General features: G+C 44.0%; 1 protein-coding gene and 2 long non-coding RNA genes across 12 annotated transcripts; 2 read left to right on the top strand and 1 right to left on the bottom strand.

The window, feature by feature from the left end:
* The first annotated feature begins 13,139 nt into the window (after positions 1-13,139).
* Positions 13,140-18,315, top strand: LOC124655424. 10 transcript variants are annotated; one of them, XR_006988675.1, is made up of 10 exons: positions 13,140-13,409; positions 13,961-14,070; positions 14,157-14,224; positions 14,304-14,459; positions 14,532-14,580; positions 14,710-15,266; positions 15,671-15,933; positions 16,745-16,932; positions 17,821-17,973; positions 18,132-18,315. It is a non-coding gene; the product is annotated as an uncharacterized LOC124655424 (long non-coding RNA). The 10 variants fall into 10 exon arrangements; XR_006988679.1 differs by lacking the exon at positions 13,140-13,409 and having other exon boundaries at positions 13,859-14,070; positions 14,710-14,779; positions 15,173-15,266; XR_006988677.1 differs by lacking the exon at positions 13,140-13,409 and having other exon boundaries at positions 13,859-14,070; positions 14,710-14,779; positions 14,920-15,266.
* A 34-nt stretch (positions 18,316-18,349) lies between these two features.
* On the top strand, positions 18,350-18,832 carry LOC124651337. Its single transcript, XR_006987379.1, has 2 exons — positions 18,350-18,470; positions 18,599-18,832. It is a non-coding gene; the product is annotated as an uncharacterized LOC124651337 (long non-coding RNA).
* Positions 18,833-19,409: 577 nt separating this feature from the next.
* On the bottom strand, positions 19,410-30,015 carry LOC124654337. The gene is made up of 4 exons (XM_047193347.1): positions 29,804-30,015; positions 29,493-29,711; positions 29,038-29,333; positions 19,410-19,633 (listed from the first exon to the last, which is right to left on the bottom strand). Exons 1-4 carry the CDS (start codon positions 29,972-29,974, stop codon positions 19,618-19,620), a joined length of 702 nt encoding a protein of 233 aa, XP_047049303.1. The 5' UTR covers positions 29,975-30,015; the 3' UTR covers positions 19,410-19,617.
* Positions 30,016-71,475: the final 41,460 nt, after the last annotated feature.

Here is a 71,475-nt window from a genome sequence, read left to right as displayed (position 1 = left end):
AGTTAGCGGCCCAATGTTCTTCTCTCACAATATGCATGCTCAAACCATTCAACTCAGTGTAGATCGCCCTTACTTCGGACAAGACGAACATGCATAGCAACTCACATGAAATTCAACAATGAGTTGATGGCGTTCCCCGATAAACATGGTTATCGCACAACAAGCAACTTAATAAGAGATAAAGTGCATAATTACATATTCAATACCACAATAGTTTTTAAGCTATTTGTCCCATGAGCTATATATTGCAAAGGTGAATGATGGAATTTTAAAGGTAGCACTCAAGCAATTTACTTTGGAATGGCGGGAAAATACCATGTAGTATAGGTAGGTATGGTGGACACAAATGGCATAGTGGTTGGCTCAAGTATTTTGGATGCATGAGAAGTATTCCCTCTCGATACAAGGTTTAGGCTAGCAAGGTTGTTTGAGGCAAACACAAGGATGAACTAGTACAGCAAAACTCACATAAAAGACATATTGAAAGCATTATAATACTCTATACCGTCTTCCTTGTTGTTCAAACTCAAAACTAGAAATTATCTAGACCTTAGAGAAACCAAATATGCAAACCAAATTTTAGCATGCTCTATGTATTTCTTCATTAATGGGTGCAAAGCATATGATGCAAGAGCTTAAACATGAGCACAACAATTGCCAAGTATCACATTACCCAAAACATTTATAGCAATTACTACATGTATCATTTTCCAATTCCAACCATATAACAATTTAACGAAGGAGAAACTTCGCCATGAATACTATGAGTAGAAACCAAGGACATATTTGTCCATAAGCTACAGCGGAGTGTGTATCTCTCCCATAAAGTGAATGCTAGGATCCATTTTATTCAAACAAAACAAAAACAAAAACAAAATGACGCTCCAAGAAAAAGCACATAAGATGTGGCCGAATAAAAATGTAGTTTCGGGGGAGGAACCCGATAATTTGTTGATGAAGAAGGGGATGCCTTGGGCATCCCCAAGCTTAGACGCTTGAGTCTTCTTGATATATGCAGGGGTGAACCACCGGGTGCATCCCCAAGCTTAGAGCTTTCACTCTCCTTGATCATGTTGCATCATACTCCTCTCTTGATCCTTGAAAACTTCCTCCACACCAAACTCGAAACAACTCATTAGAGGGTTAGTGCACAATATAAATTGACATATTCAGAGGTGACACACTCATTCTTAACACTTCTGGACATTGCATAATGCTACTGGACATTAGTGGATCAAAGAAATTCATCCAACATAGCGAAAGAGGCAATGCGAAATAAAAGGCAGAATCTGTCAAAACAGAACAGTTCGTATTGACGAATTTTAAAATGGCACCAGACTTGCTCAAATGAAAATGCTCAAATTGAATGAAAGTTGCGTACATATCTGAGGATCATGCACGTAAATTGGCATAATTTTCTGAGCTTCCTGCAGGGCAGTGGGCTCAGATTCGTGACAGCAAAGAAATCTGGAACTGCGCAGTAATCCAAATCTAGTACTTACTTTTCTATCAACGGCTTAACTTGGCACAACAAAACTCAAAACTAAGATAAGGAGAGGTTGCTACAGTAGTAAACAACTTCCAAGACACAAAATAAAAACAAAGTACTGTAGGTAAAAACATGGGTTGTCTCCCATAAGCGCTTTTCTTTAACGCCTTTCAGCTAGGCGCAGAAAGTGTGTATCAAGTATTATCGAAGGGTGGTGCATTCTCAGCGAGGTGTGGAGTTTTCTCAACTAGGCATATTATATTAGATACATAAGTTTTAGCATCTCCCTTTTCATTAGTCTTAGGTGTGCTACTCTCATCAAACAAATTTTCGGGAACAAGCCAAGCATAGTTATTTTCTAGTGCATCATTCATAGCTAGGAGCTTACATGGTATTGGTGCTTTGATCTCCCCTCCATCATCAATATTATTAGTGTATCTTATTCTATCCATATCCATCTTTTCAAGGAGACTAACAAAATTAGTAGGAGAACCAAGCATATTAAATTTAGCAAACACCTTTCTAGCTTCTCTTGCTAGACCACCAAATTCTCTAAGAAGGGTTTCTAATACAAAATCTTTCTTTTCCCCTTCTTCCATATCACCAAGCGTGAAAAACATGTGTTGGATTATAGGATTAAGATTAACAAATTTAGTTTCCAACAAGCGAACTAAATGCGCAGCAGCAATTTCATAAGTAGGCGCAAGATCTATCAAGTGTCTATCTTCAAAATTTTCAATGGTACTAACATGGTTGAAGAATTCTTCTATATTATTTCTCCCGACTATAGACCCACGTCCTACCGGTATGTTCTTTGTGGTAAAATTAAAAGGAAACATGATGAATTGAGTAAAGTGAATGCAGGTAAACTAATTTTTTTGTGTTTTCGATATAGCAAACAAGATAGCAAATAAAGTAGAACTAGCAACTAATTTTTTTGTATTTTGATTTAGTGCAGCAAACAAAGTAGTAAATAAAATAAAGCAAGACAAAAACAAAGTAAAGAGATTGAGAAGTGGAGACTCCCCTTGCAGCGTGTCTTGATCTCCCCGGCAACGGCGCCGGAAAAGAGCTTGATGGCGTGTATTTCACACGTTCGTTGGGCAACCCCAAGAGGAAGGTATGATGCGCACAGCAGCAAGTTTTCCCTCGGAAAGAAACCAAGGTTTATCGAACCAGGAGGAGCCAAGAAGCACGTTGAAGGTTGATGGCGGCGGGATGTAGTGCGGCGCAACACCGGAGATTCCGGCGCCAACGTGGAACCTGCACAACACAACCAAGCTACTTTGCCCCAACGAAACGAGTGAGGTTGTCAATCTCACCGGCTTGCTGTAACAAAGGATTAACCGTATTGTGTGGAAGATGATTGTTTGCAGAGAAAATAGTAGAAACAAGTATTGCGGTAGATTGTATTTCAGTAAAGAGAATTGGACCGGGGTCCACAGTTCACTAGAGGTGTCTCTCCCATAAGACGAACGAGCATGTTGGGTGAACAAATTACGGTTGGGCAATTGACAAATAAAGAGAGCATGACAATGCACATACATATCATGATGAGTATAGTGAGATTTAATTGGGCATTACGACAAAGTACATAGACCGCCATCCAACCGCATCTATGCCTAAAAAGTCCACCTTCGAGGTTATCATCCGAACCCCTTCCAGTATTAAGTTGCAAACAACGGACAATTGCATTAAGTATGGTGCGTAATGTAATCAACAACTACATCCTTAGACATAGCATCAATGTTTTATCCCTAGTGGCAACGAGCACAACACAACCTTAGAACTTTCGTCACTCGTCCCGGTGTCAATGCAGGCATGAACCCACTATCGAGCATAAGTACTCCCTCTTGGAGTTAAAAGCATCTACTTGGCCGGAGCATCTACTAATAACGGAGAGCATGCAAGATCATAAACAACACATAAGCATAACTTTGATAATCAACATAACAAGTATTCTCTATTCATCGGATCCCAACAAACGCAACATATAGAATTACATATAGATGATCTTGATCATGATAGGCAGCTCACAAGATCCGACAATGATAGCACAATGGGGAGAAGACAACCATCTAGCTACTGCTATGGACCCATAGTCCAGGGGTAGACTACTCACTCATCACTCCGGAGGCGACCATGGCGGTGTAGAGTCCTCCGGGAGATGAATCCCCTCTCCCGGCAGGGTGCCGGAGAGCGATCTCCGAGGATCCCCCGAGATGGGATCGGCGGCGACGGCGTCTCGGTAATGTTTTCCGTATCGTGGCTCTCGATGCGGGGGTTTCGTCACGGAGGCTATTTGTAGGCGGAAGGGCAAGTCGAGAGGCGGCACGGGGGCCCAAACCACGGGCCGGCGCGGCCGGGGGTGGGGCCGCGCCGCCCTAGGGTTTGGCCACCCCGTGGCCCCTCTTCGTCTCTCCTTCGGACTTACGGAAGCTTCGTGAGAAAATAGGCCTGCGGGCTTTTATTTCGTCCAATTCCGAGAATATTTCTTTACTAGGATTTACGAAACCAAAAACAGCAGAAAACGACAGCGGCACTTCGGCATCTTGTTAATAGGTTAGTTCCAGAAAATGCACGAATATGATATAAAGTGTGCATAAAACATGTAGATAACATCAATAATGTGGCATGGAACACAAGAAATTATCGATACGTTGGAGACGTATCAGGGGCATCCCCAAGCTTTGACTTTTCACTCTTCTTGATCATATTGTATCATCCTCCTCTATTGACCCTTGAAAACTTCCTCCACACCAAACTCGAAACAAACTCATTAGAGGGTCAGTGCATAATTCATATATTCAGAGGTGACATAATCATTCTTAACACTTCCGGACATTGCAAAAAGCTACCGAAAGTTAATGGAACAAAGAAAGCCATCAAACATAGCAAAACAGGCAATGCGAAATAAAAGGCGAGAATCTGTCAAAACGAACGGTTCGTAAAGACGAATTTTAAAGAGGCACCGGACTTGCTCGGATGAAAATTCCCAAATTGAATGAAAGTTGCGTACATATCCGAGGATCACGCACGTAAATTGGCAGATTTTTTTAAATTTTCTACGAGACTACTCGCTCAAATTCATGACAGCAAGAAATGCGTTTCTGCGCAATAATCCAAATCTAGTATTGGCTTTACTATCAAAGACTTTACTTGGCACAACAATGCATTAAAATAAAGATAAGGAGAGGTTGCTACAGTAGTAACAACTTCCAAGACTCAAATATAAAATAAAGTGCAGAAGTAAAATAATGGGTTGTCTCCCATAAGCGCTTTTCTTTAACGCCTTTCAGCTAGGCGAAGAAAGTGTGTATCAAGTATTGTCAAGAGAAGAAGCATCAACATCATAATTTGTTCTAATAATAGAATCATAAAGTAACTTCATTCTCTTTCTAGGGAAGTTTTCCATACCTTTCTTGAGGGGAAATTGATATTTAATATTACCTTCCTTCATATCAATGGTGGCACCAATAGTTCGAAGAAAAGGTCTTTCCAATATAATGGGACAAGATGCATTGCATTCAATATCCAAGACAACAAAATCAACGGGGACAAGGTTATTGTTAACCATAATATGAACATTATCAATCCTCCCCAAAGGTTTCTTTATAGCATTATCAACAAGATTAACATCCGAATAACAATTTTTCAATGGTGGCAAGTCAAGCATATCATAGATTTTCTTAGGCATAAAGAAATACTTGCACCAAGATCACATAAAGCATTACAATCAAAATCATTGACCCTCATCTTAATGATAGGCTCCCAACCATCTTCCAACTTCCTAGGAATGGAGGTTTCAAGTTTTAGTTTCTCTTCTCTAGCTTTTATGAGAGCATTTGTAATATGTTTTGTAAAGGCAAATTTATAGCACTAGCATTGCGACTTTTAGCAAGCTTTTGTAAGAACTTTATAACTTCAGAGATGTGACAATAATCAAAGTCTAAACCATTATGATCTACAGCAATGGGATCATTATCCCCAATATTTTGAAAAATTTCAGCAGTTTTATCAGTTTCAGCAGTTTTAGTAGTTTCAGGCAATTTTGCACGCTTTGCACTAGGAGTAGTAACATTGCCAACACCAATTATTTTACCATTGACAGTAGGAGGTGTAGCAACATGTGAATCATTAACATTACTAGTGGTGGTAATAGTCCAAACTTTAGCTACATTATTCTCTTTAGCTAGTTTTTCGTTTTCTTCTCTTTCCCACCTAGCATGCAATTCAGCCATCAATCTAATATTCTCATTAATTCGAACTTGGATGGCATTTGCTGTAGTAGCAATCTTATTATCAATATCCTCAGGTTTAGCAACCATTTTATTAATTAAGGAGGATTGTGACGCAGACAGATGAGATTCGGTTTTCAGCATTTGAAATCTTAGTTTGCAAACCCGAAATCCCCATATTCAAATTTTCAAGTTGATTTCCTATATTTTTCAACAAGGTAGATTGTTCATTCATAGTTTTAGTAAAACAATTGATTTTTCTCATATTGTGATTGCATAAAGCTCTTAGTGGATCTTTCAATTTCTAGCATCTTTTCCTCATATCTACCATAAGAATTACCATGATCATTACCACTAGCAGGATATGGCCTATAGTTGTTACCCAAATTATTCCTATAAGCATTATTATTTTTAATGAAGTTCACATCAACATGTTCTTCTTGGGCAACCAATGAAGCTAAAGGAACATTATTAGAATCAACATTAGATCTACCATTCACAAGCATAGACATAATAGCATCAATCTTATCACTCAAGGAGGAGGTTTCTTCAACGAAATTTACCTTCTTACCTTGTGGAGCTCTTTCAGTGTGCCATTCGGAGTAATTTGTCATCATATCATCAAGAAGCTTTGTTGCCGCCCCCAAAGTGATGGACATAAAGGTACCTCCAGACATTGAATCCAATAGGTTCCGCGAGGAAAAATTCAATCATGCATAAAAGGTTTGGATGATCATCCAAGTAGTCACTCCATGGGTTGGGCAATTCTTTACCAAAGATTTCATTCTCTCCCATGCTTGAGCAACATGTTCATTATCTAATTTCTTAAAATTCATTATGCTACTTCTCAAAGATATAATTTTAGCGGGAGGATAATATCTACCAATAAAAGCATCCTTACATTTAGTCCATGAATCAATACTATTTCTAGGCGAGAGATAGCAACCAATCTTTAGCTCTTCCTCTTAAAGAGAAAGGAAACAATTCTAATTTTATAATGTCACCATCTACATCCTTGTACTTTTGCATTTCACATAGTTCAACAAAATTATTAAGATGGGCAGCAGCATCATCAGAACTAACAACAGAAAATTTCTCCCTCATAACAAGATTCGATAAAGCGAGGTTTAATTTCAAAGAATTCTGCGTAGTAGCGGAGTGGAGCAATAGGTGTGCATAAGAAATCATTATTATTTGTGCTAGTGAAGTCACACAACTTAGTATTCTCAACAGTACCCATTTTAGTAGTAGTAAATAAAGCAAACTAAATAAAGTAAATGCAAGTAACTAATTTTTTTGTGTTTTCAATATGGAGAACAAGACAGTAAATAAAGTAAAACTAGCAACTAATTTTTTCGTGTTTTTGATATAATAAGCAAACAAAGCAGTAAATAAAATAAAGCAAGACAAAAACAAAGTAAAGGGATTGGATGTGGGAGACTCCCCTTGCAGCGTGTCTTGATCTCCCCGGCAACGGCGCCAGAAAAAGAGCTTGATGCGTGCGATCGACACGTCCGTTGGGAACCCCAAGAGGAAGGTGTGATGCGTACGGTAGCAAGTTTTCCCTCGGAAAGAAACCAAGGTTTATCGAACCGAGTAGGAGCCAAGAAGCACGTTGAAGGTTGATGGCGGCGGAGTGTAGTGCGGCGCAACACCAGGGATTCCGGCGCCAACGTGGAACCTGCACAACACAATCACAGAACTTTGCCCCAACGTAACAGTGAGGTTGTCAATCTCACCGGCTTGCTTAAAAAAGGATTAGATGTATAGTGTGGATGGTGATGATTGTTTGCAAAGAACAGTAAAGAACAATTGCAGTAGATTGTATTTCAGATGTAAAGAATAGGACCGGGGTCCACAAATCACTAGCGGTGTCTCTCCCATAAGATAAGCAGATGTTGGGTGAACAAATTACAGTTGGGTAATTGACAAATAAAGAAGGCATAACAATGTACATACATATATCATGATGAGTACTATGAGATTTAATCAGGGCATTACGACAAAGTACATAGACCGCTATCCGAGCATGCATCTATGCCTAAAAAGTCCACTTTCGAGGTTATCATCCGAACCCCTCCGGTATTAAGTTGTAAACAACGGACAATTGCATTAAGTATGGTGCGTAATGTAATCAACACAAATATCCTTAGACAAAGCATCGATGTTTTATCCCTAGTGGCAACATCACATCCACAACCTTAGAACTTTCCGTCACTTGTCCCGGATTTAATGGAGGCATGAACCCACTATCGAGCATAAATACCCCCTCTTGGAGTCACAAGTATCAACTTGGCCAGAGCCTCTACTAGCAACGGAGAGCATGCAAGAACATAAATAATATGATAGATTGATAATCAACTTGACATAGTATTCAATATTCATCGGATCCCAACAAACACAACATGAAGGATTACAAATAGATGATCTTGATCATGATAGGCAGCTCACAAGATCTAACATGATAGCACAATGAGGAGAAGACAACCATCTAGCTACTGCTATGGACCCATAGTCCAGGGGTGAACTACTCACACATCGATCCGGAGGCGATCATGGCGATGAAGAGACCTCCGGGAGATGATTCCCCTCTCCGGCGGGGTGCCGGAGGCGATCTCTTGAATCCCCGAGATGGGATTGGCGGCGGCGGCGTCTCTGGAAGGTTTTCCGTATCGTGGCTCTCGATGCGGGGGTTTCGCGACGAAGGCTTTAAGTAGGCGGAAGGGCGAGGTCAAGGGGCGTCACGAGGGGCCCACACAACGAGGCCGCGCGGCCGGCACCGGGTCGCGCCGCCTTGTTGTGTCGCCACCTCGTGGCCCCACTTCGTTTCCTCTTCGGTCTTCCGGAAGCTTCGTGCAAAAATAGGACCCCGGGCGTTGATTTCGTCCAATTCGAGAATATTTCCTTACTAGGATTTACGAAACCAAAAACGACGAGACAAAGAATCGGCTCTTCGGCATCTCGTCAATAGGTTAGTGCCGGAAAATGCATAATAATGACATATAATGTGTATAAAACATGTGAGTATCATCATAAAAGTAGCATGGAACATAAGAAATTATAGATACGTTTGAGACGTATCAACTGTCTCCGGAATCTCAACCGATACCCATCAAGCTTAAGCGATGCCACTACCTCCAGACAAGGAACATTGTCTTCATCAAAATCCTTCTGAAGAGTCGAAAGGTCACACATAGCAATCAAAATACGCATGATCCCTTGGCTTCTGAGAGAGACAAGGTCCACGTCCAAAGTAGAGCCAATAACAGAACCTACTGCCCACAAACCATGAAAATGACGAACTATATGAGGAACACCATCAACATGAATCCAAGTTGGCTCCATAACAAACCGAGGGGCAATATCCTCTCTCCTCCAAGAAGAAACTGCCACCTGCGATTTAGCATTCGGGACCTCCATCTGCATACCATCAATCCTTGCCAAATCTTCGACAGAAGGAAGCCTTAGTATATGCAGCAAGTAAAATGTTATGACTTGTATTATTTGTCAAAACTTGTGAGTATGGTTAGAAGAGGAGTGCAGTACTTGTGTAACACCAAGTTGGCTCCATAACAAACCGAGGGGCAATATCCTCTCTCCTCCAAGAAGAAACTGCCACCTGCGATTTAGCATTCGGGACCTCCATCTGCATACCATCAATCCTTGCCAAATCTTCGACAGAAGGAAGCCTTAGTATATGCAGCAAGTAAAATGTTATGACTTGTATTATTTTTCATAACCTGTGAGTATGGTTAGAAGAGGAGTGCAGTACTTGTGTAACACTAGTACATCTTTGTTGTACACTTTCATGAATTCCTACTTCCAATACTAAGACATGATTAGCTTTATATGTCCATCTTTGAATGATCTCTAGAATAATTCAATTTGACCCTCGAAAATTATGAGATATCTACTAGCGGAAGATTATTAACTCGTCTCGAAAAGACAATACGAGGCTAAAGGTTCAAGAAAAAAATGATAAAAACTATAAAAAAAAAACAATACGAGGCTGGGTTCCGTGTTTTGGAACATACTACAACATGTAGCATAATTCTTAAAAAATAAAAATAAAATCAGGTGAAGTGGGGGATTAAATCAAGACCTAGGATTTAGCAGCAAGGCTTCATCTACTTGAGCTACCTTAATGTTCTACCAACTCTAGACAAACAATATATATAAAGAGTACTGTGACGTATTTGGCTTAGATATCACACATGCCTTTCACGTTGGTGCAAGCCACACATGCACGTGCACGTCACGCAGACAAGATGTGTGGCGCCGATTGCATGAACGTCACACAAAGTGTGGTGTCGCTTGCATAGGCGTCACACAAAGTGTGGTGTCGCTTGCATAGGCGTCACATAAAACAGTTTCGTCAAAAGGTTATTTCGTGCATTCTTTCGTCCAAAGGGTTATTTTTGTCAAAATTGCCGATTTTCGGGGGCAACAGTGGAAAGTATTTTCGATGTCCAGCCGCGTCCCCCAAAGCGTCCCCCGAAGGGTTTTGGGGCGCGCCGGACAAAAAATGCGTTCCAGCCGCGTCCCCCAAAGCCCATTTTTATCCGGCGCGGCCCGATACGGTGTCCGATGCTCCGAGCCCGTCCCCGTCCCACAGGGGACGCACCGGGGACGCCGGACACAACGAAAAGCGAGGCGGGCTCCCACATGTCGGCGACTATTTGCATAAACCGTTGGTCCGCGCCTCTTTTCTCGTCGCTCCTTCGTTCCCGCGCCTCCCACCCCATCGCCGCCGCTGGATTTCCCGGCCGGTTGTGCGTCTGATCTGTGCTGAGAGTCGGAACCGTTGTCGCGGCTGGGGCTCCCGCCGGTCGTGCCGCCACCGCCGCGTCGCCAGTGCGTCCCAGAACGTGCCGTCAAATCCGCCCCACCTCCGCGCACAGAAGGTGCTCGACGACTTGCCAGGTAGGCGCGATTGGCCGCTGTTTGTTGCGTCGTCTGCCTCGGCGCAAATTTAACCATTGATTTTGCTTCGGCCATGGACGGCGACGATGAGATGGTTGCCCCGCTGTCTGGAGGACGAGCAAGCCTTCGACGACGACTTGCGGAAGCATTTGCTGATCATCGCGTCCCTCCGGGGAATTGCTCGACGCCGAGGCGGAGAAGAGGAAGAGGCCGCGCCGCGAAGGATCAAGCCGGGAAGAAAGAAGTCGAAGCCCCGGCAGAGGATGGAGGGGCATGCCATGCTGCACAACGACTACTTCGCCGACGACGCAACACAGGCCGACAATTTTCGGCGCCGGTACATGATGAGCAAGGGGCTGTTCATGAATATCCTCCACGGCGTTCGAGAGTTCGACCCCTACTTCAAGCTCAAGGTCGACGCTGTAGGCGTCCTCGGGTTCTCGTCGATTCAGAAGTGCACCGCTGCCATGAGGATGCTTGCATACGGAGCACCTGCCGATACACAGGACGACTACCTTCGCATGAGTGAGTCTACTGCCATTGAGTGCATGTACAAGTTTTGCCGAGCTGTGGTGGGAAAGTTTGGCAAATACTATTTGAGAGGGCCAAGCGAGGAAGAGAGCGCAAGGATCATGGCACAAAATGCTTGCTAGAGGATTTCCTGGAATGCTTGGAAGCATCGATTGCATGCACTGGGGATGGAAGAACTGCCCGTTTGCTTGGCAAGGTATATACAAAGACCGTCATGGATATTGCAGTGTGGTGCTTGAAGCTGTGGCAGATTATGACCTGTGGATTTGGCATTCTTTCTTTGGCATGGCGGGATCACACAATGACATTAACGTGTTACAGCAGTCTCCGGTGTTCAGCAGACTAGTGGAAGGGCATGCTCCACCATGCAACTATGAAATCAATGGACACGAATATACCAAAGGCTATTATCTAGCCGATGGTATATATCCAAAATGGGCCACTTTTGTCAAAACAATCTTGAATCCATCAGGTCTGAAGAATTCTCACTTTGCTACGCGACAGGAGGCTTGCAGGGAAGGATGTCGAGCGGGCATTTGGTGTGCTTCAAGCACAATTTGCCATTGTCCGTACCACTGCTCTAAGCTGGTCTCACGACCAAATGTGGGAGGTGATGCGGGCTTGTGTGATCATGCACAACATGATCATCGAGGATGACCGCAAGAATCATGCTAGGTCACATGTTGGTCCCTATAAGTGTCAAGGCCCTCTTGCGGAGGTTGATCATGAGTTGCCTGCAGATTTTGCTGATTTTCTCGCCATGCACGCAGAGATCCGTGACAACAATGTGCATGAGCAACTTCAAGCTGATCTCGTTGAGCATTTGTGGAGGATCAAAGGAAATACCGTGGCACCTTGATGTAGCATCTACCCCTATTTATTATATTTGTTTACTTGTTTTATTATTTGTTGTAATTTAATTTGAAAACAATCCTCGCAAACATTTTTATTCATATGCTATATTTGATAAATGGTTATGTGTTAAAAAAAGTAATTTAAATGTTTGGGGGCGGCGTTTGGGGGACGCGGCTGGGGAGCGACATCCCCCAAAAGCGGCACGAACAAAACACATCCCCTAAACGCTCAATCCGACGCGGTTTGGGGGACGCTTTAGAGGACGCGGCTGGAGATGCTCTAAGGTCTCCTTAAATGAGGTTCCAGGAATTTTACGCCTTCTCCACAGGAACGGACGGAGTATTAAATTGGAGATGCAAAAATACTGTGGTGCATGGAAAACATAGTCTACAGCGGGAGTGTGAGTTGACGAATCTGAAGGTATATATGATGCCCCCAACGGGGGCCTCTGAGGCTATCCACGCATGCCGCGCGTCGTGGGAGGGCTGGGCGGTGGCTCGTTTGTGATCCACCGGTTAGACCACGTGGTGGCGCATGATTCGCTCAGCCTGAGCAACAAACATAAAAAATCCCGTGAAAAAATAATCAAAAGAAATCGCAGGGGAGTGGGGAAAAGCACCCAATCAAACCCTACCGTCCCTCGCGTGCGACGCTACGTCTCCGCCTCCTCCGGTCGCGCCGCCCGCCGCCTCTCCCTTCTCCTCCCGCCGCGCCGCGCTGCGCCGTGCGAGCTAGCTACGGCGCCGCCATCCTTCAGGCCTCCTCCGGTCGCGCCGCCCGCCGCCTCTCCCTTCTCCTCCCGTCGCGCCGCGCTGCGCCGTGCAAGCTGGCTACGGCGCCGCCATCCTTCACGCCCCAGTCCTCCGGCTCGTGCTGCTCCGCGCGAGGCCTCCTGGGCAAAGGAGGCCGGACTCCAGACCTCCGGCTCGTGCTGCTCCGCGCGAGCAGCAGCAGCAAAGCGGGGAGAGGCTCGACCAGAGGCATACCCCGGCGGCGGCGCAGGTAGGGCCCTCCTCTTCGTGCTTCCTCCTTCCTGTTACTCTTCCCTCCCTCTGCCCTCTGTGATTTCTCCCTAAGCTGTCCTTCCCCTGCAGCTCCCTAACCCTAGATCCACGGGTCGCCGCCTTCTCATCTCCTCTTCTTGCAGACGACGGGAGTAGCAGCGAAAACAATGGACGAAAAAAAGAGGGCTGCGTCGGCTGGCGTTCGAATGTGTGAGGTCGCATCAGATTGTGCTCTCTCTGTGTTCATTCATTTCGATCCATGTATTAGGTTTTAAGTTGTGTGATGTAGTTACTGTGGATGCAAGATTAACGCAAAATCTCATGCCGGCCAAAAAAAAAAAATGGAATGTTCTCCTCCCTGTTTGAGAGGTAAATATTGGACCTCCATTGACTTTTTGGTATCATTATTCTGCTGTCAAATTCAGTTAGTTTGGCAAGGGGATCTCCTTAAACATACTACTTTTTTAATCAGCTTATTGTTCACACCGGAGGAAATAAGATAGGTGTTTTTTTTTCTTAAAACTTAAAATGTTTTGGATATTTGTTTAGCTACAACACTTGCTTGTAAAGGGTATCCTGTGTATATCATATTAGATTGCATTTTGTATAATCTCAGGTTGTATATCACATTTTCTTCAGGAATAAGAGGAGGGGAATGAATCCCTTATGAGCACAATTTATTTTACCTCTGGACACTACCATTTCATATATTAGGCACTACATTCTGAAAGCTGGACACTTTGAGCCGTTCATCATGAAACAATAATTTGAAAATTTAGAATATTTTTCTGTTTCCCTTAGCCTTCTTTCAAGTTTATAGGTTTTGACTATCATAACTTTGTGCAGGTTTGCACCTTCTGATATCTTCTTCCGTTTAGAGTTATTTTTCCATGTTTGCATTACTGCATTGAACCCTGAAGACGTCCCCGGGCCATGTCCGATCATGAAGGGGATGGAGCCATAGAGCCCAAAGGGCGACTCGTGGAGGGGATCAGTTGGAGATTGAACATGTCTTGCAACGACAATTCAGGTTCGTACCCAAAATTCCCTACTGCTACTGCCTGCTTGTTTTTGGACTCAGATCGGAGGTGCTAATTTTTTGCCCTTCTGCACCAGGATTTGGTCGATCTATGTACATCCGAGAGGTTGAGGCGGTCCTTGTGAAGCGATGCACTTTTTGTCTGGTAGGATTCCACATTGATCCTGCTTTTTTAATGGATATTGGTTCACCATTGACTACAGCCAAATATTTCTGTTTCTCAGTGATGTTGGCTCACTGGATAACAGGCTGCAGCAACGTCCCGATGCGAGCTAATGATATAAGATGTCCGGGAGGAGTAGCACTAGCCGCTGCTCTGCCAGGAGGACTGCCGTCACCATTGCCAGGAGGCCATCCTCACATTCGGTTGCATGGTCGAGGTTTGTCTCTACGCTTAAGCTGTTAGGCATACACATACGCACATATCCCATTACCTTTTTTGTGTGGTTTAGTGGGAGAAATGGGGCGTTGACGTACCGGCAAGGCGAAGCTGCAGCTGATGTACAGCAATACAATCTTTTAGCTCACATGTGGATAGCATGATTTGTACATGTCATCGTGTTCATCTGCCTGCCCTGTCTTGCTTTCCCTAGACTAATGCATATCATCCCATGTTTAATTCTTTTGAAGCTAAAGTACTCCCTCCGTTCCTTCTATAAAGACTAAGAGGGGGATAGAAGTTATACAGATAAGACATCAGGTTATTATTCCTTCTATCTGTGCATCCGTTGATTTATTGCCAAATCACGTCTCTTTAGCTTTTGCAGTAGCTTCATGCTGCTTTTGGATTGAAAGCTGCAATGTAAATGTGTGTTGACATCACTCATCTATCTGTTGTAGGTGGCGAATTTTTTTCATTCATTTCTTACTTTAAAGCTTGCTATTAAGTTGTCATTTGATTCACATGGTTTAGTGGGTCATGGATTTATAAAGCTACCTAGCATAGAATAATATTGTGAGCCAGTTGAAAGTATAGTTTGGGCGGTAATTTAATTTTTCAGCTTAATAATAAGTGCGAACTTGAGAAGGAAATGACAATTGGGAAGTGTTTCTTCTGGTTGGTTCATTGCTTGATCCATTCACCATTATTTAGCCTGAGGTTGCAACACTAATACATAATACTGCCATGGAGAGTGGAGAATGCAAAGATATGCGTTACTACTTGATGTTTGACTTTATGGGGAGAGGTAATTTATGAGCTTATCCTCTGGGTTTTTATCCTTGTTCTGTGTGCGCCGCCTTCTTTCGTTTGTTTCAGTGGCGCACCATGATGTTCGTTCTCTGCTATTTCACACTACAGTTTTTTCCTGTCTATATAGATATAAACAGGCTTAATTTGCTCTTGCCCATATGCATTGGCTTAATTTTCATCTGCATTTGCTACAGTGTCTTAGTTTGCTCTTGCCTACATACAATAGCTTATTTTCCTCTACATTTTGGAACCGAGATTTGTTTTGTGGGGTTGTGTGTTGTGCGCCATTGACTTTCTGGTTTGTTTTCTTCTTTTGCTTACTGCATTTTCTATTTAGGTTTATCAGGTTTGTTGCTTTCTGGTTCCTAAACAAGATTTCTTATTTTTTTGCTCATGTAGGTTCGTTGGGCTCGGATGCTAATTTTATTTGCGATCGATGTGTTTCTGATGCGCGGTATGCCTCTGGGCCTTGGACGAGGAAGGCCTAGCAGGTCCGTTGCTCTCAGGCTTGCGTGTCGCGTTCGCTTAGTTCATCACCGTCTTCTATTATTGGCTCTATGGTTGATCATTAGTCCACTCGGTCTGTTGTTCCCGCTGGTGGAATCTTCTGCTGATAAGGATGCTCTGAGGTGCTTGGCAACGGCTGGTCAAGCCTCCTGATGGTATTGTTTTCTTCTTCTATTCTTCAGTGCTGACTAATCCGTCAACTTATATTCACTCTATGGTTAACTTATAATCCTGTTATGATAGAGATGTTTAGCCGTATTAGTGTTATTTATTCTTAATCACTTATTGAGTGATGGGGAAATATCATGTTATAGTTAGATAATTAGAAAACTTCAATTATATATGAGCTCCGGTTGACAAGAGTGTATGTTAATTTGCATGAGTCCTTCAATTGTTTCTCTCCTTTGATGTTTTGGAACAAATTTAATCATGCAACATTACTCTGGAAAGAGATATTGAAACCCCAAACGAACAAATGGCGAAATCCCTGCTGACACATGATGCTTGACTTCAACAAGGCGTTTTATGTAGAGACCACACGCACTAAAAAAGTCCATCTCTAATGACATCACACTATTTATTCTCTGACTGTACAAATGTACTCATAAATCATATGATTAATCGAGGTAGTAGAATCTGGGTTTGCGGAGCGGGTTACTAAATATGTTATGATAATGTAGTGTTCTGGACATGTCTCCCGGTGTCTGGGTTCCTAATCATTGCTTGGTTCATTTTTCTCTAACTTAAGTCATACTTTAAATTTTAGATTGGCTTATTTGCAATAGAATGTCAGCCTTTGTTTTTGGTAATGTATTTGCTTTAAAGAATCTGGTAATCCCATCCTCAGAATGTTGATGTTCTTGCTCTCTAGAGTGATTATGTTTACTTCCTAATATTAATTTGATGCTGGTAATTTCCTAGGAGGTATGTACTGAGAACATTTCTTTCCGTTACCGGATGTTTCAGAATTGACACCTGAACTCTCACTTTGGATGCATCTTCTAAACCAAGGGGACAACTGTGAATACTTTGATGTGGTGGGTGATATTGATTGGCTGAATTAGTTCTGTGCTCACAAGTCGTCCGAGAGGAGCACTAGGGAGAGTGAGACTCCAGTTTGCCTTGGAGGCACTGAGCATTAACCTAACGACCAGGTTCCACTCCATATTTTAACTTTTGTTCTTTCGGAGAAATTAATGTCTTATTCTTGAATTGCTAGAGAATTTTTAATTTCAATACAGTGACTCGTGTGCTAAAAAACATTGTGGCGCTAATTTAGGTGTTATTATCAGATTTTTGAAACCAGCCTTGGAATTTCTAATTAAAATAAAGCGATGAGTTGTTATTGCCATCCCAGCAGGATGTCATTTTTGCTGTCTTGGATAGATTTATAGAACATTCAACTTCACACTTTCACCTTTTTCTGGGGGACATAATCATACATTCCTATATTGTTTGATGAATAAATCCTTACTAACCTGACTTCTGCTGAATTTGTAATATAAATGTCTTGTTGCATGCTACATAACAAAGAAAATACAATAATTGGACCGTTATTGATAACTCATATTTATATGGGATTAGAAAGTTACACTAATTTATGATGCATCAAATAGTGTATAACATTGTTAGCTTGATATAAAAATACTGGGATGTTCAAGTTTTTGGGTGGAAGTCCAAGTGCTTTTGTTTCCTTCATCCTTTCGAAAATGCATTGTGTGTTTTATTTTATTTTAAGAACAGATCAATGTTATTAATTAGCTATTAATGAGAATATCAATTAAGGAGTGACAATCCTGATGGTCCATCCATTCCATTTTGTAGTGCATGTTTAGTCTATTTCATGAAATAAGGATGCCACTAATATTACAGGGAAATGACCACGGTAGCCGATGGTATTATTTTCTTGAGAATATGAGAGAACAGTTAGTATGTATGTTTAGCCATAAATGATAGAGATACATAAATGAGTAAAAAAGAGAGAAGGACCATTAGTTCTACATGCAAGTTTCATATAATCTAAAATATTGCCAAATTTACAGGATTTATATTTTTAAATGGAGGGAGGGAGTAGCATTCAAATTTCACACAACTCAGCTATGTCTAGATGATAGATGCAAGTGGCCTCTTCTTGATGTGGCTGAACATGCTGATGCGCTCCTAGATGGTGTGCCTTATACCTAGGCTCTGATGTGGTAAGTTTTATAAATTGCTCACTATATTGTTCATTATTGGTATGAACAAATAGGGGCAAGCTGTTTAAAGTTTACTGTAGAGAAGATCTACTGCACGTTGCTTTTCATTTCTCATGAGATTTGTTCTTTATATTATATTTATCTTTTTTTCTCTATAGATCATGTTTTGCAGACTATGGTACCTTTGATTTATAACAGTCAAGATAAAGGACAGGCAACTGAGCTGATGAATAACATTTTTGGCAAGGATACAATTGTTGACATAGAATCAACTATCAAACCTAGCCAGATGATAAAAAGCAAGTAGTTCTTCAGCAATCACACGTCATTGTACAAGTTATCCCGGTGGTTTGATATTTTTCACCTGTTCGACATGTCTTGACAAAATATATTTATTGTAGATGTGTGTCACAGCCTGTCAAAGATGTGGCAGCCTCGCAGGTGCAGCTGACAAGAAAAACAACCCTTAGACCGTACAAATTTCAGCTTCACATTAGGTATACATGCTGAATTTGAGTCTATGATAAATTGTTGATGAGTCTGTATTGTCTACCATCTGATTGTTCTAAGTTGCGATTTGGCGTTGATTGTTATGTGATTTAGTTTTCATGAATGTTGCTTCCAGGTGCCACAAACCACTGATATTTGTTTGCTTCATGTTATCTACCTACCGTTGGATCTGAGGATTGTGTTCCTCACTTTTGTTGTGGTATTGTACATATAAATCAAGCGTATGATGCAATGGCTGTATATCTGAGTGCTTTTGCTTTATGCTGCTATCAGTTGCGTAGTTATGTAGTTTCTTTTGTCTTGCGGCGTGCTTTCTCAGAAAAAACGACATGTGTTTATTCCCATTTCACTACCGTTTTCTCCGCTCTTATTATTAGTGCTTTGTGCCCTAAATCCCAGATACTACTATGCAGTGGAGTGAGTATTAGTTTTTGTATCATATTTGATTGTATATAATCATATTTTCTCCGCTATGATTATATGTGTTCAGTTATACCTTAGGCCTATTGCTTTTGCTTTTCAAATCCAATAAAAAAACCTGTAGATTGGTGCGAGCTCCACGGGGTCGTGCGCCAAGGCGTACATCTAAATGTAGTTGATGCAATACACGGTTGAGTATCTGGGGCTGGCCTAACCAGCTTTTCAACTCGATCGATGGCTATTTTAGCGGTTCCAATGCATCACGCAGCAGAGGCCGATGAGAGACGAGATGGCTTATTGATCCTAAATTTGAAGGGAATGCAAAAATACTTTGGTGCATGGGCAAATATTTGAGTAAGACTGGTCACAATACAGTTTGAACTTCAAAATGGTTTAAATGCATCGCATTTCCAATTGTCCAGGTGAGCCATGATATTGACGCAAGGTCATCAGTACCAGTTACATGTGATTGGCCAATAAATAAGATGCCTAAATATTTAAACAAGTAGCAGTTGGCATCAGCTCTATAAAAAACAGTTTACGAAAACACAAGTTCAATTACATATCCTTCAATTCTTATAACTGAATGTTACACGGCAGAAGAATTGAAACGATTGCCACCACAGTTTTAGACACTAGGTTGTGTTACTCCCAAAGAGAATGGCAAAGAAAGTCGATGTTGCTCCTCTCAGCCGGCTATCCAGGATACGTCCTCTAATTTTTAGCAGGCCTGCAAGATGGATTATGCACATAAATATCTGAAAGATACCTAGTTGTACTGACTGATAGAACAAAATTTCATTTTGGACTCTTTATAACTCATCAAATCATCATCTAAACTGAAGAGTTCAGAAAATCCTCATCAGGGCTATGCACAATGAACTGGGTGAAGCCTCCTAAGAACATGTCTAACAGATCCCTTAAAAGGGTCAAACCCGTATCCCACGGTATGATTGCTGCACCCCCATGGAGCTCTCACAGCGCTTTGGATTTTCGGCCATCCGATCGAGCTGACGTGGCGCGATCTCGGCCGTCGTTCCGTCCAGGGCGCTGAGGCCCTCCCGCAGACCCACTTTTTATCCATGGGTCGCGAAAAGCCCCGCTCGGCCCGATCTCTCGCTAGCGCTCCACCAATCCCAGGACACGGGGTGGTTCTCCCCAATCCCCGCATCGCCTCTCTTCCAGCCCCTGCCGCGCTCTCGTCTCGTCGCCCGCCGCCGCCGCCGTCTCGCCCCCCACCCCCGCTCCTGCCCCGTTGGCGCCAGCGACGAGGGCAGCGCGGGCGACCTCCGCAGGAGCTGGCATGGCGGGGCGGCTTGGGGAGGAGGAGGAGGTGGAGCTCCGGCGGCCGAGCCGGCTGCAGTCGCGCCCCAGGCACCTGCTCGAGCTCCGCCCTCAGACGGCCATGGCGGACAGCGACGGCGATGGTGCAGCCCACGAAGGAGCCAAATGGATTGGAGGATTTTCTCCTGCCCCTCCCCTCGCGTGCCCCCTCCTCTTCCCCTGCCCGCCTCGTCTTCGTCAGATCCGGCGAGGCAGGGCCATGGGTGTCGGCCGCAACCTTCCGCGACGGCGCGCTGGCCGTACATCACCGCCTCTCATCTTTTCCCCTCGCCCCCACTGCTGCATCTCTCCTCGTCGCCCCAAACCTGGGTCGGGTAAGAGTTTGTGTTGCGGCAGGACTCGCTGGCGACAGATCTTAGGGGAGCAGGAAGAGGGAGGTCGCGGCTGTGGCGGGAGGAGGACGAGATGGACGAGCTCGGCAGGGGATGAGCTTCCACGTGGACAAGGAAGGTGGTGAGCCCCACGCCGGCGTCCTTGCTGCAGCCAAGCAGCGGTATATGGACAAGGAAGGCGGCCACCCCCACGCCCTCTTATCCATTGCCCCTTCTGGTTGCATTTTTCATGTTGAGCATTCCTCCTTCTTCGTTTTGGGTGCCCAAAAGATCTGGCGTGGAAAAGCAGTGGTGTTTACTGCAGATATTCATCCTTCCTACCCCTCTCTTGTCATACACTCCCTCATGATCTCACGTCCTCTTTCTTAGATGAGTTTCATATATTATTTTTTTCTCAGATTTGGTTTGCCTTTCATCAAGCTGCAATTACCATTTCTGAAGACATGGAGAGAAGCAGCAGATCAGACCTTTGGAATATTTGGTAGGTAGTGTAAAGAAAAAATTATGAATATACTTGAGCATAATCTCCAATCCCTCCTATTTTTCTCACGATTTGCTATGTTTGGTCTGGCTTCTGTGAGTTGTTGCAGGCTGTCTGTTCTTGTAGTTCTTGGGGTTACATGAGGTTTTCATGATAGAGGCTTAAATTATCTGCTAGCAGTTTGTTCAGTAAAGTAATGGTACTGGTCTTTGGTAAACTTTACAAGAAAATGGTACTGGTGGTCTTATCTTTCGATAGGTGGTTTTTACATTACCATCTTTGAATTTCTTGACTTTCTAATGCTCTGTCTTATAGAAAGAATAACTGGTAAACACCTTTTCCCTCCTAGAAATAGAGGCTAAAAGACTGCATGCAGCGAATGGTTTATGTTTTATCAAATTGAGTATTTGCCGATGAACCTGTGTCAAATTTGTGTACTTTGATTCAGCAAAACTGAATTCTGATTTTCTTTCAATAATGCAGGTATTTTGGTTGATAAGAAAGGGAGGGAGGAGCTAGGCATGTTTCAGCAAAACTGAAGGCTATATCAGTAGTTTTTGTTGTGTGCTTTAGGGCTAGGATTGATGCTACCCCCTTGAGGAATATGGATCGACATGCCTAAGGTTTTCCACATCATTTAGATGTAAGTTCAGGTATACTCTCCTATGAGATTCAGTTTTTCAGTTTATCTGCGTTATTTAGATGCAGGTTGTCTCATGTTTAATTATGTTTTAAGCTAAAATTACAAAGTTTATTTTTGTTCCGGGGTGTATTTTGGTTCAGGTGCCAACACTTATATTGTGACAGTAACACTAAGTTGAAACTTTGCAGCTGCCTCCAATTCCTTATTTAATTCTTAATGCAAGCTTATTTTTACCATTGCAGCTGGGATTTCTCATATTGTTTCCGGACATGCACACTCTATCTGCTAAGGCCATGGTGTTCTCAATTTTCATGTGGCTACCACTATTTTCAATAAATGGTGGTGATCTATCATTTATTTGATTGCAAAGAGCTAGACATGTATTATTTGCAAAAGGTAAACAATAATATATGCATTCTCATTTGTACTTCTGCCTTCTCAAATTTGTGCATGGTAATAGACCCGCCTTTTGTATATATTTTTTTGTTCAAGAAAAAGGGAACTCAGTCATGTACTTTACTTGAACAGCAATGGTGTTTTTGAATTACTTCTGTGATTTTATTCGATATGGCATATTCCTTCACGCACCAGAGAATGAGGCGGCATTCAGAGGGCGTGGAGGCAGAGGAGGAGCGGGCCGTCGCATTGTCCTCAGAGGATGTGGAGCGCGGTGTTCGACAATTTTAGTGTTTCCCTAGAGGCTTTCTTTATAATTTTACATGATTGCTTTCTTGCTAGATTTTGTTGTTCCATACCAGTCATGGTTTTAGGGATATTCGTTAATTTTCACTGCTTTTTCTTTATGAAAGTTCGAGTATTCATTGGATGGATGATCCCGCTGGGCGCTCTTGCTTAAGAGCCAAGCTATGACTGCTAATACTGGTCATGTTAGTTTCATTCAATGGAAACACACCAGGAGATGTGACCTAAGAGGAACTCGCTCACATATAAGTTTGAGGGCAATGATGCTATCAACATACTATTCTTGTTTTTGTCGTGCTGCAATTGGTTTTCTCACCCCGATTGTTTTGATTTCCAAGCAGGGACAATCTTTTCGGCGGTGGTTTCCACAATGAAGAGAACAATTGGACCATCTCTAATGGTGCGCTCAATGGCAACATGGAGCTTCTACGTCTGATGTGCCATTTTTCCTTACTGAGGTTTGTCTCGATCTGGTTTAGGTCGTATATTGCATATAGACATACTATTGGTGTGATCCTTCTTCTCCAATTCTTTTCATGTCAGTAATTTATCCGAGAAGAGCATGTTGTCTTTATGTGTTAGAAACTAATTTCATTACCATTCGGTTTCTTATCATACTCTACCTCAAGCTTAGTTCCTTCCAAAATCTGTTGTCCCAACTTTTGTTCAATTTGTTTTTCCTCTGTGTAATTCTGAGATAAGCGCTTTCAAAGTACACCCGTCGATGAAATGAACACCGTAATCTTCCATCGATGAAATGAACGCTGCACACATGTCCGATCTGGTTTGCTTTTAACTTGTGCACATTCAGTTTACAGTAGTTATGTAGCATGTCAGCCCATACCATTGTATGTAAGTTGATCAGTTTTCTCCTCCACATGCTTACCTTTCAGCTAGCTCGTTTTTCTAAATTACAGCTAAGCTGTGTAATAGTAATGTCCAGTCTATTGTTTCTTTCACGCATGCAATTTTTATTGTGTGAATCTCAATGTGATGAACTAATGGACAGTTATTTTCAAAGTGACACCATTTCGATCTCTTATCAATTATCTGACACACAATCAAGACACAGACCCTCAAAAAAAGACAAACCCCAGAAAAACATGAGTGTTTATATCAAATCAGTAGAGGAAAACGTACCGATCTGAAGGAGGCTGTGGCGGCCATGTCGCCGATCAAGATGGCCGTGACTGTCACCTTGATGGCCACCGCCGGAAGAGCATGGAAGCCTTGCCGAAGCTGCCCCATCTGCTTGACCACTCCACCGCATGCAAATTCACCCTGAAGAAAAATGGGTGCGTTCCGTGAGTACAGCGCGGCCACACCGTCGTCGGCAGCCACCACACACATATGCTGCAGCGGAACAAGCAGCACCGCTCTGCTTGATAGTCACTGAGGCAGAGCAGCGAGGGGATATGGTGGCCAACCGCGCGCATGTGCTTATCGAGGAAGAGCATCAAGGGGATCTGGTGGCCAACCTCACCATGGACTGAGGCTGGCAGTGGCCATAGCTCTGTTCCAAGCTTCGGGTGGAGATGTAGCACGGGGGGAATCCTGGAACATGGAGCTTGTCCTTTTGCTCAGGAGAGAGAAAGGGGATGAAATGGAAGGTAGGTGGCGAGAGAAAAGAGAGAGAGAGGAATCTTCTATCCTAGACTATCTGAATACTGATATAGACTTCTGCATCGATCAGTGATGCCAGTGAATTATGGGAGAACAAATGGAACCCATTCACCACTGAGTTCATTGGCTTGATCCCCCTTTCTTTCACCCATTTATACTTGCACGTTGGAGTGTTTACAGCTGACGGTTACGGTGCATTATATAACAACATGACTTTAAATCTCAATTGCAATAAAAGGCCATCCAATATAGTTTGCTGCATGCAGAATTTACATGCAAGATGATTTTTCTCCACCTTGAATACGTATTATTAAGCTTTGCTGATCCTCAAATTTTATCCAGGTTGAAAGATATTTAACCTTTTGAAGGGAAGAGCACGGAAAGAAACTTCTCAATTTCGTATCATCACATTGAGTTTGACAGATCTGGAGAGAGCTTCGAAGGTGCTGCCGTGTTTTTGTTGTTTTGCTAGCTGTTGGCGTTGTATTTCAAGAAAAAGGGAACACAAGCAGAATTTTTATAGTTGAGATTGTTTCTAGATTTTGTTGTGCTGATTTGAGAGAGATATAGAGGATAAAGATATTTGGTAGTTTGGGGAACTCATTATAATATGTATCGTTGGAATTTGCGGATTCATAAATTTAGTGAGGCCATTGGAGTGGATTATCAGGGGCATCAGCATATACTTTGAAATAGAGAACAATGGCTAAATGTTCTTGGAGCGCTTGAAAGATATCATTTATGCAATTATTATTTTTCTTCAGAACCAAACTATTTTCTGATTGCTGAGTGGGCTCACTAACTTGCTATGCAGCTGGTCGAGATTGTGCTTTTAGCTATGGTTCTGTTTATCCTTAGGAAAGTGCCACCAAAACGTGAAATCACACAGTACCATCCTATCCATTAGAGCAGGCTTGGCTTGTACAGAGAATTTTTTTACAGAGTTTATATAGCATGGTAAATACAGGAACGATAAAGTAGAAATCAAGGGGCTTGCTCTAAAGCTTGCCCAGGTTTTATGTGAGGAAGCCTTTAGAATTTAAGGTTACTGTTATGTGTAAAAGAAGGAAATAAAAAATTGCAACATCTCTGTCTACAGGTCTAGAAATTGTAAGTTATCTATGTAATAATAATAATAGTAATACCTTTGTTCTTCTCTGTGCGTAATCTCTATAGCCCTGTACACGTTAGAGGGCTCGGGGTTGACATATTTGTTCTTTGACCGCTCTTCCCTGTTCCACCTTTCTGGTGTGTTAGTTGTATTTTAGGAGTCCATGCATGTTGTGTCAGTATGAATCAAACTCGATCATCAGTTATTCGCTGGTAGAGACGCTGCATATACCCAGTACCACACCTGCAAAACTGAAAGTTTGAAAGAGAAAAACATACGGACTGTTTGCTCTGCATGTGGAGTGAACCATTATACATGGCCGTTGTGGTGGCAACCAGGGCCGCAGTGACTCGCGTGGTCGGGATGGCTGCCACCTGCTGTCGTGAAAATGCGGTCTGGCTAAGCCACCATGCACGCGACGACCCTCGCCGTGGAGCCGCCGTACTGCGGAAGAGCGGCCGCATATGGAGCAGTGGAGGAGCAGAGCATGGATAGTGTACACCCGCTCCTCCCCGGTGACGAGACGCTCCTGCTGGCCACCAGCCCGGGTTCCCGCCGCCCTCCTCCTCCCTAGCCGACGACCCTGCCCGCGGGCAGCCGAGGTTCCCTGCTGCCCCTCCTCCTCCCGGATCCGCCCCTCTTTGTACCTCGCCTACCGCTGGTGGCTGCGGTAATCATCGGCGAAAAGATCGCCGAGACAAATCGCAAGAGAGGAGAAAAATCACCAGGTCAAACTGAGACGACATATTCCATGGCAAGCGAGAGAATGGGTGAGAGCAAGAGAGCGAGTGAGAGAATAAGTGAGACCAAGAGAAGAAGACAAATAAAAAACACACACTGTTATTCATGGAGTTTCATCGGATGCTTTGGCCGTTTAAAAGGATGCCCTTTTCTTTTCATATACTCCCTTCGATCCATATTACTTAATGCTAAATTTATGTAATTACAACTAAAATCCATCTACATCAAGTAATATGAATTGGAGTAGAGATTTTGGTCATACATGATTTGGTTCTGGTCATATACCAATGGTTCCGTCCGTTTGTTTTCGTCCATTTTCCACCATCAGATCGGAGTGGATGGACAATTATTAAAAATGCCAACCATTGTAAAACTTGGACTAAACTTAAGTGACTCTAAACTAAGATATACTCGAAGAGAATACCTCATAATTTTAAACAAAGAATGCACTAAACATTAATTAAGTATGTGTTCTTTCACCATTTATTTTATTTACCTTCAGTTTAGCCGTTTGTTAAGTTATCTTTTCTTTCGCAGGAATATCATCTTTTCGTGATGCAACTACCTATTAGGTGTTTATTTCCTATTGGTCATGCCATGTACTTGAAAGAACATGTTCTTTCTTTAATGATTGGTCTCTACATATGAAGTACATACCTATGTGTGTTGTTTCTACACTTCCTTTTGTACGGATTAGGTGTTGTGTCTTCTACACTTACCGCTTATTCATAATAGATTCTCATACATGGTTAATATAGTGATTTTTGAATCATTTACAGGTGTGAACTCGGCAAACGCGCACCAAAGCACGCCTTAAAATAAGTGCTTTATACTATGTTTGTAATTTTGTGTACTTTACCTAAGTTCATCCTAAGTTTTAACGTTGTTATACAAAGTGTGTATCAACACAAGTTCCACGGATCGCACTCCAAGGCGCACCCCTACTGCTTATACAGATGATGATTTCGGTGTTCCTTCCTTTCTTGCTATAATATATTTTACTCTTGATTTCATGGTTGTATATAAATGGTTGTTTCGATTTACTATGGTTCGCTACATTTTGTAAAACCTAAAAAGATTTATTATCATTTACCACCTACACACGAGTCCCACGGTATTAGGCACCAAGGTGCAGCCCCCTAAGTACGAGCATCATGCTGTTGGAGAAGACTAACTTGTGAGCAAAGTTATATCACATCTTTTTGCATAGTTTCTCCATCCCTCATTCCCCTCTGGCTTGCAATCAAGCTGCCTAGGAGACTCTTTGATGTTTATCTATGTTATCTTATAACCATATCTTCGTACCTACGATAATATATTTTCCTACTTGATACTTATAATTTGTAGTGTGTTTAATCCATAATATGTTGTGTTATTTTGCTCCTCTTCATCAACCGGTAATTCTTCCATGCATCGAGGAAATGAAATGGATTATTATTCACTCTTGATTTAATGTTGCTTATCATTGATGTTTATAAATGTATACAAAATAAATATTGATATAAACTTCACGGGGTCGTGCGCCAAGGCGCACATCAAAATCTAGTAGATATACGTGGTAGGGCTCTACCCGGCCGTCTAGCAGACCCCGTAAAATAGGCCCTCGCGTCGATTTTTTACAGTTTCGGCTAAGGGGTGGCTTCTGGCCCCTTACTTGTACAGAGCGGGAGGCTGAATACAGGGCCAACCCCTCACTCGTGGCGCGCTTAACTTTCAGGAAATCGCGCGGGCTAGGACCAAGCGACGGGTGTAGGAGCTCGTCCGTGCCTCGCGTTGGTCGCGGCATGGGGCCGGGGCGGCATCGTAGAGCACGTCGGGGGCTACCCGCCGAGCTGCTGCTGGATGACGCCGAGCAGCGCCTCGTAGGCGGCGCGCGTCTGGGCTAGCGAGAGCACGCAGGGGCGGCGGCAGGGCACCGCGCAGGGGCGGCGCAGGGGCGGCGGCCGGCCGGGTGGGGCAGCGCGCAGGGCGGCGGCCGCGGCGGGGTAGCGCGCGGCGGGCGGCGGCTGCGGCGGGGCAGCGCATAGGGGGCGGCGGCCGGCCGGGGTGGGGCAGCGCGCAGGGGCGGCGGCGGGGGGCGGCTGCCGGCCGGGCCTGGGCAGGGCTTGGGGCAAGGGGGCGGGGTGGTTGGAGGAGGAAGAAGGAGAGGAGGAAGAAGAGAAAAAAAAAGAAAAAGAAATTGATTTGACATATTTTAGGAATATGCCTTTTTACAGTTTAGGGATACGGGGGTCTGCTAGCTCGGACGAGTTTTCAGCCGATCGAAATCGAACACAGCGCCTCTACTCGCGTTTTAAGAGGCAGAAAAATACGGAGTCTGTTAGACATGCTCTAACGCATATCTAGAAATTATTGTTAGACGTGCAGCAAAGACAGTTTCCTCACTTACTTCAGTATCTCAGGGTTACGCCAAATGAATTGGCGTGGGAAGTGTGCCTAGTAGTTTCATCAGTATCTCAGTAATTTACTATTAGAATCTATGTAAAAATAATGTACCTGAATCTGGTGGCAAAGTTTTCGAGATCAGATAGCCCCTTAGGTGCACAGGTATTCTACATATAAGTCAACCCTACTTACATCTGGGAATTTAGACAAATATATGTAAATTGGAAGCCAGGCTTTCATTTCATTTGTAGCATTTTGAAATGAATACATGTATTCATTTCATTTACATTGTAATTCTAGAAATGGACACTTGTTTGGTTGCCACAGGAATTGTAAATGACAGTAGAATTCAATTGAATTTGTAAATGGCTTCCATGGAAGAAACGTGAATGACAGGTTTCAGCTCGGAATTGTGATTACACATGGCATCATTTCGCTGGATTTCCTAAATGAAATGATGGTCCAATTCCGTGGCAACCAAACAGCCCACCTATGGAATTTCAAAATGAATTCCAGGATTCCAGGCTCAAATAATGGATACCAAACGACCTTAGTTCATTAGTTTCTAAGTGAACTCAGATATAGGAATAATAGATACATCTTTGCACACGAACATCATCTATATGTTCCATACGATACACTGCACAAGTTTGTAAGCAGTCTACACAAATACGTAACCATTTTTCATAACCACTGTTTAAACATTTAATGCAAAGCTAAAATATGTAAGACATATATTGAACAACCCAAAGAAGAGCGTCATTCAACTGACCTCGTAGCACTAACGGGAGCTGAAGTAACACAGCATTCAACACGAGGGTACTCCTTGAACATGTTGTCGATTTTCTTCAACGCACTTGGTGTGACCCTATCTGACACCTTCACGTTAACTTTTTTCAGCTTTAGTGCGAACTGGAACACTACCTTCAAGAAATCAAACTCATCATCAAGTCCTTCGATCCCTTCGATTTCTACTTCTTCAAGATTGATCAAAGTCAAAGAGTTGGGTTTTGTTCTCCAATTCCCAGGCTGATCACATGGGCAATTTGTTCCGCGTGCACACCATTGCTGAAAAATATATATGGCTTAGTACAATGAATTTCAGATACACAAGACTACAGCATTATCTCAAGTCATTACTTAGATAGATTTTGTCAAACATACTACTACGTATGTTTTTCAGAGATATGTTTTTTTAGAAGCGACACATATTTTAGCTAGGCATACCTCGCTGTTCCTCCTTTTTAGGTTGATCTCAAGCCTTCTTGTCGCTCTACGGATCCAACTTATTCCAAGAAGGGACAAAACAAGGGGTCCAAACACGTGCCCCGTCTTCCATATAATATTAACTTCAAGCTTCAAAGTGGAGAACTCGACAGCTGGGAAGGTATTCTCGATTTTCCTTATCTCTTCCACCAAGTCCCACTCTGCAGGCTCCATACCGGTCTGCAAAACAAGTTGGCAGGTGAAAATGCATAAATTGGTTTTAGGTTGTAAAGATACTCTAGTAAATTGAAAAGGACAGCTACGAAACGTACCACGGCTGGAAATATTGGTAGGTACAAACATGTGTTGTCTTCCCCGTTGTAGGGTATAGTGTCATTTCTACGTCGCCGTACGGCCGTCAATTGCAGGCGACCGAGGCGCCACAAAATACCAATGCAAGCTGAACTGTCTAAATATTTGCAAGACCAAGAAATCTTCTCCATGACCGGTGCCCAGATGGAAATTGCTATCACATCATGGGAGAAGCTGGTTACCGTGAGATCCAATTTCTTAAGCATGGGCGCCATGATGTCGATGACGAGGGCGTGTCCTCTGTACCTCTTAACACAAAGCTCCTCGAGTGACGTCGAATGTATCCTCAAGTCGACGTCGCTCGTGGCCGGCCTTCGTTCGATGCCAAGGTCGAGATTGAGCACGCGCAAGCATGGGCAGCGTTGTATCAAGTTGCCGAGACGGAGGCCGTGCTCGTTATAAAGGGACAATCGCTCCAGCGCGGGGAGCCCGCTGGCCGCCGGCGTGAGCTCCCGGAGCCCGAACATCTCGATCGAGGTGGCGCGGCTGAAGCTGGGCAGGCACACGCCGGAGCTCGAGTATCTTATGCTTGGGCAGGTGTCGAAACGGAGCTCCACTGGCGAGAGCCTATCGGCGGCAGCAAGAACCGTCTCGACCTGGAAGGCGGTCACCTTACCGTGCCAGTAAGCAACGCTGATGTCGAGGAGGTGAAGTCCAGCACAGGCGGCACGGGCCAGCGCCGCCTCGAGGTCGCCGAGCTCGATGTCGTCGAGGGTGACCGTGACCCTGGGGATGCAGGTCCACAAGCCGCGCCACCTGCTGGAGAGGATGCCCGTGCGCGCGGCAGCGCGCGGGCAGCCTAGGCGCTCGATGACCTGAAGGAGTAGGTCGTCCGGGAGCGCGCCGATGCGGTCCTCATCGTCCCCGCCGGAGGAGCCCTTGCAGCGGGTGGGTCTCCGTCCAGCTTGCGGCGGCGGCAACGAGCGGAGCCGGCGACCAGAGCGCAGCTCCATGGAAGCGAGAGAGGGCGTTCTTTGTTCCTTCCTTTGTGTGGCCTAAACTGAACGCATAGATGGAGATAAATAGACGCTGGAGATGGAGAAGCTCGTGAGTCGTGGCCGTGGTCTTGGATCGAGGCGTCGACGGCCGCCTTGGAAACGGGAGGGCAGTTAACGGGTGCCACGCTTCTCAACAACCGCCTTGAATTGCGACCCGCAGATGGTGCGGTCGAAATGGGGCACAGCTGATATCGTGGCCGCTACAGTCCCCTGGAGATTTGCGCCGTTCGTTGACCAAACTGTATAGATGGGTACTAGATGGACCAGCGCGCTCTGCCGCGCCGTCCTCTAATACCCACGTTTATTTTTTGCCGATTGTTTGTTTCATTGTCTAAAAACGTCTTGTAGTTTTATATACGGTATCCATTACTTGTTTGTGTTAAAGTTAGAAGAGAGAAAGAGAGACAATGATTGGAATGAAATCACTTGTATTTATTGATGAAGATTTTACATATATATAGGGAGGAACAGACGTGATTAGGTCGGTTCCCTAGGAGGCGTCGCTCCGGGGAATAACCGCCTAATGACGGTTTGTGGCTATAAACATTGCAGTTACAAGCATGGATTAACCCATTTAATTAAAGACTAATTAAATTCTAACACTCCCCCTAATCTATGCTTGTCCTTGTGAATCTTCATCATCTTGAAATAGTTTCCTCCAAAAACCCATTGGGAAAAATGTGAGGAGTCCTCCAAAAACCTGTGAGAAAAATGAGGAATAGTATAGGATATGTTGTTTAAACTCCTTCAAACCCAGTGAGAAAATAAGGAGAAAATGGTACAACATATTATGGTTATTGCCTTTGTTAACTCAATATGAAGTATATCCATAGAATATAGAGGTCAATAAATATGTCGTGAATACTTTCCAAAAAAAACCCAGTGGGGAAAAGGGATAGTATGACATATGATCTTATGTTGATATTACCTCATTAAAAACCTTGATGAGAACCTGTAAAGTAAACTCACTAAGGGAAAAAGAGTATAATATGATGCTTTGAACAGGGGTAGTTCAGAAAGATACTCCCCCTGAATCTTGCAAATCTCGAAGCCGTCGCATACCAATTCCATGAATATATTTCTGGAATGTTGAAGTTGGTAGAGGCTTCGTAAATAGATCAGCGAAATTGTCACATGATTTGACTTGCAAGATGTTGATTTCCCCACTCTTCTGGAGTTCATGGAGATAAAACAACTTAGGGGCAATATGCTTGGTGATATTGCTCTTGATGTATCCTGTTTGCATCTGTGCAACACAAGCTGCATTATCTTCGTAGATAATAGTAGGTGATTCGATAGAACCAATTCCACATGATTGTTGTATGTGGTTTATCATCCTGCGAATCCACACACATTCGCGTGATGCCTCATATAATGCGATTATTTCAGAATGATTGGTGGACGTTGCAACCAGAGTCTGTTTTGAAGACTTCCATGATATGGCCGTTCCACCATGTAGGAACACAAAGCCGGACTGCGATCTGGCGTTATGGGGATCAGATAAATAGCCAGCATCAGCGTATCCAATCATACTAGAGTCGAGGTTTCTCTGGAACTGAAAGAATAGGTGATGGCGCGTGAGACACACGTCTGTTGGGAACCCCAAGAGGAAGGTGTGATGCGTACAGCAGCAAGTTTTCCCTCAGTAAGAAACCAAGGTTATCGAACCAGTAGGAGATGAAGGCCACGTGAAGGTTGTTGGTGAAGGAGTGTAGTGCGGCGCAACACCTGGGATTCCGGCGCCAACGTGGAACCTGCACAACACAATAAAAATACTTTGCCCCAACTTAACAGTGAGGTTGTCAATCTCACCGGCTTGCTGTAAACAAAGGATTAAACGTATGGTGTGGAAAATGATGTTTGTTTGCGAAGAACAACAAAGAACAAAGTTTGCAGTAGATTGTATTTCAGATGTAAAAGAATGGACCGGGGTCCACAGTTCACTAGTGGTGTCTCTCCAATAAGATAAATAGCATGTTGGGTGAACAAATTACAGTTGTGCAATTGACAAATAGAGAGGGCATAACAATGCACATACATATCATGATGACTACTATGAGATTTAATTAGGGCATTACGACAAAGTACATAGACCGCTATCCGAGCATGCATCCGTGCCTAAAAAGTCCACCTTCGGGTTAGCATCCGCACCCCTTCCGGTATTAAGTTGCAAACAACGAGACAATTGCATTAAGTATGGTGTGTAATGTAATCAACACAAATATCCTTAGACAAAGCATTGATGTTTTATCCCTAGTGGCAACAACACATCCACAACCTTAGAACTTTCTCGTCCATCGTCCCGAGATTCAATGGAGGCATGAACCCACTATCGAGCATAAATACTCCCTCTTGGAGTCACAAGTATCAACTTGGCCAGAGCCTCTACTAGCAACGGAGAGCATGCAAGAACATAAACAACACATATATGATAGATCAATAATCAACTTGACATTGTATTCCATATTCATCGGATCCCAACAAACACAACATGTAGCATTACAAATAGACGATCTTGATCATGATAGGCAGCTCACAAGATCTAAACATGATAGCACATGAGGAGAAGACAACCATCTAGCTACTGCTATGGACCCATAGTCCAAGGATGAACTACTCACACATCAGTCCGAAGGCGATCATGGTGATGTAGAGTCCTCCGGGTGATGATTCCCCTCTCCGGCAGGATGTCGGAGGCGATCTCCTGAATCCCCCAAGATGGGATTGGCGGCGGCGGCGTCTCTGGAACTTTTTCCGTATCGTGGCTCTCGGTAATAGGGTTTTCGCGACGGAGAGTATAAGTAGGCGGAAGGGCAGAGTCGGGAGGCTCACGAGGGGCCCACACCATAAGGCAGCGCGGGCCCCTCCTTGCCCGCGCTGCCATGTGGTGTCGCCACCTCGTGGCCCCACTTCGTATCGCCTTCGGTCTTCTGGAAGCTCCGTGGAAAAATAAGACCCTGGGCGTTCGTTTCGTCCAATTCCGAGAATATTTCCTGTGTAGGATTTCTGAAACCAAAAACAGCATAAAACAGGAACTAGCGCTTCGGCATCTCGTTAATAGGTTAGTGCCGGAAAATGTGTATAAATGATGTAAAGTGTGTATAAAACATGTGAGTATTGTCATAGAACTAGCATGGAACATAAGAAATTATAGATACGTTTGAGATGTATCAAGTATCCCCAAGCTTAGTTCCTACTCGCCCTCGAGTAGGTAAACGATAACAAGGATAATTTCTGAAGTGACATGCTATCATAATCTTGATCAATACTATTGTAAAGCATATGAGATGAATGAAGTGATTCGAAGCAATGGTAAAGACAATGACTTAAACAAGCTGAACCATATAGCAAAGACTTTTCATGAATAGTACTTTCAAGACAAGCATCAATAAGACTTGCATAGGAGTTAACTCATAAAGCAATAGATTCTTAGTAGAAAGTTTTGAAGCAACACAAAGGAAGATATAAGTTTCAGCGGTTGCTTTCAACTTCAACATGTATATCTCATGGATGATTGTCAACACAAAGTAATATGATGAATGCAAATAAGCAAGTATGTAGGAATCAATGCACACAGTTGACACAAGTGTTTGATTCTAAGATAGAAAGAAGTAGGTAAACTGACTCAACATAAAGTAAAAGAAAGGCCCTTCGCAGAGGGAAGCATGGATTACTATTTTTGTGCTAGAGCTTTTCATTTTGAAAACATAGAAACAATTTTGTCAACGGTAGTAATAATTCATATGTGTTATGCATAAGACATCCTATAAGTTGCAAGCCTCATGCATAGAATACCAATAGTGCTCGCACCTTGTCCTAATTAGCTTGGATTTACATGGATTATCATTGCATAACATATGTTTCAACCAAGTGTCACAAAGGGGTACCTCTATGCCGCCTGTACAAAGGTCCAAGGAGATAGATCGCATTTGATTTCTCGTTTTTGATAGATCTCAACTAAGGACATTCATACCGGGACAACAAATAATGGACTCCTCTTTAATGCATAAGCATTCAACAATAGATAATATTCTCATAAGAGATTGATGATTAATGTCCAAACTGAAACTTCCACCATGATTCATGGCTTTAGTTAGCGGCCAAATGTTCTTCTCTAACAATATGCATACTCAAACCATTTAATCATGATAAATCACCCTTACTTCAGACAAGACGAACATGCATAGCAACTCACATGATATTCAACAAAGGTGTAATTGTTGATGGCGTCCCCAGAAACATGGTTACCGCTCAACAAGCAACTTATAAGAAATAAGATACATAAGTAACATATTCAATACCACAATAGTTTTTAAGCTATTTTCCCATGAGCTATATATTGCAAAGACAAGGAATGAAATTTTAAAGGTAGCACTCAAGTAATTTACTTTGAAATGGCAGAGAAATACCACATAGTAGGTAGGTATGGTGGACACAAATGGCATAGTTTTTGGCTCAAGAATTTGGATGCACGAGAAGTATTCCCTCTCAGTGCAAGGCTTTGGCTAGCAAGGTTGTTTGAAGCAAACACAAGTATGAACCGGTACATCAAAACTTACATAAGAACATATTGCAAGCATTATAAGACTCTACTCTGTCTCCTTGTTGTTCAAACACTTCACCAGAAAATATCTAGACTTTAGAGAGACCAATCATGCAAACTAAATTTCAACAAGCTCTATGGTAGTTCTTCATTAATAGGTGCAAAGTACATGATGCAAGAGCTTAAACATGATCTATTTGAGCACAACAATTGCCAAGTATCAAATTATTCAAGACAATATACCAATTACCACATGAAGCATTTTCTGTTTCCAACCATATAACAATGAACGAAGCAGTTTCAGCCTTCGCCATGAACATTAAAAGTAAAGCTAAAAACACCAGTGTTCATATGAACGAGCGGAGCGTGTCTCTCTCCCAAACAAAGAATTGTAGGATCCGATTTTATTCAAACAAAAACAAAAACAAAGACATACAGACGCTCCAAGTAAAGCACATGAGATGTGACGGAATAAAAATATAGTTTCACTAGAGGTGACCTGATAAGTTGTCGATGAAGAAGGGGATGCCTTGGGCATCCCCAAGCTTAGATGCTTGAGTCTTCTTGAAATATGCAGGGATGAACCACAGGGGCATCCCCAAGCTTAGACTTTTCACTCTTCTTGATCATATTGTATCATCCTCCTCTCTTGACCCTTGAAAACTTCCTCCACACCAAACTCAAAACAAACTCATTAGAGAGTTAGTGCATAATAAAAAATTCACATATTCAGAGGTGACATAATCATTCTTAACACTTCTGAACATTGCACAAAGCTACTGAAAGTTAATGGAACAAAGAAATCCATTCAACATAGCAAAAGAGGCATGCGAAATAAAAGGCAGAATCTGTCAAAACAGAACAGTCCGTAAAGACGAATTTTTCAGGGGCACTTAACTTGCTCAGATGAAAAAGCTCAAATTTAATGAAAGTTGCGTACATATCTGAGGATCACACACGAAAATTGGCAGATTTTTCTGAGTTATCTACAGAGAGGTCTACTCAAATTCGTGACAGCAAGAAATCTGTTTCTGCGCAGTAACCCAAATCTAGTATTAAGCTTACTATCAAAGACTTTACTTGGCACAACAATGCAATAAAATAAAGATAAGAAGAGGTTGCTACAGTAGTAACAACTTCCAAGACACAAATATAAAACAAAAGTGCAGTAGTAAAATAATGGGTTGTCTCCCATAAGCGCTTTTCTTTAACGCCTTTCACCTAGGCGCAGAAAGTGTGAATCAAGTATTATCGAGAGATGAAGCATCAACATCATAATTTTTTCTAATAATAGAATCAAAAGGTAACTTCATTCTCTTTCTAGGGAAGTGTTCCATACCTTTCTTGAGCGGGAATTGATATTTAATATTTCCTTCCTTCATATCAATAATAGCACCAACAGTTCGAAGAAAGGGTCTTCCCAAAATAATGGGACAAGATGCATTGCATTCAATATCCAAGACAACAAAATCAACGGGGACAAGGTTATTGTTAACCGTAATGTGAACATTATTAATCCTCCCCAAAGGTTTCTTTATAGAATTATCAGCGAGATTAACTTCCAAATAACAATTTTTCAATGGTGGCAATTCAAGCATATCATAGAGTTTCTTAGGCATAACAGAAATACTTGCACCAAGATCATATAAAGAATTACAATCAAAATCATTGACCCTCATTTTAATGATGGGCTCCCAACCATCTTCCAACTTTCTAGGAATAGAAGTTTCAAGTTTTAATTTATCTTCTCTAGCTTTTATGAGAGCATTTGTAATATGTTTTGTAAAGGCCAAATTTATAGCACTAGCATTAGGACTTCTAGCAAGTTTTTGTAAGAACTTAATAACTTCAGAGATATGACAATCATCAAAATCTAAACCATTATGATCTAAAGCAATGGGATCATTGTCCCCAATATTTTGAAAAATTTCAGCAGTTTTATCACAAGCAGTTTCAGCAGTTTTAGCAGTTTCAGGCAATTTTGCACGCTTTGCACTAGGAGTAGAAACATTGCTAACACCAATTATTTTGCCATTTATAGTAGGAGGTTTAGCAACATGTGAAGCATCAACATTACTAGTGGTGGTAATAGTCCAAACTTTAGCTACATTATTCTCTTTAGCAAATTTTTCTTCTCTTTCCCTCCTAGCATGCAATTCAGCCATCAATCTAATATTTTCATTAATTCGAACTTGGATAGCGTTTGCTGTAGCAAATGAATTAATATCTTTATCTTCTTTAGGCATAACTTTCAATTTTAAAAGATCAACATCAGCGGCAAGACTATCAACCTTAGAAGCAAGAATATCAATTTTACCAAGCTTTTCTTCAACAGATTTGTTAAAAGCAGTTTGTGTACTAATAAATTCTTTAAGCATGGCTTCAAGACCAGAGGGTACACTTCTAATATTGTTGTAAGAATTACCATAAGAATTACCATAACCATTACCATTATTAGAAGGATATGGCCTATAGTTGTTACCAGAATTATTACTATAAGCATTGTTGTTGAAATTATTACTTTTAATGAAGTTCACATCAACATGTTCTTCTTGAGCAACCAATGAAGCTAAAGGAACATTATTAGGATCAACATTAGATCTACCATTCACAAGCATATACATAATAACATCAATCTTATCATTCAAGGAGGAGGTTTCTTTAACAGAATTTACCTTCTTACCTTGTGGAGTCCTTTCGGTGTGCCATTCAGAGTAATTGATCATCATATTATCAAGAAGCTTTGTTGCCGCCCCCAAAGTGATGGACATAAAAGTACCTCCAGCAGCTGAATCCAATAGGTTACGCGAAGAAAAATTCAATCCTGCATAAAAGGTTTGGATGATCATCCAAGTAGTTAGTCCATGGGTAGGGCAATTCTTTACCAAAGATTTCATTCTTTCCCATGCTTGAGCAACATGTTCATTATCCAATTGCTTAAAATTCATTATGCTACTTCTCAAAGATATAATTTTAGCGGGAGGATAATTGATACGTCCAATTTGCATCACTATTTTATATCATAATTTGCTGCTATTCATTGATATATTTCATATTTGGAGATAATACTTATGTTATTTCATCTATTTTGCATGTTTCATGATTATTGGAGGATCGCGCACCGGAGTCAGGATTCTGCTGGAAAAAGCGCCGTCAGAATGCAATATTTCGGAAGATCAACGAGTTGACGGAAATTATATGAAAAATCCTATTTTTCCCAGAAGACGAAGGGAGCCAGAAGGGGAGCCGAGGGGACCCGAGGTGGGCCCACCCCATAGGCCGGCGCGGCCCAAGGCCTGGCCGCGCCGCCCTGTGAGGAGGGGGCCCACAGCCCCCTCTCGCCTCCTTTTCTTCGCGTACGCCTTCGTCCCGAAAACCTAAGATCCGGGGGTACATCGCGAAGAGCCACGGCCGCCTCGCGGGGCGGAGAACACCGAGAGAAAAGAGCTCTCCGGCAGGCTGAGATCCGCCGGGGAAATTCCCTCCCGGAGGGGGAAATCGACGCCATCGTCACCGTCATCGAGCTGGACATCATCTCCATCACCATCATCATCATCTTCATCATCATCACCGCCGTCTCCACCGCTGCACGCCGTCACCGCTGTAACAATTTGGGTTTGATCTTGATTGTTTGATAGGGGAAACTCTCCCGGTGTTGATTTCTACTTGTTATTGATGCTATTGAGTGAAACCGTTGAACCAAGGTTTATGTTCAGATTGTTATTCATCATCATATCACCTCTGATCATGTTCCATATGATGTCTCGTGAGTAGTTCGTTTAGTTCTTGAGGACATGGGTGAAGTCTAAATGTTAGTAGTGAAGTAATGGTTGAGTAATATTCAATGTTATGATAAGTTGTGGTGTTATTCTTCTAGTGGTGTCGTGTGAACGTCGACTACACGACACTTCACCTTTATGGGCCTAGGGGAATGCATCTTGTACTCGTTTGCCAATTGCGGGGTTGCCGGAGTGACGAAACCCGAGCCCCCGTTGGTATATCGATGCGAGGAGGGATAGCAGGATCTCAGAGTTTAAGGCTGTGGTTAGATTTATCTTAATTACTTTCTTGTAGTTGCGGATGCTTGCAAGGGGTATAATCACAAGTATGTATTAGTCCTAGGAAGGGCGGTACATTAGCATAGGTTCACCTACACAACACTTATCAAAACAATGAAGATTAATTAGTTGTATGTAGCGAAAGCACTAGACTAAAATCCCGTGTGTCCTTGAGAACGTTTGGTTATTATAAGTAAACAAACCGGCTTGTCCTTTGTGCTAAAAAGGATTGGGCCACTCGCTGCAATTATTACTCTCGCACTTTACTTACTCGTACCTTATTCTTCTGTTACATCAAAACCCCCTGAATACTTGTCTGTGAGCATTTACAGTGAATCCTTCATCGAAACTGCTTGTCAACACCTTCTGCTCCTCGTTGGGATCGACATTCTTACTTATCAAAGATACTACGATACACCCCTATACTTGTGGGTCATCAAGACTATTTTCTGGCGCCGTTGCCGGGGAGTGAAGCGCTATTGGTAAGTGGAATTGGTAAGGGAAATTTCTACTGTTTGTGCTGATTTTATTTCTGCCTGCTGCTATAATTCATTATGTAGAGATCTTCTCTTGAGTGTTTATTTGGGAAATCTACTACTACTGCAAAGGTAGTGGATGGGGCGCCAGGTAAGGAAGAAATACCATACAAAATACCTATGAAAATTATTGAACGTGTAGTGGATAACCGTTATACAGGGGATGGAACTGTCCACCCCGGAGATCATTTACTTGTTCTTACATGAATTATGCGGTTTATTCAAGTGTGCAGGTATTGCTATGGATGAAGTGAGGAAGAAACTATTCTCAATATCGTCTGTCCGGTAAGCGGCGCATTGGTATAAATTCTTGGATAATGGGGATTCTCTTGAATGGAATGATATTGTGCCCCGGTTTTATTCTAAGTTCTATCCTCCAAGTGAGATTCACAAAGATCGGAATCGCATATATAATTTTTGGCCTCATGAAGGAGAGAGTATTGCCCAAGCGTGGGGGAGATTGAAGTCTTTAATGCTCAAATGCCCCATTCATGAGCTTCCTGGTAATATTATTATTGATAATTTTTATGCAAGACTTTCTTTTCAAGAGAAGACCTTGCTTGGATACTTCTTGTTCTGGATCATTTACACGCAACAAGGAAGAGTTTAAAAGGGACCTTCTTAATCGGATCCAAGAAAATGCTGAAGGATGGGAGAACGACAAGGATAGAGAATCGGGTATAAATTATGATTATAAATGCATTGAAGCTTTTATGGATACTTGATAAATTTCGTAATATGAGTGCTACTTATGGTCTTGATTCTAAAGTTGCTTGCAAATCTTTATAAAGCTTTTGCTTCTCATTATGAATTGCCTAAGAAGAACTTTGATAAGTATCATGAACCGTATAAAGATAAAATTGATTCATCTATAAATAAATGTGTTGTAGTTGAAACTGTTGATCATGTTATTCCTGAAGCTTATATTGAAAAAACTCCTTTCCCTGCTAAAATGAAGGAGTACTCTGTTATAAATAGTGCGGTTCATAAAAGTGAAAAGAAACCTATAGAACCTGAAGAACAAATAAAAGTTGAACCTGCTGTTGCAATTGTTAAAGATCTTGTGACTGAAAATGTGGAGGATGGTCATATTATTTTCTATGAAGATGCCTCTAATATTGTTTCACATCCTAATAAGTCCAAGCAAGCTAGTGTTCCTATGCTATCTGTTAGAATTAGTGATCATTGTTATTATGGTTTATGTGATATTGGTGCATGTATTAGTGCTATTCCTTATGAGCTTTACACGGATATTATGCACGAAATTGGTTCTTGTGAACTTGAAGATATTGATGTGGTTATTCGGCTGGCTAATAGAGAAACTATTTCTCCAATTGGTATTGTTCGAGATGTGGAAGTTCTATGTGGTAAGATTAAATATCCTGCTGACTTTTTGGTACTTGGTTCTGCTTCTAGTAAATATTGTCCTATCATTTTTGGTAGACCTTTTCTAAATACTTGTGGAGCTATTATAGATTGCAAGAAAGAGAAAATTTTGACTAAATTTGTTGGTGAATCTTATGAGTTTAACTTCTCTAAATTTACCAAAACTCCTTATAAAATTGATTCGCCTAATAGTGATTTTAAAGTTGAACAAGTGTGCATCTATTGCTCTTGCTCCTAGTAATCCTTTGCAGCAACATTTGGAGAATAGTGAGAGTGAAGTTTTTAGGGAAGAAAGAGATGAGCTTGATGAAATTTTCCTTCGTCAACCTATTCTTAAGCATGATTTACCGGTGGAAGATCTGGGTACAACACCACCACCAAAGGAAGATCCTGTCTTTGATTTAAAACCATTGCGTGATAATCTTAAATATGCTCATATTGATGATAAGAAAATATATCCTGTTATTATTAGTTCTAAGCTTTCGAGTTTGAAGAAGAAAGGTTATTGGAAATACTGAAGAAACACCGAGGTGCTATTGGCTACACTCTTGATGACTTGAAGGGGATTTCTCCCTCTATTTGCTAACACGCCATTAATATGGAAGATGATGCGAAGCCTGTTGTTGAACCTCAGCGTCGTCTAATTCCTAAGATGAAGGATGTGGTAAGAAATGAGGTATTAAGACTCCTTGAAGCTGGTATTATATATCCTATTGCTGATAGTAGATGGGTTAGTCCTGTGCATTGTGTTCCTAAGAAAGGAGGAATGATCTGTTGTGCCTAATGATAATGATGAGCTCATACCTCAAAGAGTAGTTGTAGGGTATAGAATGTGCATTGATTATCGAAAAGTTAATAAGGTTACTAAGAAAGATCATTACCCTTTGCCTTTTATTGATCAAATGTTAGAAAGGTTATCTAAAAATACTCATTTTTGCTTTCTTGATGGTTATTCAGGTTTTCACAAATTGCTTGTTAAAACTAAAGATCAAGAGAAAACCACTTTCACTTGTCCCTATGGAACTTATGCTTATAGGCGTATGCCTTTTGGTTTATGTAATGCTCCTGCTACTTTTCAAAGATGCATGTCTGCTATTTTTCATGGCTTTTGTGAGAGTATTGTAGAGGTATTCATGGACAATTTTTCCGTCTATGGAAATTCTTTTGATAATTGCTTGCGGAACCTTGATAAAGTTTTGCAGAGATGTGAAGAAACTAACCTTGTTCTTAATTGGGAGAAATGTCACTTTATGGTTAATGAAGGAATTGTATTGGGACATAAAATTTCCGAGAAAGGTATTGAAGTTGATAGAGCTAAAGTTGAAGCCATTGAGAAGATGCCCTATCCTAGGGATGTTAAAGGTATTCGTAGTGTTCTTGGTCATGCTTGGGTTTTATAGGAGGTTTATTAAAGACTTCTCCAAGATTTCAAAGCCTCTTACTAATCTTCTTCAAAAAGATGTACCTTTTGTTTTTGATGATGATTGTAAGGAAGCTTTTGAAACTCTAAAGAAACCCTTAACAACTGCCCCTATAGTTGAACCTCCTGATTGGAACTTACCATTTGAAATTATGTGTGATGCTAGTGATTTTGCTGTAGGCGCTGTTCTTGGACAACGAGTAGATAAAAAACTGAATGTTATTCATTATGCTAGTAAAACTCTTGATGCTGCTCAAAGAAATTATGCTACTACTGAAAAAGAATTTTTAGCTGTAGTCTTTGCTTGTGATAAGGTTAGATCTTATATCGTTGATTCAAAAGTTACTATTCATACTTGATCATGCTGCAATCGGATACCTTATGCAAAAGAAAGATGCTAAGCCAAGGCTTATTAGATGGGTACTTCATTTGCAAGAATTTGATTTACATATTGTAGATAGGAAAGGTCTTGATAATCCTGTTGCTGATAATTTGTCTAGATTAGAAAATATTGCCTATGATCCTGTTCCTGTTAATGATAGTTTTCCAAATGAACAATTGGCTGTAATAAAGGTGAGCTCGCGAGACAGTCCTTGGTATGCTGATTATGCTAACTTTATTGTTTCCAAGTACTTGCCTCCAACCTTTTCAGCTCAACAAAGGAGGAAATTCTTTTATGACTTGAGGCATTATTTTTGGGATGACCCACACTTATATAAAGAAGGAGTGGATGGTATTCTGCGAAGATGTGTTCCCGAATATGAGCAACAAGAGATATTGAGTAAATGTCATGGTAGTGCTTATGGAGGACATCACGCCGGAGATAGAACCGCGCAAAAGGTTCTACAATCAGGTTTTTATTGGCCAACTCTCTTCAAAGATGCAAGGAAGTTTATTTTATCTTGTGATGAATGTCAAAGGGTTGGTAATATCTCCAGACGCAATGAAATGCCTATGAATTACACTCTTGTTATTGAACCGTTTGATTGTTGGGGATTTGACTTCATGGGACCTTTTCCCTCTTCAGAAGGTAACACTCATATACTTGTTGCTGTTGATTATCTTACTAAATGGGTGGAAGCCATACCTACAAAAAGTGCTGATGGTGAGACCTCTTTAAGAATGCTTTTAGACATTATTTTTCCTAGATTTGGAGTTCCTAGATATATTATGACAGATGGAGGTTCTCATTTTATTCATGGTGGTTTTAGAAAAACTCTTGCTAAATATGGTATTAATCATAGAATTGCTTCCGCTTATCATCCTCAAACTAGTGGGCAAGTAGAACTATCAAATAGAGAAATTAAATCTATCGTGCAAAAGACTCGTTAATAAAACTAGAAAGAATTGGGCTAGTAAATTGAAGGAAGCACTATGGGCTTATAGAACTGCTTATAAAAACCCCATGGGAATGTCACCTTATAAAATGGTTTATGGAAAAGCTTGTCATTTACCTTTAGAACTAGAGCACAAAGCTTATTGGGCTGTTAGAGAACTAAATAAAGATCCTAAACTAGCCGGTAATAAGTGGTTGCTGCAATAAAGTTCTCTAGATGAATGGAGAAGTGAAGCTTATGAAAATGCTAAACTCTTTAAAGAGAAAGTTAAGAAATGGCATGATAGAAGGATTATCAAAAGAGAGTTTAATATTGGGGATAAAGTCCTATTGTATCGGTCTCGTCTCAGATTCTTTGCGGGAAATTACTCTCAAAATGGGAAGGACCATATGTTGTTGAGGAGGTGTATCGTTCAGAAGCAATTAAAATTAGTTCTCTCCAAGGCAATGCCACGCAAGTGGTGAATGGACAAAGACTCAAGCATTATATCTCAGGTGATTCTTATAATATAGATGTTGATGTTATTCGAGTGGAAACACCAGAGGCTTTCATCAAAGGTCAAATTGACAGTTCGCCAGAACTCGACTTTGAATAGGTAACAGCACAAGTAATAAAAAGTTCGCGATTTACTTTCCGAACAATATTTTTGCTGTTTTTGGAAAATATGAAAAATTACGAGATCGAAACGGAGTGGAGGAGACGCGCGAGGGCGTGCCCCCATAGGCCGGCGCGGCCAGGCCTTGGCCCGCGCCGCCCTATGAGCTGGCCGCCTCGTCGCCTCTTTCCGACTCCGGTTCGACCTGGTACTTTCCTTATGGCATAAAAATTCCTGCTATATAATCCCCCGGACCCCTGGAGGTCCGTATATCGTTTTCTCGACGTGTTTTGTTTCGAGCTGTTTCTGCCAGGATCTATTTTCAATCTAGGAGCACCATGGCCTTCAACAACAAGGGCAAAGAGCTTTCGAAGGAAGAAGTGAAAAGGGTCTCATCAAAACAAGAGCAACAAGCTGTTGGGAGTAAGCAAATCTTGGTGGGATTTGTTGACACTCGACGTTCTTTCTCTCATAACTTGCAGGGACCCTTACCACCTGCTCTTGGCCTCGACTCTTTCCCTGTGCTGGAAGAAGCTCTACGGACTACCGATGAGTTTTGTGGTCAATACCGGGCTCTAAGAAGAGAAGTGGAGATACTCCGGGAGGAGAATTACCGACTCCGTAGAATGCTGGAATATTACTCGATACCCATCACAAGGTCGCCACCGCCAACTTCAGATAACAATGAATCTCTTCGAGTCTTAGTGCGGAATTGCCAAGCCGAGAAACCGAAGTCGAAGGAGATCTGTAAGAAGCGCGGGAGGAGTTCATCACCACCATCGCCAAAGGATTAATTCATCATCGGTATTGGCATCCCCTTGGTTTGTTCCAAGCTTGGGGGAGTGCCGCGGTATCACATCATCACTACCTTTTACTTTTTACTATCAAGTAGTGTCATATCATGAGTAGGGAAGTTATCATATAAGATGGGTTGCGGTGTGGAAGTATCTCTCCTTTAGTCGGTTGTCTATGTATCCCTTGGTGTGAGTTATCGTTATGAAATATTAATGAGAAGTCTTATCATTTACATATTGCACACCTTATTTTAGCTTGCAACCTCTATTATATGATTGATCTTGATTTTAGTATTGGTACCACTTTGGGAGCATTGAGTAAATCTATTTGGTTTTGGCAAACTTAGCATTGGTCAATAGCAACAACACCTTGAGGTTTAAGTAGAAAAGAGAAATATATATAGTTGTTTCATTGTCTTCCTTTCTTGTTAGCTCATAGCTTATTATTCTGAAGTTAAAATTGTTTGTGCTTACAAGAAAGATGCATGATTGTCTCTATCACATGTATATTCGTTTGTTTCCCTCAAATTTTATGCTTGCTAATTAACCTTGCTAGCCAAAGACCTGTACTGAGAGGGAATGCTTCTCGTGCATCCAAACCTCAACCCAAACCTATGCCATTTGTGTCCACCATATCTACCTACTACATGGTACTTCCTGCCATTCCAAGTAAATACTTCGTGTGCTACCTTTAAACAATTCAAAATTTATCATCTCTTATTTGTGTCAATGTTTTATGGCTCATGAGGAAGTATGTGGTGTTTTATCTTTCAATCTTGTTGGGCAACTTTCACCAATGGACTAGTGGCTTCATCCACTTATCCAATAATTTTGCAAAAAGAGCTGGTAATGGGGTTCCCAGCCCCGATTAATTAACCTTCATGATACTACAAATAGACACTCCTCCATGGTATGTGATTGTTGGACGGCACCCGAGGATTCGATTAGCCATGGCTTGAGAAAGCAAAGGTTGGGAGGAGTGTAATCTAAATAAAACTAAAATAAAAAGGCACTCCTTCATGGTATGAGATTGTTGGCAGGCACCCGAGGATTCGGTTAGCCATGGTTTGTGAAAGTAAGGTTGGAAGGGGTGCCACCCAAAATGAAAATGCCTTAATGGGAGCCGCTCTTCGGGAGTTTGTCTGGCAAGGGGGTTAGAGTACCCGCTACCAGTCGTTGACAACAACAAACACCTCTCAAAATATTACTTTTATTCTCTTTATATGATTTCAAAACTGAAAAAGCTCTAGCACATGATTTAATTCCTGTTTCCCTCTGCGAAGGGCCTGTATTTTACTTTATGTTGAGTCAGTAAACCTATTTCCCTCCATCTCAAGCAAGCATTTGAGTTGTTGTGATCAAACCATTATATTGTTATTTGCTTCATCATGTCTTTTACTCTTCCTTGTTTAGTACAAGTTTTATCTGAATGAATATAGCTTTGAAAGTTATCAATGATCATTATGATTGAGTATGCAGAATGAGCCATATAAATTTTAACATGAGAGCGCTGCTCGATAGATAAGAATAACCTGTTAATTGTTCTCCGACCAAGAACGAAGTTTGCCATCACCAACTATGATTTCTTATGCACCTTTATTTGTGATTACCTTATACTTGTTTCAAGTTGAGTTATATGAGGAAGTTGTTCACTAGAATGTCTTGTGTGAATGAATATGATGCTTCTTTTCCGTATTTGATTTATCGACTCTTCACTCCATAAACATGTGGTCCTGTTTACCGAGTTCAGTTTCGCTTGGGGACAAGCGAAGTCTAAGCTTGGGGGAGTTGATACGTCCAATTTGCATCACTATTTTATATCATAATTTTCTGCTATTCATTGATATATTTCATATTTGGAGATAATACTTATGTTATTTCATCTATTTTGCATGTTTCATGATTATTGGAGGATCGCGCACCAGAGTCAGGATTCTGCTGGAAAAAGCGCCGTCAGAATGCAATATTTCGGAAGATCAACAGTTGACGGAAATTATATGAAAAATCCTATTTTTCTAGAAGACGAAGGGAGCCAGAAGGGGGAGCCGAGGGGACCCGAGGTGGGCCCACCCCATAGGCCGGCGCGGCCCAAGGCCTGGCCGCGCCGCCCAGTGAGGAGGGGGCCCACAGCCCCCTCTCGCCTCCTTTTCTTCGCGTACGCCTTCGTCCCGAAAACCTAAGCTCCAGGGGTACATCGCGAAGAGCCACAGCCGCCTCTGCGGGGCGGAGAACACCAGAGAGAAAAGAGCTCTCCGGCAGGCTGAGATCCGCCGGGAAAATTGCCTCCCGGAGGGGGAAATCGACGCCATCGTCACCGTCATCGAGCTGGACATCATCTCCATCACCATCATCATCATCTTCATCATCATCACCGCCGTCTCCACCGCTGCACGCCGTCACCGCTGTAACAATTTGGGTTTGATCTTGATTGTTTGATAGGGGAAACTCTCCCGGTGTTGATTTCTACTTGTTATTGATGCTATTGAGTGAAACCGTTGAACCAAGGTTTATGTTCAGATTGTTATTCATCATCATATCACCTCTGATCATGTTCCATATGATGTCTCGTGAGTAGTTCGTTTAGTTCTTGAGGACATGGGTGAAGTCTAAATGTTAGTAGTGAAGTATGGTTGAGTAATATTCAATGTTATGATATTTAAGTTGTGGTGTTATTCTTCTAGTGGTGTCGTGTGAACGTCGACTACACGACACTTCACCTTTACGGGCCTAGGGGAATGCATCTTGTACTCGTTTGCCAATTGCGGGGTTGTCTGGAGTGACGAAACCCGAGCCCCCGTTGGTATATCGATGCGAGGAGGGATAGCGAGGATCTCGAGTTTAAGGCTCGTGGTTAGATTTATCTTAATTACTTTCTTGTAGTTGCGGATGCTTGCAAGGGGTATAATCACAAGTATGTATTAGTCCTAGGAAGGGCGGTACATTAGCATAGGTTCACCCACACAACACTTATCAAAACAATGAAGATTAATTAGTCTGTATGTAGCGAAAGCACTAGACTAAAATCCCGTGTGTCCTCGAGAACGTTTGGTTATTATAAGTAAACAAACCGGCTTGTCCTTTGTGCTAAAAAGGATTGGGCCACTCGCTGCAATTATTACTCTCGCACTTTACTTACTCGTACCTTATTCATCTCGTTACATCAAAAACCCCCGAATACTTGTCTGTGAGCATTTACAGTGAATCCTTCATCGAAACTGCTTGTCAACACCTTCTGCTCCTCGTTGGGATCGACATTCTTACTTATCTAAGATACTACGATACACCCCCTATACTTGTGGGTCATCAATAATATCTACCAATGAAAGCATCCTTACATTTAGTCCATGAATCAATACTATTCTTAGGCAAAGATAGCAACCAATCTTTAGCTCTTCCTCTTAAGGAGAAAGGAAACAATTTCAGTTTTATAATGTCACCATCTACATCCTTATACTTTTGCATTTCACAAAGTTCAACAAAATTATTAAGATGGGCAGCAGCATCATCAGAACTAACACCAGAAAATTGCTCTCTCATAACAAGATTTAGTAAAGCAGGTTTAATTTCATAAAATTCTGCTGTAGCAGCAGGTGGAGCAATAGGTGTGCATAGGAAATCATTATTATTTGTGCTAGTGAAATCACACAACTTAGTGTTCTCAGGAGTATTCATTTTAACAGTAGTAAATAAAGCAAACTAAATAAAGTAAATGCAAGTAACTAATTTTTTGTGTTTTCAATATAAAGAATGCAAACAAGACAGTAAATAAAATAAAGCAAGTAACTAATTTTTTTGTATTTTTGATATAGAGAAAGCAAACAAAGCAGGAAATAAAATAAAGTAAAGCAAGACAAAAACAAAGTAAAGAGATTGGATGTGGGAGACTCCCCTGCAGCGTGTCTTGATCTCCCCGGCAACGGCGCCAGAAAAATTGCTTGATGGCGCGTGAGACACGAGTCCGTTGGGAACCCCAAGAGGAAGGTGTGATGCGTACAGCAGCAAGTTTTCCCTCAGTAAGAAACCAAGGTTATCGAACCAGTAGGAGATGAAGGCCACGTGAAGGTTGTTGGTGAAGGAGTGTAGTGCGGCGCAACACCCGGGATTCCGGCGCCAACGTGGAACCTGCACAACACAATCAAAATACTTTGCCCCAACTTAACAGTGAGGTTGTCAATCTCACCGGCTTGCTGTAAACAAAGGATTAAACGTATGGTGTGTAAAATGATGTTTGTTTGCGAAGAACAACAAAGAACAGAGTTTGCAGTAGATTGTATTTCAGATGTAAAAGAATGGACCGAGGTCCACAGTTCACTAGTGGTGTCTCTCCAATAAGATAAATAGTATGTTGGATGAACAAATTACAGTTGGGCAATTGACAAATAGAGAGTGCATAACAATGCACATACATATCATGATGACTACTATGAGATTTAATTAGGGCATTACGACAAAGTACATAGACCGCTATCCAGCATGCATCTATGCCTAAAAAGTCCACCTTCGGGTTAGCATCCGCACCCCTTCCGGTATTAAGTTGCAAACAACGGACAATTGCATTAAGTATGGTGCGTAATGTAATCAACACAAATATCCTTAGACAAAGCATTGATGTTTTATCCCTAGTGGCAACGAGCACATCCACAACCTTAGAACTTTCCGTCACTCGTCCCGGATTCAATGGAGGCATGAACCCACTATCGAGCATAAATACTCCCTCTTGGAGTCACAAGTATCAACTTGGCCAGAGCCTCTACTAGCAACGGAGAGCATGCAAGAACATAAACAACACATATATGATAGATCAATAATCAACTTGACATTGTATTCCATATTCATCGGATCCCAACAAACACAACATGTAGCATTACAAATAGACGATCTTGATCATGATAGGCAGCTCACAAGATCTAAACATGATAGCACATGAGGAGAAGACAACCATCTAGCTACTGCTATGGATCCATAGTCCAAGGATGAACTACTCACACATCAGTCCGGAGGCGATCATGGTGATGTAGAGTCCTCCGGGTGATGATTCCCCTCTCCGGCAGGGTGCTGGAGGCGATCTCCTGAATCCCCCGAGATGGGATTGGCGGCGGCGGCGTCTCTGTAACATTTTCCGTATCGTGGCTCTCGGTAATAGGGTTTTCACGACGGAGTGTATAAGTAGGCGGAAGGGCAGAGTCGGGAGGCTCACGAGGGGCCCACACCATTGGGCGGCGGGGGCCCCTCCTTGGCCGCGCCGCCATGTGGTGTCGCCACCTCGTGGCCCCACTTCGTATCTCCTTCGGTCTTCTGGAAGCTCCGTGGAAAAATAAGACCCTGGGCGTTCGTTTCGTCCAATTCCGAGAATATTTCCTGTGTAGGATTTCTGAAACCAAAAACCGCACAAAACGAGGACCGGCGCTTCGGCATCTCGTTAATAGGTTAGTGCCGGAAAATGCGTATAAATGATGTAAAGTGTGTATAAAACATGTGAGTATTGTCATAAAACTAGCATGGAACATAAGAAATTATAGATACGTTTGAGACGTATCAATAGGCCAATATCCTTTGTGCCTTGGAGATATCGAAAGACATTCTTGACTACCGTCCAATGGCGTTTGGTGGGATCTGCGCTGTGTCTAGCAAGTAGATTCACTGCAAATGCGAGGTCAGGTCTCGTACAATTTGCAAGATACATAAGCGCTCCAATGGCACTGAGATATGGAACCTCAGGTCCCAATATTTCTTCTCCATCATCCCTCGGCCTGAACGGATCTTTCTCTACGTCTAGAGATCGAACCACCATGGGAGTTTTAGATGGGTAGGATTTGTCCATATTGAATTTCTCCAATATTTTCAGGATATAGGCAGCTTGGTGTACCATTATCCCTGAGGGAAGGTGCTCGAGTTGGAGACCCAAGCAAAATTTGGTTTGACCCAAATCCTTCATCCCAAATTCTGTCTTTAGATGATTGCGTGCTTCATCAATATCTTGTGTGTTGCCAATTATATTGAGATCATCGACGTACACAGAAATGATGCAAAATCCTGAAGAGGACTTCTTGAAGACACATGGGCAGTCATCATTGTTGGAGTAACCCTTGCGAAGAAGGAACTCACTAAGTCGGTTGTACCACATCCGTCCCGACTGTTTCAAGACGTATAGAGACTTGTTCAGTTTTACACAGTACATGTTGCGTTTTGCGCTTGCATCCGGGATAGAGATTCCGTCTGGAACCTTCATGTAAATATCCGAATCTAGTGAACCGTAAAATATCAAGTCACGACATCCATCAACTGCATAGATAGATGATTTTGTACTGCCAAAGATATTAGATATCGGAAAGTGATACCACTCATAACTGGAGAATATTTCTCATTGAAATCAATGCCGGGTCTCTGCGTGAAACCCTGTGCTACGAGCCTTGCCTTGTATCTCACGACCTCATTGTTCTCATTCGGTTTCCGGAGGAAAACCCATTTGAATCCCACAGGGAAAACATTGGGAGGTGTTGGTATTGCTTCTGTGAATACCTTTCTTTTATTAAGCGAGGCAAGTTCTGCTTGTATTGCATCCTTCCATTGAGGTCAGTCGGAGCGTTTTTCACACTCAACGATAGTCCTTGGATCATGATCATTAAGAAGGGTATTTGCAATTGTAGCAGAAAAATAAGTGTCGACAATCGTAGACTTACGGTTAAATGATTCTCCAGAATCGATATAGTTGATGGATATCTCGTGCGCCGTTGATAACTCTTCGTGATTTCCAATACGCGTGAGTCTAGGTGTTCCGATGTCCCAGCCAGTGTGTGCAAGCTGGAGCTAGGTTGTGGAGATTGCCCTTCCACTGGGTGAATACTACCCATAAGGTGTTTGTCAACGTTGAGTTGACTTGCATCTACTGACTTTGAGGAGTTTCTCCTCACTCTCCTTTGCTGCTTGCGAGAAGCAGGATCCTGGTCAGAGGCCGTACTACTCCCCCTCTTTTTGGGAACGGGTAGTTGAGTGGTTTTAGTTGGTACCTCCACTCTTTCGGGCGCATTTCTGGCTAGATTCAAGGATTTTGTGACACCTTTTAGATCAGTAAATGAATCTGGCAGATTATTTGCAAGATGTTGCAAATTTATGATTTTCCGAACTTGGAGTTCGCTCTCTTGGGTACGTGGATCGAAGGCTGAAATGGCAAGAGCATTCTAATCAATATCCGGGCATTCTTTCTGGTACTTGAAATCTCCCCCTAATGCCGGGAAATGTTCCTCATCAAATATGCAATCAGCGTGACGGGCTGTGAATAGGTTCCCAGTAAGAGGTTCCAGGTACTTAATAATCGACGGCGATTTGTGCCCCACATAGATCCCCAGTTTTCTGTGTGGGCCCATGGATGTCCGCTGAGTTGGTGAGATCGGGATGTATGTAGCACATCCGAACTTACGCAGATGGGAAATGCTGGGTGGATTTCCACGTACCAATTGTAGAGGGGAAGTACTGTGATATGCAGTAGGTCGCAATTGGATTAAGTCAGCATCGTGTAAAACTGCGTGACCCCAACACGAGGTTGGCAAGCTGCAATTCATTAACAAAGGTCTTGCGATGAGTTTGATCCTCTTAATAAGGGACTCGGCCAAACCATTTTGAGTATGGACATACGGAACAGAGTGCTGAAGTTCAATCCCCAGGGCCATGCAATAGTCATTGAAGGCACGTGAAGAGAATTCTGCAGCGTTGTCCATGCGAATTGATTTAATTCGACTTTCCGGATAATGGGCCTGTAACTTAATTACTTCCCTCATTATCTTGGCAAATGCATGGTTTTGTGTGGATAGAAGGCACACATGTGACCATCGTGTAGATGCGTCAATTAAAACCATGAAATACTGAAATGGTCCAGATAATGGTTGGATGGGACCACAAATGTCTCCTTGAATTCGTTCAAGAAATTGAAGTGGTTCAGCTTGTATCTTGAGGTGTGAAGGCCTCAGAATAAGCTTTCCTGTGGCACATGATGTGCACACAAAATCCGATGACTGAGGAAATTTGAACTCATGCAAATTGTGACCAATGGAAGTGCTAGTAATTTTGCTCATCATCCCGATGCCGGGATGGCCTAGGCGATCATACCAGGTTTGGAATGCGTCAATATTCTGGAAAATTACCTTGTAAGCAACATGTTCTACGGGCTTGATGTACGTATAGTACAATCCGGACGACAGAGAAGGAATTTTCTTCAAGTACTTGCTTGCCATATCCGTAATCTTTTGTGAATAGTAGATACTCCTCTTTGTTGTCATCATGGGTTTCGATGTGAAATCCATTCTTACGAATATCTCGATAACTGATTAAGGTACCTGAAGAATCGGGATACAATAATGCATCCTCAATTGTCACTTGTGTACCACCTGGGAGGGTAAATATGGCACGTCCAGTGCCAATAATTACCGTATCGCGTCCAGCGATAGTCAAAATATCACCATTCATCTTTTTCAGAGTTTGGAAATATTTCAACTCCCTCAGTATGGAGTTTGTGGTAGCACTGTCCACAAGGCATAATTCCTCTTCCATCAGATTGTTCCCGTAGAGAACTATATATAAAAATGAAGAATTTCAATAAGAATCCTTTATTTAAATACATAGATTACAATCTTACTATATCAAAGTGCTGATACAATATGAATGACAATAATACTTATGTTCTATTACAACATCACAAATTGACATGAATATATTAGTCACTAAGGAGGTAGCGGGACTAGTCAAAGTCTCCAAACACGTCGGTTGAGGTGTACTCAACCATCATGTCCTCCGTTCCTGTAGGGTTCTCTAATGGAAGGAGAGTAACGGTGTTGCTCAGTCCCGAGGGAACGTCTTGCGAACAGCCAGCTCCATCGGTGCCATCTTGATGAAGGTTGAAGTTGGCTTCAAACCTTTTCCCTCGAGGTGCGTTGCGTCCATGGGATTGCTGGTACAGAATGGCCAGATGCTTTGGGGTCTTGCACTTGTCAGTGGGGTGCGTATAGCATCCACACATGTCGCAAAGCTTAGATTTGTCAAACTTGGACTTTGCGGTGTCTTTCCCACGGTCTGAGTTTCTGGGCTTCCTGTTCTGGTTGCGCTTTCGCTTACCATTGAAGTTCGAGGGCTTTCCTTTGAAGCCACCATCAAACTTTCATCCGTTCGCGACATTCATATGAACTTCAGGTAGAGGTTGAGAACCAACCGGGCGCTGAGAGCCATTTTAGCAAGTAGCTCATCATGCTTTTCAGCCCGAAGTAAGATATGAATTAGATCGGAATAGACTTGGTAGTCGCGAGCACGGTACTGCTGCTGGAGGATCCTATCAGATGGGAGCATAGTCGATAGAGTTTTCTCTATCTTCTCCGCATTAGTAGGTTCCTTCCCGCAAAAGCGCAGCTTGGAACTGATCTTATGAACCTCTTGATTGTACTCTCCGATGGACTTGAAGTCCTGAAGACGGAGGTGAGTCCAATAATGGAGTGCTTCTGGCAGGACAACTGCCTTCTGTTGTTCATACCTCGTTTTGAGGGCCTGAAACAGGGTACTAGGGTATTCCTCCTCCAAGTACTCAGACTTGAGATCTTGGTGAATATGTTGCCTTATAATGTATAAGGCGGTATACTTCTGTTGTTCTGTCAGTGGCGTGACTCCAGCCGGCAGAGGATCCTGCTCAGCCTGGATTGCACGCACTATCCCACGAGATGCAAGAGAGATCTTCGTGTCCATGGCCCAAGTAGGGTAGTTGTGGCCATTGAGGGCGAATGCCTCAAATTCTCGAGCCATCAGTTACCTACATGGGTAAACCAGAGATTATTAATTTACACTTGGTAAACCAAAAACCATCATGGTTATGTTGTAATGAATGTTGCAAAATTAATGATGATTTCAAGAAGTGGGCATGAAACCATTAATGTGAACTTCAAATTACACGTTGTAGATACTCCCCAAAGAAAATTTCGGGGTCCATCTCTCAACGCTAGAGAGTATAGTCTGATAAAATCAGTACCTTGTGTCATAACTTAATAAAATGTATGAAAGAGCACTTTAAGCAATCAAATTGTCAATCATGACAAAATGTAGGCTTAATTAGTAGTGGAGATAATCTGCAATGCAGTAGATCTACACACCACCTTGTGATCCCAAAACATCAATTTAAAGAAATCACTTTGAATTTTGCATATCAATTCGTGCTCGTATTAAGAAAAAATCTCAATTGATACGATGAATTGATTTCTTATTTTGCAAGAAATTTAAAATCTCAATTGCAATGGATGTAATTAATCTCAACATGTGTACACACGGAAATATATTACATCACATACATTTTCGGGAATACACATTACTCTAACTGAATTAAATTACAGAAGCAGAGTTAAAACTACTGCTAGATTTAGTGGTAAGTTAAAACTGAAATACACCAAGCATTATAATCAGTCGGGCACATGGGCAGAGAGTTAGTGAGTGGTCCATAGATGTGCTTCTAGGCCACACGAGAGGATAAGGGAAAAAAAACCAGACAACAGATATTTCTATTTCACTGCAGTCGTTAGGGCATCTCCAGCTCCGCGACGCACGACGCATTTTAATGTCCGCGAGCATCCGTTTGCGTCGCGCTGCGGATGCAAAAATGATCATTTTTGTCCACGCGTCCGTTTGCGTCTGGGGTCTGCTCCAGCGGGGCGATGCATTTATTTATTTTTTTCCTTTTTTCCCTCTTCTCCATTTAAACATAGTTTCAAATATAACATTTTGAAACATGATTTTATACAAACTAACAGATAGTTTGGAACATGGTTTACACAAACTAACACATAGTTTGAACCATGGTGGACACAAATATAATTTTTTTTTAAAAAGAAGCCAGTTGTGTTGATTTCCGTATGTTCGCTGCCAAGAAAGAACATTCAAGGGCACCCAATCACCCAAACTGGAAAATCCAGCGGGACGAGATGGTGCCCTTATTGGTTCTACCGATGAGGCGAACATCCAGAAACCTCGACTACTGGCTTCGTCTAGCCCGTAGCCAGATTCGCTGCAAAAAAAACACTCAACGTTCTAACTATCGGTGTCGGAGCCGGAGTCGTCGGTGTGGTAGTGTCTGCGGCAGGCTGTGTCGTCGAACACCTTGACGATCATCTCGCCGTCCCCCTCGTAGAGGAAGGTGAGCTGGCAGCCGGGTTCGAGGTCGAGGTCACGGGCGAACTTGTCCCACCCCGTGTGCAGGTACATCTTGCCCTGCCCGTCGAGCAGGACCTCCACAGTCCAGCGGTAGAAGTTGTAGCTGGCCTCCCGTAGCTCAAGTGCGCCGGCTCGACGCCGTCGACGAACTCGGCGAACTTGTCCGGTAGCCGCTTGATGGCGAGTGGGTCGTCGTCGATGCGGAGGAGGAACTCGAAGCAGCGCTCCTCCTGCGAGGACGAGGAGGGCGCGAGCGACGGCGAGCGTGGGGCCGTAGCTGCTCCACCACGGCGGCCCCTGCCCGGTCACAGGGGCACCCAGGGCCGCGGCCTCGACCGCCTCGCCGGCCACCAGGACCGGCCATGGACTTCCTCGTGGGCTTGGCTGCGTCGCAGGAACACCTAGGCGGCGCTACGGTCGAGCTTTGTGGCAGCTAGGGTTTCTTTGGAGAAGTGGATGAGGAAGAAGAACGCGCGCCCCTTTATATAGGCCGGCGGCATGCGGTGGCCGCGGGACGCGTGGCGTCGCCATTAACGTGGTTGGCGGAGGTGGGCGGCCGCTCAGCAGCCGAGGAATCGTCACCATTAACGTGGCGCAGAGTGCCGAAGCGACGCAGCTTTGCAGTCGCTGGCGCGTTTGAGAAGATGCATCGACGCAGGGTCGCTGCCAGGCGGGCCCGCCGAAACATCCGCCAGACGTGAGCGGACGTTTCCGGACGTCCGCAGAGACGCATCCGAGGCGCATATTTGGGCCAGGTTTGCATCTCCGCGGACGGCCCGGTCACTTTGCGTCGCCCCGCTGGAACAGGCCCAGACGCATTTCCGGTCACGGCGGACGCAAAACGGTCGCTCAGCGACCGTTTGCGTCGCGCCGCTGGAGATGCCCTTATCCCCAATTCTGCTCCCGTCTCGTCCATGGCAGAGCACGCGACTCCATGAAATTTCACCCAAGCGCCCTGCGAGCCGCATTCGGCTGCCTTCCCCTGCGGCCGGAGGTGCTCCTACCGCGGATGCCCTCGTCGGAGGAGTCACCGGGGAAGCGGTTGCCGGGCGCAGCGCCGTCCGCCCGGCTATTCGAGAGCTCGAGCGCGGCCGGGCTCCATGTCTCCGAGCGACGCCCGCGGCTGCTTGACGGAGAGGCGGACGCCGGGCTGGACAGAGGGAGGACAAGGGCCGCCAGGCGACGGCGAACGTCAGCGCGTGGCGAAGGCGGAGCCTCCAGGGTCGGAGATGGCGGCCGCATCAGAGCGACAGCATCGACGGTCGCAGTGCCGGAGCCGAAGACGAAGGAGGAGGCTCCGGTCGCCGCCGAGACGAAGGCGAGCGCGTCGTCCGCGCGGACCTGCACGCGAGGCGTGTCCGGGAAGCGCGACACCGATGGAGGCAACTTCATGGGCGGTGGCGACGCGAGTGCTGGGTCGACGTTCCCGTCGGTCTCAAGCAATGGTGTGGCCGGACCAGCGCGGAGCCGATTGGGCACCGTCGGCGCGACCTGCTGGTGCCGGCGAGGACTGCGGAAGCCCCGACGGCTTCGTTCGCCGTGTCGGCGACCAATGAATCGAAGGAGTTCATGCAATGTCCCGTAAAAGCGACGACGACCGCCGGCACCATGGTAGCAGTGGCGGGCGACACGACGACGGCCATCTTCCCGAAGCAGTCGAAGGTACAGAGATCGGAGTCCAGGAGGCATGGTTCTTTTCTCACATGATGTGAAAAATAGCTCCAACCTACACTTGTTTGGCCGGACCTATTTTTATTTGTCAGTGTGCCCTTATAAAAGGGATGTCAGATGATATATTTCTTATCATCCCTACAAACATTTAGGGTGTGTTCATTTTTTGGATGGGGTGGAATAGATGGAACCATTCCATTCCACTGTCACGGAACCGTTCCATTCCACTGTCACGGAACCGTTCCATCCTTGTGTTCGGTTTGGACAAAAAATTTGACACGGAATGGTTCCATCCCTGTGTTCGGTTTTGGAATGGGATGAGAATGGAATGGAATGGGTGAGATAGTCACCCGATTAATTATTCTAAACTCGGTTAATTATTTGCTAAACTTGATTAATTATTGATAAACTTGATTAATTATTGCTAAACTTAATTAATCGAGCGTGTGACAGTCACCCGTTCCACTTGGTCCGGCCGAATCGACCGGACGGGCTGGTTCCGCATCTGGAGGGAATATGCCATTCCAAGGAACCGTTCCATTCAATTTCATCCCCAAATCGAACGCAAGAATGAGTTATAGGAATGGAACGGTTTCATTCCATTCCAGTCTATCCCAGAACCGAACAGACCCTTAGAATCTGGTTCTCTTCCGATTATGAGATGATTGAACTTGGTTTCTCATCAAGGGCACATGCTTTCTGGTAGGACTGGAGAACATATATAATGGAAATACTCCATATTGGTGTACTCCCCATAGGATAACTTCAAGCCTTTGAAATTAGCTACATTAGAGCATCTCCACTCGTTTGGCCTCCCCACGCCGAAATTCGGACGAAACAATCGCCGGATTGGATGAAATTAATTCGTGGGGAGGACCATATTTCCCGTCCACCCGGAGTTCGGCGGACAAAGTCGAAATTCAAACAAAACGAAGTCCCGCTACAAATACGTCCAGGTCGGCAAAAGGATCAGCCACAGATCGGTGATCGGAGGGAAATTACACTGAAACAGGGGCATCGACAGTCCCGTCTGGCACGACGGCGTCTGACCCAGTTTCCTCACACGCCGTGGTCGAAGCGGCGGCCGATGTCGCTGCGGCCGCAGTCGACGTCAAAGCGGCAGCAGTCGGCGTCGAAGACGGTGAGGGCGAAGCACTGGACAGAGTGGGTCGGAGGATGTCGGTGCGATGGCCCTCGTATCAAATCCTCGTCTCCTCGTCCATCAACGCTGTGTTGCCGCCCATCAAAAACGCCAAGTCTGTGTTCCTCTTCTTCGCCGCGGCCGTCGTCTTCAGTAGGGCGATCCGGGCACCTTGGTTCGCGAGCATCTCCCTCCACCTGCCGTCGAACTTGTCGTCCCTCCCGGCGGCGTGCGTCCTCGCGTCGGCCCAGCACTTATCGAACGACGCCTGCATCCTCTCGGCGGGATGGCCCATCTTTTTGAGATCTTTGAGCTTTTTCTGGCCGAGTTCCGGGCGGCCATCCGACGAGCCTGGCGCCGGAGCTTCAGGGTTGTACTGTTCGGTTTTCCTCTTCGAGAGGCTCGTGCGGGTTTCCGTCCACTTCTCGCACTTCTCGATGCGGGAGAAGACGTTCAGAAACTTGAACGTCAAGCCGGTGTCGTCGTGGTACATGTCGAAAGTACGGCGCATCTGCGAAAAAATAGGGCGGCGATATGGGTCAGCTCACGGCGATCAGTGCATGCAGGGTCGACGAAGGAGCCACGACGTATGCATACCTTGGCTTCGAAGTCTTCGCCGCTCACCGGCAGTTTTTTGAGCTCCTCTTGTATGCCGTGCCATTTGCTGCACGCCGTGTGCATGATCCCCCAATGGGTGGCCATGGCCTTGTCTCCCCGGTTCATGATCGTCTTGTTGAAGTAGGGATCGACGAGCTTTCGCTTGTCGAACGCCTACTTCACTCGAAGCCAATACGTCTCGTAGTTCTGATTCGCCCCGGTTATGCCGTTCATGGACACAGCCATCCAAGCTTCGGCGAGGCACTCCTCTTCCCTCGGTGTCCATTTGATGCGCGGTTCGGCCGGCGGCGAGTCCTTCTTCCTCTTCTCTTTCCCTTCGGCGGGTTGTCGTCGGCGACCTGAGTTGGTTCTTCCTCTTCTTCTTCTTCGACGGCTTGGCTTCCGTCGGCCACATCCTCCACCCACCGGTTGCGCTCCGCGACAGCTGCCGTCGCTCTCGCCTCCTCTTGCGTGAAGAACCCCGGGCTCGCAGCGGCGGCCGCGGAGCCGGAGTCGATCATCTCGTTCATCACCTCGTCGTTTGGCGCCGCCATCGCACCAAACGGGAGTGGCCCTCGTCGCAGGGCCGGCGAGAAGCCCTCGTTCAGGTTGCCGCCGGTGAGATCGGGCGGCGATGGCGTGAACCTGGACGTTTGGCCGTAGGTCGCCTCTTGGAACATGGCAGGCGATGACGGGGAGAAGCTCGAAGGGGAGAAAGCCGACGGGGAACTGCTCGTACCTTGGATCGGCCACTAGCCGGGGAACATGGCGGCGGCGGCGCCGCCGCGAGCATGGCCCATGCTCATGGCCATGGAGACCTTCCTCGCTTTTTCGTCCTCCGCCGCCAACGCCGCCCTCTTCGCATTGAGTTTCTTCTCCCTCTCCACCCTGGCGCTTGTTTCGACTTGTCGATGGAGCTCGTCCGCCGCCCACTGTGCGTTGGACACACCCGGCGGCCGCTCCTTCTTCGGCCGCGACTTCCTCGGCTTCGGCGGCATGGTGGTGGACGAGAAAGAGGAGGAGGGGAAAGAGGAGGAGGAGAATGGAGACGGCTACACAAATCCGGCGGGAGAGAATGGTGATATGCAAGCAAATTGGAGGGAAATCGACAGGATTTGGCGGTCCAGTCGCCGACTACGAGGGTCCACACGCCTCTTTCGCGCCAAATTCTTTCGTCCGGAGTCCCCGAGCGCGCCTCGGGGGACCGGGGATGGCGTGGGCTCGCCGGATGGATTTAGGCCCGAATCCGGACGAAATCGAGGAACCGGGGGCGCGACTGGGCCGAATTACGCCGTCCGGATGGGAAAATCGTCGCTCGGGGGCCTCGTCGGGGAGACGAGTGGGGATGCTCTTAACAATACACGTAGAGTGAATTCCCTACATCATCACTGTCAAGGGTAATTTACAGTTATATTGGCCTCACTTGATTGTGTAGATATATGAAGCTTAGTTTTGCTATAAAAGGCTAAAACCAGCAAAACTTAGTTTCATCTTTCAAGATTCTCCTTTTAATTAATGAATGAAAGAAATCACATAAGAAAAACAAATGCCCCTGTGTACCTAGCCATTACAACAATTGCAATGCAACTAACTATCCTTACTCCTTAGGTTGTGAAACTCAATGCTAGCCGCATTGTTCAAGGTAGAGCATACATATACTGTCAATGGAAAACATAGATTATCTTTTGCAATCATAATTCATAACATGGTGAGAATTAGAGATATATTGTATACTGTACACAATTGCACAATTGTTTTATGCCTTCATTGTACCAACAGTTCAACGCATGTTGTTCTCATAGAATGTGTTACTTGAAAAACAAAATGCTCAAACAACAACCAACCTGCATGGCTTGATGTAAATTCAGGGTAGTTTAATGTCTAAGTTTAATGTATCGACGTTTGAAGTTTCAACAGAAGCTTTTTCTTACAGCTGTGTTATAACAAACCAACAGAGACAAACCTGCCTGACATGGACCAGCAACTCGCACATCACAAACAGACGCGGCAAGCCTGCTGCAGATATCCATATTTTCATAAGCGTACCAAATAAAAAAAAATTGGAGGTGCTATAGAACAATAAACACATAACACGGTGAGAACACACTATATCAGAATTTCATTTGAAGCCATCTAAAAAAATCATATGAAGCATGAAAACTTTGGAAAGTAGAGCCGGAGAAAGCTTTCGTCTTGAAGGTTTAACACATTTCAGTTCTATCCATGTTGACCACAAAGTCAGCTGTAAGAGCGCATCACACCCTTTTTGCTCAAGCTTGGGCACCATCTTGTGAGTTTCGAGGAGCAATTGAGGGACGGTGAGGTCTTTGGGCAGGCAGGAAACTCAAGGCAGGCGTACAATGGCCAAGAGCTCGCACCAGAGCTGAAGAGTGAAGGGGAAAACATGCAACATGTTTCAAGTAGTTTCCGTGTTGGACATGCAGAGGACGCACACATCATTATGTGACCAACCGGTTCGTAGCCAACACGTCTGAACAAAAAATAATTTAGTAAGATAAACAGTCAAAACCCAAGCTAAACAAAGCTTTTAAACAACTAAAGGACCAGTCATTCTTATATATGGTAAGGCATCAGTATTAGTTGCATCTTCTGTAGCTAGCCACATGAGTACAAAGCCAAAAGCTCAAAATCTATGATGTAACTCATTACCTCTTACTTCTAACAGATTACACCAATTACCCTCTCAAATAAAAACTTAAACAGTTACAATATGAAACTGGAAATCATACTTTCTGTATTTCACTCGTATAATGTTTACACTAACATATGTGACACATAATTTACATTTGTCATATGAATCTGCGCTATAGAAGTTCATGTCAAAGAGGTGTTTTGCACTAATACAGGCTTCAGAAAATGAACAAACCCGCTAAAAAAGCTTTCAATTGTCCTAAACCACAAATAAGTTACCACATCCGCACCCTATGTTCAATATATTTCTAGACGGAACTCTTCAGGATAACCAATATGACTTGGAATACTCACAAAACCAATGATCCATACTATGTCCCAAGACTTGGTAGAAACCGTGGCTGATAATTCTTCTGTAAGCGAAATTCAGCTGTGGGTACTCCTTTAGTTGTTTAAATGCTTTGTTCAGCTTACTTGGTTTCCGACAGGTACTGTTATCTGATCTGCAAATATATTGTTGCTAAATGCTGAAGCGTAACAACCATAGTTAAAATATTGCAGTCAGGGCCCCTCGAAGTGCTCGAATATCGCATCTTGTAATACCAAATGACATTCACCGTAAACAATCTACATCGCCTAAATAAGGGTGCAGAAGATTGTAAGGTTCAACATTGTAAGATCAAACAGCCTACTGTGCATAGTGGTACCAACTACAACCTATCTCAGTTTCTGCATTTTTTTGGCAAAATTACCCCCATGGAAAATTTATTCAATCAATGAAAAGAAGCTCCAACTGCCTTTTCGCCAACAACAAAAGTTTACATCTAAGTAGATCATGGAGGATGCACGTGTCAATTGAGAATTCATGTTGGCTGTTGATAACTCGAACAACTCCTAAGGAAGCTAGAAGTGCAACTTTATTTTCACCCACCATATGTGGCAATGCTAGTTTTGTCAGGTGAACACTCAAAAGATAAGGATATGGTTCAGTACTAAAAAAACAATTGCTTGACAAACAATAGTAACATATTGACAAAAGCCGAGGCCATAGACCAGCCCCCGCGTCGCTCTGCTTGGGCGACACAGGGAACTTGACCTTTTCCGGCCAGGTCCTCTTCCTAGGGATCTCATCCTCCGCCGCTGCCGCTGGCCTCGCCGCGGTGGCAGCGGCCCCGGCCTCCGAAGGCGGCTTGGGGGGAGCTCGCGGTGGACGCGGAGGGATGCGTTGACCGCCCAAGCGGGCGGCGGTGCTGGTGAGGTTGGCTTCGCCCAAGCGGGCGTGGGAGCGATTGAGGAAGGCCCCGCTCAGGCGGGCGTCGGCGTGGTGGTGGCCTAGGATGCGGAGGCTCCAGGCAGGGCGACGGGGGTCGGCAGGTGCGGGCGCGCTGGCGTTCTACTTGCGCCTGGCGGCGCGGGCCGTGGCCTTTGCGTTGTGGCGCGAGGGCCTGCTCCGGCTGCTGTCCAGGCATGGTGGGGTGGCGCTGTTCGTTTGCTGGCCAGGGCGGCGGACAGGCTCCTGCCGAGCGGATGGCGAAGCGGCTTTTGCTCCAGATCCGAGCACTGGCGGCTGGGGCGGTTTGGAGGCTGCCTGGTTGGTGGCTGGAGGCGGGTGGGATGCGCACAGGCTCCTGGCGGCTGGCGGCCGGCGGCGGGTGCTCGCCATGAAGACGTCTTTGATGGTGCTCAAGCGAGGTTTTTGTGGAGCGGTCGGGTGTGACTAATGTGTGCCTGGAACTCAGGTTCTGGCGAGGTGTTCGGTTCTCCGGATGAAAATCCTGCTCGACTTCCGTCGGTGCCGGTGACGACGTCACCCGTACGGTGTCGCCCCCATTGTTGAAGGCGTTGCCGAGGAGATCGAACACTTCTCCTACTCTTGGATCTTGCCTTTGGGTGAAAACTTAAATCCGCATGTTGGTTTGGCGATGGCGGCATCCTTGATGTCGTTACTTCGATGGAAGCATCGTTTTGAAGGCATGGTCCCTTGATAGGAGCACCTGGGCTGAGGTCAAGCGGGTGGCTGGGCAGTGTCAATGGCGGATGTTCTTGGAGTTTGTGGTACCCCGTGGTGGTGGAAGCAGGAGCATTATTGACATCCAGAATTCCAGATGGCGTCCGATGAGTCATGTTCCCCGCCTTCTCAAGACCGAAGCGGCACATGCCGCCTCCCTTCGGTTATGTCTTCTCTCTCCAGTATTGTTGAAGCCGGCGAACAAGCTCGTGGCAGATGTTCGATGCGGCTTGATTGAAGTGACCCTGTTGCTGATGCGATGAAGTCGAAGTCGCCCCACCGTAAGCACGATGGTCGATGTTCGGTGACGCCGCTTGCTCCAGTGGTGTGCTTCTCTGTTGGTCTTTCTGGCACTCTTTATGTCTAGTGGTGCTCTTGTTGGTGTAAAGGTTTTTGCCCGGTTTTTCCTTCAATAAACTGAACAGTTTTTGGGACTATGTGCCCTTTTCCTCTAATGCAATGAACACAGCAGTTCTCCTGCTGTTATTAGAAAAAACATATTGACAAAAGAGAGAACCTTGCAAAATAACACAAAGCATGGCACCAAATGCTATATATGAAGACATACACATCAACAACTGTAATTTAATCTGCTCTCACCTGAAGCACTCGATGAAATGGAATACATAAGTGGGGAGGAGCTGGCCGTGTTGGGGAGGTGGAGGAACTACCAACAGTGAGGAAACATAACCAGATTTACTCTGCTACCAGCATCATGAGTAGATTACTAAGAATTAAGGTAATACAAATAATACGAAGGAAAGGAAAGTGGAGTCCACACAGCAAGGTCCATTGGCCTGAAAGGAGAAAGATGTGTGCGTGATTGGCGGTGAATTGGATCAATTTGCCCGTTGACGCTGACGAACGCCTGGATGACCGCGTGGTGTGGGTGGCCGGTGCGCACCTCGCAATGAATTGGATCAATTTGCCGCTGACGCCCAAATAACTATTCGGCAGTCCAGAACAGGGCCACCCTGAGCCAGATACATATGAGCACGAGTAATTCATAGGGAAAAAGTATTTTTATCGATCAATCATATAACCAAGTATGATTCTTCTCATGTACTACCTCCTTACCAAAATATAAGATATTTTAGTAGGCTATGTTAGCTCAGTAAAACAACTTATATTTTTGTAACCGAGGAAGTATGATCCAAACTGGACACTTATGAGTTGAAGATGTGGACTGTAGTTTCTAGCACTAAGGGCATCTCCAACGGGGCGACCCATCCCGCGCCCGCGCGTTCGGATGGGTCCAACCGGACAAAAACGCGGTCCAGCGCGCGGACCCATCCCTAAAATGGATGACCGCGGCGTCTGGGACGACCCAAACCCGGCCCAAATCTGGGACGAGTTTGTGTGGCCGCGGACGCCGATGGCTGGCCGCTCGTGTCCGCCCCTGGCCCGCGTGTCATAGATGTGAATAAGATTTTTCATTAAAAAGAATACATTACATTTTTTTAGTCTACTACTTCTATCCTAATACGTACGGGGCCGGCGGCCTCGCCGACGTCTCCTCGCCGGCTCGCCGTCGGGGTCGTGGATTTCACTCGACGCGGGCGGCCTGTACGCGTGAGGATTCCACTCCAGCTTACGAGCTGGGTGGCGCGGCGGAGGCCTTCATCCTCCTCCTTTCCGTCCGCGCGCCTCGGGCGCGCTCGCGTTCCGCCTCCTGCAGCTGCACCATCCGCTTCCCGCATAGCTCCAGCTCCTTCAGGGCGGCGCGTTCCACAGCGGTGCGCGCCTCCAGGCGGACGCGGCCGGCGGCCTGGGCCTCGTGGTTCTCATTCCGCCGGCGCATGCGCTCTTGTCGGCCGCGCTCCGCCGACGCAGCCGCCTCCCGGGCGCGCCGCTCGGGCGAGGGCATCTGGATGAGGTGGCGGGCTGCTCGCATAGCGAGCAGCTCGTTCTTCTGCCCGAGGAGGTCGCCTAACCGCCGGCGACCGGCCCGGCAGGTGGCCTCGTGCTACTTCGTCACGCGCGTGAGGTCGGCGAGACGCTCCTCGATGGCGGCGTTGATGTTCGACAGCGCGAGGTCCTCCTCGTCGACGGGCTCCTCCTCCGCGGCGGCCGCCCCCTCCTCCGCGGCCTCCTACCAGCCGTCTGTGGTCTCCTGCCAGCCGTCCGCCGCCGCCTCCACCATCTCCGCGTCCCCTTTCTTCTTCGCCGCCGCCTCGGCAGCGACGCGGAGCGCCTCGTCGTCGGCGACCCACCGCGAGTCCGCGAGCTCCTCCTCGTCCGTCCGCGGGAACCTGGCCCGGGCGGCGAGGGAGAGCTTGGCCCACGTGGCCTGCAGGGTGCGCGGCATCTCCAACGGAGAGGGCGCCGGAGAAGGAGGAGGGGGAGAGGACGGCGGAGCGGGTGTTGAGATGCGGTCTGTCCGCCGCCATCTTTTATAGCCGGCGGCCTGGCGGGAAACTTGGGCGCCCGCGCGCGCCAATGGCCTTTTCGCGCGCGCGGGAACATTGGTGCGCGCGGGAACTTTCCCGCGCGTTCCACCGCCCACCATTGCTATCCCGTCGAGGCCTGCCATGGCGCAGTGCCGCGCAAGAAAGACGAACCACGTGGCGTCTTTTTGGGTCACCGCGTTGGGCGCAGCGTGCACTACTAGAAATCTGCCATAAGTTGACAAAATAAAGGTGTCACTGAAACGTCACTAATGGCTACTTGTGACGTTACGGTGACGCTTTTCAAAACGTCGAAAGCTGGGAGTCAGCAGTGGATCGCTTGAGACGTTCCACTTGAAAACGTCATAGAGCTTTGTGACGTTTGCAAACGTCACTGACGGCATGACGTTCCCAAAACGTCATGGGCACCTGCCCCCGAGTCCAGCGTGGCAATCCGACGTGGCAAAATTGTGACGAATTAGAAACATCATTATCTGAATTCAGCCCGGTCCATTCAGCTCCTTATGTGGGCTGAGCCCATTAGTTCTGATTATTTTTTCGGCTTTGTTGGGCCTTGGCCCGTAACTGGCGCAATTACCTCAGCCTTTTTAGCTCTTTTTTTCAACGGCCTTTTTAGCTGATGTACTTACTAGGCCTGGCCTGTTTAAAGTTTTGGGCCGTGGCCTTTTTAGGATCCATTACAGTTTTGGGCCGTTGCCTTTTTAGGACCCATTACAGTTTTGGGCCGTGGCCAGGACCCATTACAGTTTTGGGTCGTGGCCTTTTTAGGACCCATTACAGTTTTGGGCTTTGGCCTTTTTAGTGTCCGTTACACTTTTGGGCCTTGGCCTTTTTAGGGTCCATTATTGTTTTGGGCCTTGGCCTTTTAGTGTCCATGAAGATTTTGGGCCTAGGACTTTTTAGGGTCCACAAAGGTTTTGGGCCTCAGCCTTTTTGGGGTCCATAAAGATATTGGGCCTTGGCCTTTTTGGGTCCATAAAGTTATGGGCCTTGGCCTTTTTACGGTGTGCTACTTGAAAAAGTCATTGTGGACAAACTGAAGAAATGGAGCAAGGAGGTTGTTCCTGAAGAAATCGAGGAGGTTGATCAGACAATGTACCAGTATTGCAGTGATGATGATGATGATGGAGGAAATAGGACTAGGAATCGTCCAGTTTCCGAAGAAGATGAATAGTAGTTTGAATCTGTAATTTGTGTAATGGATGAATAGCAGTTTGAATCTGTAGTTTGTGTAATGTCAGTTTATTTCAGATTATGTGTCAGGTTGTTTGGCCCAAAATTTATGTTGAACATGCCAGCTTGTTTTTCCCAGAATTTATGTTGAATATGTCAGCTTTTTGTTCCCAGAATTTGTGCCCATTTTTTTGGGGAATCCATGCCCAATTTTTAGGGGAATCCATGCCTAATTTTTTCAATACATGGCTGACGCCGGCGACCATATATGGGCGGCGCCGCCGTGCATGGCTGACGCCGGCGACCATATATGGGCGGCGCCGCCGTGCAAAAGGAGTTGCTACACATTTTCAACGTAACTCATTTTCAACAGAACACATTTTCAACTGAACAGAATTGCACACATACATAGACATGGTTCAAATTCAGGAACTAAACATTGTGGCCCGAACAGACAAATGGTTGGAATTACAATACAATAACTCTAGCATATACTCTAGTTGTTCTCCTCCTGACCAACAGATCACTGAATTCACCCTAATTTCAGTTCCTACACATCACCCAGGTACAATAGATGACAAAAGCTAGAGATAACACCCAAACCATGAAGCCTCTCATTTTCTTTGGTTCAGGGTTGCTCTGTTTCCTTGCAGCAAGCAGAAACTTTTCTTCCCGGAGCCTCTCAATTTCTACCTGGAGCCTCTCAATTTCTTCATCTCGATCCCAAACAGCATCACGCAGATCACGAACTAATTGTTTGTGATGTGCATCCAGCGGATCATCAATCCACTTAAACACTTTACACCCTATTTGTAATATCCCAGGTAATGGGGTTACAAAAATAGAGGAAACAGTTGTGTGCATTGCATTCATGCATAGAAAATCTGGGGAATTTTCGCGCTTTAAAGTAAAACAGTCACAGTAACTGAAGTTTCACTTGACCTTGGTGGATTTGAAGTAGCTCATCAAGTCAAGCGCTATAAACCTCAGCTTGACTGTGTTAAAACCTTGTTGAGGGAAGAGATGAGTTGATCTAAGGGGTTGGATCAAATGGAACTTAGAATCAACGCAATAACACTTTACTCAATGAGCAACTGCTTGATCATACAACAGATCATAATATTATAACCATTGCCATAACCTAAGAACATTTATTCAATTACAAATCAAGTAACAAGAACTGGAGAAACTATTCTTCACTTACCTTCTCCATGTCTTCAAACTAATCCATGATCCTACCATAAACCCTATGATACCCATTCTATTTTAATTATTCTTGGAAACACAACAAGGAGATCAACTCTAGAAAGATATACCTATCTCTATTCCATGTTATTATACATCAAACCTAGATAGGTGAGAGTCCTATTTCATTTAAGGAAGCAAAGACAAACCTAGAGGCAAACCTTGGATATAAATATCCATATGATCACAACATCATCCTCAAGAGGAACCCTAGGATATTATTGAAGTCTTTCCCAAATGAGAGAGAGCATTCATATTAATCCTAGCTTTACCTAATTAGGAATCAAGGACAATTCTTGAACTAAAGTATTAGGACCTAAACCATTTCACTTTGAAATGATGGGATAACCTAATATCAAATGGAACAAGACTATATCCATGAATTGGTAAAATAAAGTAGAGACTAACTCAACTAAGTCATCTAGGTAAAGACTTAACCTTTCATACATAATGAGATCTTGTGAGTACACCATAAAACCTAGAATAACTATACCTATATGAAAGCTCAAGTTTTGGTATTATAATCAAGATAGATGAGGCAACACCTGAATTGAAGGGAGAGAACTATTCTTTAACCAGATGATCATATCATCATTGTTTAAGTAGAACTATAAGTTATTATCTCAGGCATTCTCCTGGGATAGAAATTATTGAGGTAACCCTATCCATACAATATAGTAAAAGAAAGAAACTATATTTAGTTGATCAAGACAATGCTTGATCATGGAAGTAAGAAACCTATTTAATGAGAGATACCTTATTAGGAAGCCAAACCTTGATCATTATAAATTAAGTGATGATCATAAACCCTAAGAACTTGAGGTAGAGATATTAAGGACAATTTGATCATGCCTAATCAATGATCATGCTCTTGAGATATGTGAGGATAAGTTAAACCCTACTAGAATAAGTAGATCTCATTACCACATGAAATTATAGGGAGATCACTAGTAAGCAAACCTAGACTTATATCCCAACCTTTACTTGTGAACCACTTGGTGATCATAAGTAGAATCCTACCACATTTACATTCCACCTATTCTCCACTTAAGAACCACTAGAAAACCTATAGAGTCAAACTCTATAATTCATATGGTGAGAAACCATCAAACCATATGACCAAAGTTAATTATAAAAAGAATTATAACAACTTTAGTTACTTTAATTATAAGTTGAGGTTAATAATAGAAGTTATTTGGTAGAAGAGAAAACCAATTCTCAGATCCTTAGTAACTAAAGGAGAATCTCAACTATTAAGAAAGTAACCAACTTAAAATGGATAGGGAAACTAAACCCTGGTTGTGTATCACTTGGGTGATCACAACTACAGGCCTAGTTCACATTTGAGATTCAAACCATTTTCCATTAGGTGAATATGATGAGAACCCTATAATTGTTCACTAATTAAAGCTCATGCTTCATTATGGAATTTATGAATAATCTAGTGCTACACCATTTGATTAGAACCATGGTGGTGATCAACCACTCACAATTATAACCAAGACCAAACCATGATGAGAGTAATATCTACTCTAGGTAATCCAAAGTATTATTAAATATAATCCTAGTGCCAACCTTGAAATAGGATTATAATAAAACTTACAAGATCTTAACAAATAGATGCTCACATAAAATGTTATGCAAGTAGTCCAATTACCAAATAAGATATCAAGCCCTATAAATATTCAGGCACATGAAATCATGCCATTAGATCAACTCCTTAAATTATAAAACTTAGGACACATGAAATCACACTCTTGAAAGCCTATTTTAAAATAGAAGACTAAGCACTAAGATCACAATCCGTCAATTAATCCTTGCTAGATAAATCAAAGCCAACATTTCATCTATTAGTAACAAGTATTACAAGTATTAGAAATACTTGGAATTCCAAA

Source organism: Lolium rigidum, chromosome 5 (genome assembly GCF_022539505.1).
Source record: "Lolium rigidum isolate FL_2022 chromosome 5, APGP_CSIRO_Lrig_0.1, whole genome shotgun sequence".
Classification (NCBI taxonomy): domain Eukaryota; kingdom Viridiplantae; phylum Streptophyta; class Magnoliopsida; order Poales; family Poaceae; genus Lolium; species Lolium rigidum.
Note: the sequence above shows the minus strand (reverse complement) of the source record. Positions and strands in the feature narration are given on the sequence as shown.

What these genes read in the sequence shown, in the direction of transcription:
- LOC124654337 (XM_047193347.1), bottom strand. Translation starts at nt 29,974, where the DNA reads ATGGAGAAGATTTCTTGGTCTTGCAAATATTTAGACAGTTCAGCTTGC. An exon ending in TACCAATATTTCCAGCCGTG is followed by an intron (nt 29,712 to 29,803) that starts GTACGTTTCGTA and finishes CTTGTTTTGCAG; the next exon opens with ACCGGTATGGAGCCTGCAGA. An exon ending in TAAAAAGGAGGAACAGCGAG is followed by an intron (nt 29,334 to 29,492) that starts GTATGCCTAGCT and finishes TATATTTTTCAG; the next exon opens with CAATGGTGTGCACGCGGAAC.